General features: G+C 39.4%; 2 non-coding genes across 2 annotated transcripts; one reads left to right on the forward strand and one right to left on the reverse strand.

The window, feature by feature from the left end:
• Positions 1–9,181: 9,181 nt before the first annotated feature.
• LOC120268108 lies at positions 9,182–9,287 on the forward strand. Its single transcript, XR_005538783.1, has one exon. It is a non-coding gene; the product is annotated as a small nucleolar RNA R71 (small nucleolar RNA).
• A 10,044-nt stretch (positions 9,288–19,331) lies between these two features.
• LOC120268244 lies at positions 19,332–19,438 on the reverse strand. The gene has a single exon (XR_005538888.1). It is a non-coding gene; the product is annotated as a small nucleolar RNA R71 (small nucleolar RNA).
• Positions 19,439–64,705: the final 45,267 nt, after the last annotated feature.

The following is a 64,705-nucleotide window of genomic DNA, read 5'->3' on the forward strand; positions in this document are numbered from 1 at the left end:
AAAAGAATGAATTGATTCCACCAGAACAGTTCAGGATCGCGATCACCGCATTGATTATAGAAGATTAAATGATGCCACTCGAAAAGATCATTTACCATTACCATTTATCGATCAGATGCTGGAACGATTGGTAGGGCATCAATTCTATTGCTTCCTTGATGGCATGTCATGATCTTTTCAAATCCCCATAGCTCCAAAAGTTCAGGAAGACAACATTTACTTGCCCACTCTGACAATTTTGCTTATAGAAGAATGCCTTTTTGGTTGTGTAATGCTCCGCAACATTTAGGGCTGCATGAATGACCATTTTTAATGATCTTTTAAGATATTATGGAGGTGTTCACGGATGATTTTTCAGTATTTGGGGACTCTTTCGACATATGTTTGAAAAATTTGGAAAAAGTGCTAGTGAGATAAGAAGAAACAATCTAAATCTTCAATTAGAAAATGTCATTTTATGGTCCAAGAAGGCATTGTCCTTGGACATAAGTTTTAAAGCAAGCGAAGGTGGATAGGGCAAAGATTGAGGTCATTGAAAAAATTCCTCCACCTAAAATGTTAAAGGGATCCACAATTTCTTGGGCATCTGAGTTTTCAGAAGGTTTATCAGGACTTTTCGAAGATCACGTAACCTTTGACCAAACTCACGGAAAAAGATGCTCCTTTTGATTTTAGGAGACAGCATCAAAATGCGTTCAATTAGTTGAAGGAGTGATTAGTGCAAGCACCAATTTTGGCTATACCAGATTGGAATGAACCCTTTGAGCTCATGTGTAACGCAAGTGATTCGCTGTAGGGAGCGAGTTTTCGGGACAAAGAGACAAGCGGTTTTGACCTATTTATTATGCTAGCAAGACTCTCACAAATTGCCAAGAGAATTATACAACCGAAGGTTGTTAGCGGTGGTGTTGCTTTTACAAGTCGAGCAATACCTCATTTTATCTAGGGATTCACGATATTTACTAATCCTCGGCTCTCCATTATCTCATGAACAATTCAATATAAAGCCAAGATTAATTCTACGGATCTTATTGTTAAGAATTTGATATAGAAATAAAAGATTAGTGGGGACCCGAAAATGTGGTTGCGGATCATCTTTCAAGATTAGAATGTTTTGAGGGCAAGAGCAGGCAAGCAAAGAAATCAATGATTTCTTCCCTAAGGAATATCTATGTCTCGATCGGGAATCGTCAAAAGATACTCCATGGTTACAGATTTTGAAAAGTATTTATCGGAAAGTCTTTGAAGCAAGGCCTCGATTTTAACAAAGAAAAAGTTTTCGGTGATTTGAAGAACTATTTTTTGGGATGATCCTCATATTCCGTATTTGTGCGAGATCATGTGGTTACAGAATGTGTTTCTAGGAAGGAAGGTTGGACCATTATTGTGCATTGTCATTTGGGTCTGTTGGAGGCATTATACTTGAGTAGAACTCTTGAGAAAGTTTTGGCCACTAGTTTCTATGGCCAATTTTATTCGGGATGTTCATCGGTTGGTTCTTCGTTGTGATAGTTGTCGGGTTGGAAACCTACGTGAAGGATGAAATGCCTCGAATTGATGCGATTACGTGAGGTGTTCGATGTTTGGGAATTGACTTCATGGGACCATTCCCGAGTCAATGGTAATCAATATTTTTGATGGCGGTTGACTACTTCGACAAGTTCCCTTCTTATATCCGCATGAAGTGCGGGCTTGTCGAAGTAATAATCCGGGTGGCGTCGAATCCACAGGAGTAGGGTGAAAATACTTATTTGATTCTTAGCTATGTGGAAGATCAATTGTGATAGGTGTGAAATTGATTCAATTCTCAACAATAAAATCAACAAGTGAAAGAGCAAAAAGTAAGAAGAGGGTAAAGGCAATCGATAAAGATGGGGTACTTTTCGGGATAATGCTTCACCTAGGATAATCGCTTCAAGTGCTAAGAACTCTCTATATATGCTTCCTAATCAATGCAATGGTGAGTCGTGGAAATCCTTACATACATAGTCCCAAATCTAAGGTCAACTATGCCTAACTCTGATACATGTCCCGGAGGAAAATCGAACAATCTCAACACCTGCTTTTCGCATAGAGTTGCAATGAACTCTAGGGATTCCAAGTGATAAATCTCTTCCTAAATATAGACCTAACCCTTTGGTCCGGGCAGGAAGGTCCCCTAGCCACAATTAAGCCCTAGATACTAAGATCCTCTCAGCGCTTCACTCCATTGCGCGCGCAACTAGGCCCCAGTGGAGGTTCATCCCATAGACCACTCACTCTATTATGGCCGCAAAAGAACTCAAGGAGCAGGTAGAATCTATCACGCCCGGAGGGAAAGGGGGCTCTGCTGCCTCTCGACTCACCCTCTCGACCCTCTCCAGCCTATAGCTTTGTCTAGCAGCTCGTGGTGTGTCACTCACTCCACAAGGTTTACCAACAGAACTCTCAGCCCTAGTGTCACTCTGGGGAAATGTTCATACAATCAAGCATTCAAGGTTGGAACTCACAATAAACATCAATTTATTGAGAGCATAATAAAAGTTCAATGAAACGAATACATCCTAGGGTTCACAATCATCCAAGTACCCACTAGGGGTTTTGGCTCTCCATGGAGCTTAATACAATCAAAAGAAATCGAATGTAAAAGCAATGAATCCATAAAAGAAACCCCCTCGTGGTCAGTATACGATGGTCTTGTGGAGAGTTCTCTGCTAAATGGTCAAGATTCCTTCGTCCGGTATAGGATCGCCTCGATCGAGAGCTCCCCTACCAACCTTCTTCCTAATGGAATCAGCGATGTCGGAGCAGTAGAACTTCTCCAAAACCTTGGCCAATACCCTCGAAACCCTAGCAGAAAGTCCTCTCACAAGTTGGGGGAAAAGATGGAGAAAAAGAATACCAAAATCGGGGTCTGAAATCGACTTTAAATAGAGCTGGAATCGGGCGTGCGCAGGCGTGTATGATGTCTGCGCCCATGATGGAATTTTCCACCGAGCGTGGATAATTTCCACATGCCCAGTGTGGATTCTCGTTTCTCTACGATTTCTCGGTCGGGCTGCTCTGATTACTGCAGATGTTTCTTTATGCTATGCAGGAAATACTCCCGAATTCCATACTTTCATTGGGAGTAGCATGAAAGCGGGCTGCACGTTTACATCGTGAATCCTTGCCTCTTCAATGATGTGCACATTGGTGGATCTCTTGTTCTTATATGCATAAATCAGAAATGTTCAGTGTGATCTGCCTTTGTGCCTCAAATGAATATGCTCACTCGAATACGAGGAGGTTGGCACACACTCTAGCATCTCACACCTGACCTATGTCTTTGGCGTTTTGAACCTTAGCAAGATCTCCTCCAAAAATAGGTGCATTATGATCCACATTGGCCTATTTCCTTCATACTCGGCCTCACAACCCTACCTGCATAAAAAGTAACATAAAAACACACATATTAATGTAAAAAAACCTGAGAAAAAGTAATGCTCAACATAAGGAATGAACGCTTTAGCATTCATATCGCACAAGCACTTATCAAACTCCCCCACACTTAAGCTTTTGCTTGTCCTCAAGCAAACATTAAAACATTCTGTGAATTGATGAAGAGAATATTGAAAGTGCTTGGCCTTAGGTTCACCAAGGTATACAAAGAGAATATTCTACAAGTAAGGAAAATTTGAACACTAAATACGAAAAATCAATGCTCTAGATAAAAACTTGAATCAAAAAGGACAACAAACCTGAATTTCGTGTATGTGTGTGAACTCACTCAAAACAACCCAAGGTATACTCCTCAAAATTCTAAGTACAAGGGACTTATTTATCTACAAAAGTGACAAAAATTTAAAAGACGGCGGTAGCTTCACACATCCTCTAAGGTAGCCCTTTCCAAAGCGGCCGCTAAGGTGGCTTTCACACTTTCGAGGTAGTAGCTCTTTCTACCCGAGTGGTAGCTTTCACTCATCCTATGAGATAGCTCTTTCTCTCATTAGGGCATAACTAGTATCCGACTTGTGAGAGTAGCTTCATACTTCATAGGTGGTAGCTCTTTCCACCCAACAAACACAAATAAACAATAAAACTATTTTGTTCCTTCTTTTAATTTTTTCATTTTCAAAATTTTTTTTTTAGCACAAGAAAATAAACCTAACTAGTCCCTTTAACACCAATAGAGTTCAAAGAGTGAGTAGTGCACTAAGTGTAAATCGGGCAAAAATTCCTAAAAATTCAAGCAAGAACTAGAGCATGAAAACATTCAATGTTAACAATTCTCCTAGACTTAAGAATACAATCATTGCAACTACGGTGAAAAACCATTGGCTATGTGCGCATATATCAATCACGAACAATAGAAAAGATGTGCGTATTATGAAACTCCCCCCCCCCACACTTAAGTTGTACATTGTCCTCAATGTACACATGCAAGCTCACTCAAAATATATCATTCAAAAATAGATGTGGGAGAAGCAATCAAAACAATACTCCCTTGACTCCTAGTGTTGCGTTTGATGAAGCTAATTCATTGGGAGTAGTGTTCCAACGGGTTTGTGAACCTCGCGACGACCAAGTGCCAAAGCACCTTGGCGTGCACTCCATGACTAAGTCTCAATTTCCAAGAAGACAAGACCATCCGCACGCACACACGAGGGGATTCGATGAAGCTCAAGAAAAAACAAAAATAACTCGAGTGTATAAAAAGATGAAGCAATGAATACAACTTCGATAATGCAAAAATAACATAAACTCATAAGGAAAAATCGCTACGAGTGAACAAGTCTAAAAACAAGAAAAATAAGATAAAAGTAAGATGCATGAAAGTAAAAAAGAAGGTCAAGTGTCAAGTCGCTCTCGGTCTCATCTGCTGCATTGGCTGAAGTGGAAGCATATAGTGGGTCCTCTGGTGCTGGGGTCGAGGATGGAGGTGCTGGAGGCACTGATGATGCCTGAAGAGTCCTCGGCTGCAGGACAAATGATGAGGCAGCGTCTCGCTCTAGGATCTGCTGTAATATGTCGAAATGTGCCATGAACTCTGTGTACTGAGTGGCCACCTCTGTCCGTACCACTCCCACGGCACTCTCGAGCCTTTCAAAACGATCATGGGCTCGAGATGGTGGAACTGTACGCTCGGGAGGTGGTTCCACTACTACGGGAGGTGTCTCAGTCTCCATCGGTGTTGGTTGTAGCTCGGTGGTCGACTAAGATGCCCCAGCTTCATCTTCGAATGGTATGTTCAGCACATAGACACCATTTGAATATTTTTGGGTCAACCCCATGAGCCTCATGGTCTCTAACCCAAGTCGTGCTGGTATTATCGCTTTCTCGGTTCCGCTGATTTTGTCTCGCAAACCCGTCCCCACAATGAGTCTGGTAATATATGGACCCGAGAAAATGACACCCAATCGAGGATATTGTCCTTGATGCTTCAAATACTCTGCTAAAATGTGTCCCAGATGGACCGGTTCGTTCCGGACCATGGAGTACAAGTACAGAAGCTCTTGCTTGTTGATGACTCCCGTACTATCACCACGCCCATTTACTGACCTGCTTATGATGGCGTGAAGATATCTGTAACTAGGTCGAGATAAACATGAAGCCTTAGACACTCTTGGTTCATAACGCCCTTTCCACATAATAATCAAATACGCCTTAATGGGAGATAAACCGGTCATGTCTATTGGAAGGTTCTCATACTCCTCAGTTTCAGTATATTCGTCATCATATAAACCAAGTCTAGTGGAGAGCGTGTGACACTCATACTATGATCTTTGACCAAAAGCTCTAAAAGCTCAGATCGCGTCGACACTATCAAAAATGACCATAAGAGCGGTCAAACTCAAATGAAGCAAGCACCTCCAAAAGTAAGGTGTGCGGATAGCGGTGGGTCACGAATGTTCGATGAACTTGTGCCAATTACCGACCAATAATAATTTCTCGACCTCGTCAGCCATATCATCTACTAGTTGTACCTTCCTGAGTAACTCAATATCCGGGATTCGCATTTGACCAAACTTAAGCTTCACTAACCGCTCAAATCGAGCTTGATGCGCGATGGTGTGAATCCCATAACCCCTCGATTCGAGGCAAGCTTTCGAGGCAGCTTAGCAGCTGTTTTCTTTTGATTTGGTAGCCATGCCGCATGTGATTATAAAAAGGAAAAATCCATCAAGTCCATTCGAATGCGAAAATGAAAAACACACGGTGCGTGGCGGAAATTCCAGTGACGCGCGTGGCGCTTCCCACGGGCGTGGAAACCGCACGCCCCTTGTAGCCAATCTCCATACCACATCTCTATTCCATTTCCATATTGTCTTGGAAACAAATTATAATCAGTTTTAGCAAGAAAATGATGCATATTAACCATTTCAATCACAGACAATCAGTTAGAATCCAACGAAATCGAAGATGAGGAGGAAATCAAGGCTTACCAATGAGCTGACGTAAACACTCCTACAATCCACACAATGCTCTATCAATTGACTCGAGAGGCGATAGTAGCGGGGACAAGAATGTCGAGATGCTCTTTGGGTGTTTTAGGGTTATTTGTGGAGAAGGGTGTGACTCTTGTATTAGGAGAGCGGTTGGTCCTTTAAATCCTTAGGAACCACCGCAGGCGTGCGGGAGTCGTCCACTCCATGACGCTGCAAATACTGAGTTCATAGGGGCCGACGACGCCCCCGTGGCCTTACTCGATATCCGAGAAAAAATTATACACGCCCATGCGAATTTACTGCAGGCGTGGAGCGATTCACATGCTCGAACTCACGGGGGATGACCCGCATGCCCCTGTGTTTTCTGAGATGGAGAAAGCAACCTGCAGAGATTCACAGGCGTCGTAAATGACCCACGCCTGTGTGTGGTTCACGAGGTCACTGCAGGGGCGAGTCCACGCCCCCAGTGTGGTCTCGGGAAAAATCTGCCCAACTACGCAAGAAGGCAGCGCCCATGTGGAAGTACCCGCAGTGCGCGCCCGATCTCATGGTCATCCACGAGGGGCAGCGCGTGCCTGTGCCCTCCTGGAAGAGTTCACAGTACACACCCACGGCCGTGTCGAATTTCCACATGCCGGTGTGTTTTCTCTGAATGACTTAGAAAAAACCTGCGAGCTCTGCGAACCCAGCTTTCGAACATGTTTACACACTTAGAGCATGCCCTATTGTGCAAGATATACCAGATAAAAACACAAAATAGAACCCAAACGACCAAACTTCGTCAATTCTCAACAAAACATACAATGAATTCTTTTAAAAACCCACAATAAAATCGAAGCACAAGCATTTAAAAATTGAGACACCAACACTTAACAATTTATTCATCCAAACAAACTAAACTACAAAGTGCAAAGAGTGAAACACTTGGGTTGCCTCCCAAGAAGCTTGATTTAACGTCACTAAGCAGACGTATCTTTCTTACCTCACGGGGGTTCATGAATGAAGGTTGCCCTCTTACCCATAACTTGAAAGCATGATGAGCAAAAATCTCTTGAGTGTAGAGGGTGTACTATCGACTTCGAGACCACCTAGCAATTGTTAGTCCAACTCCCTTGGCTCATGTACATCTCAAATAGTCTTGGGGCGTTTTCGGTGGCATCTTGAGGCCCTCTTCATTTTCGGAGCACCTTCTTCAAGATTCCGAGGGTAGATGTTTCCTCTCCGGTCCGAACCAAGCATCGAGTACTTCTTCATTACTTTCCTCTTGGTCGAACAAACCTTCATACGGATCCGGGTTAAACATTTCCGTATATATTCATCAACAATCTCATCGGTGGTGTCTAGAAAATACATAGTGTCATCAAAAATCGGAGAATGCTGCATGGCTTCGCAAAAGGCGGTAAAGTGAGCTTATCGTCTCCGACTCTCAATGTGAGCTCTCCGCCCGTCCATGTCAATCAATGCGTTGGAAGTCCGCAGAAACGGTCTCCCAAGTATCAAGGGTACATCTGCATCCTCATCAACATCTAGCACTACAAAGTCAACCGGAAAAATATACTTGTCCACCTTGACAAGTACGTCTTCAATGATGCCTCTCGGATGTCGTACCGTTCGGTCCGCCAATTGTAAAAGTCATCCGAGTAGGCTCAGACTCACCAAGCCCTAGCTTTTGGAAGAAAGTATATATGGCATGGCGTTGATACTTTGCCCCGAATCCGCCTAATGCCATTTCCTCACCTAAGTTGCCGATGTTACCTGAATAATGAAGCTTCCAGGTTTTTCTTCTTGTTCGGCATGTTCTTTTTGTAACACCGCCGAGCATGAAGCATCAAGCACCAACGAAGCACTCTCCTCAAATTTCCTCTTGTTGGTCAATAGGTCTTTCGAGAACTTCGCATACTTAGGCATTTGAGCCAAAGCCTCAACAAAAGAATGTTGATGTGGAGTTGCTTGAACAAACTCGGGAAATTCTTGCACCTGGTCATCCCTTGGTCATTCTTCAATCTAGAGGGATAAAGGGATTCTTGGCTTGAAAGATGGCGGTGCCACCTCTTTCTCTTTGTTTGCTTCCTTCTCAACCTCCTACGACCTCGGTGCGTGTTCTTTCGACTTTTCACTCGGAAGCCGCCCTTCAACCTCACGACCACTTCTCAGCGATCGCCTTCATGTTCTCTCTGGGTTGGTTTCCGTGTTTGCTTGGTAAACTTCCATGTGGCCTTTCGAAAGAGATTTCGCAATTTGCCCCACTTTGATTTTCAAGGTTGCAAGGCGGTGTGATTGCGTAGTGTAGCCTCGGCTCGATTCAAACCTTGTATTTGCCGATTGAACAAATCTAGCCAAATGTGCTTCTCCAAATCCGTCATTCGGGTTTCCAAACCTCAAATTCTCGCTTTTCCACTTGAGGGAGCTTGTTGTTGTTGGAACCCCGATGGCCCCATGGTCTTCACGTGGTCCTTGATTACTCCATGAAAAGTTGGGATGATTCTTCCAACTCTGAATTGTAGGGTGTTCTTTGTATTCAAGCTATAAGATCTAGCTTCTTACTCAAACTCTCACTTGGCCCGCCAATGACGTTACGCGATCAATTTCATGGAGACCGCCACCTTTTTCTTCTCTCTTATGCGCTCACTTGGTAGCTATTTAACCCCATTTCCTCAATCAATTGGCGAGACTGCGTCGGGGTCTTGCTACCTAAGATACCTCCAGAGCATCCAAGAGTTTGCCTTGTACCGGGTTCAAACCATTGTAGAAGGTTTGAACAATCATGCACTCGGAATCCGTATTGCGGACACTTGCGAGGAGTTCCTTTGAACCTTTCCCATGTCTCAAATAGAGACTCCAATTCCATCGCATAAAGGATGAGATCTCATTCCTAAGCTTTGCTGATTTTCCGGGGAAATAACGAGCTAGAAAAGCTTCTACCATCTCTCCCCACGTAGTGATCATGCCCTAGGGTAATGAGTGTAGCCAACGCTTTGCTTTCCCTTTAAGGAAAATGGGAGGCTCTCAATTTGATGGCACTCATCCGTCACACCATTTATCTTCGAGCATGTCACTCACCTCGAGGAAGCTCTCTATGCTACTGCTTTGGATCCTCATCCGGCTAAACCCGTTGAAATGTGCGATGCTGCAGTATGGGATGAGCACGCACAATACTCGATCGTGTCCCCAACACCGAAGATCCGCAAAAATTGGATAGTGTCCGTTGTTGCTCATTTTTGTTCCGCCATGTTGCTCGGATCCTTCTACTTCAAATCGACTCTGGATTAGAGTTGTTCTTGATGCGAGTTCTTTCCTTTTCCTTGAAAGTGTACGCTCAAGCTCAAGGTCTCTACTTCAATCAATATTGATGGATTCCCTCGGCTGCAACCTGAGCCGCACCAAAAGTAGAGAAAATAAAATCATAATGATGATAGAAAAGAAGATATGAAATAGAATGAAAGTGTAAATAGCTAAGAAAGAAAGTGCAAAAGTATCTCAAAGCGCCTCACCCTGGTACGGTGCAAAGAAACTTGACAAGTTCCCTTGCTTATATCCCGCAAGTGCATGGGCTCGTCGAAAGTAATAACTCTCGGTGAGCGGGTCAAATCCACAAGGAGTAGGGTGAAAATACTTAATTTGATTCTTAGCTATGTGGAAGATCAATTGTGATAAGGTGTGAAATTGATTCAATTCTCAACAATAAAATCAACAAGTGAAAGAGCAAAAAGTAAGAAGAGGGTAAGGCAATCGATAAAGATGGGGTACTCGGATAATGCTTCACCCAGGGATAATCGCCTCAAGTGCAAGAACTCTCTATTATGCTTCCTAATCAATGCAATGGTGAGTCGTGGAATCCTACATACATAGTCCCAAATATAAGGTCAACTATGCCTAACTCTATACATGTCCCTGGGAGGAGAAATCGAACAATCTCAACACCTCAGACTCGCATAGAGTTGCAATGAACTCTAGGGATTCCAAGTGATAAATCTCTTCGTAAAATATAGACCTAACCCTTTGGTCCAGGCGGAAGGTCCCTAGCCACAATTAAGCCCTAGATACTAAGATCCTCTCAACGCTTCACTCCATTGCACGTGCAACTAGACCCCGAGTGGAGGTTCATCACTTGAGACCACTCACTCTATTATGGCGCAAAGAACTCAAGGAACGGAGGTAGAATCTATCACGTCGGAGGGAAAGGGACGCTCCCTGCACTCCTCGACTCACCCTCTCAACCCTCTCCAACCTAGCTTTTGTCTAACGCTCGTGGTGTGTCACTCACTCACAAGGTTACCAACAAGAACTCTCAACCCTAGTGTGTCACTCTAGGGAAATGTTCATACAATCAAGCATTCAAGGTTGGAACTCACAATAAACATCAATTTATTGAAAGCATAATAAAGAAGTTCAATGAAACGAATACATCCTAGGGTTCACAATCATCCAAGTACCCACTAGGGGTTTTAGCTCTCCATGGAGCTTAATACATTCAAAGAAATCGAGCGTAAAAAGCAATGAATCCATAAAGAAACCCCTCGATGGTGCGTGTCGATGGTCTTGTGGAGAGTCCTCTACTAAGTCGTCCAAAAGATTCCTTACGTCCCAGTATAGGATACGCCTCGATCGAAGCTCCCTTACCAACCTTCTTCCCAATGGAAGCACGATGTCGGAGCCGTGGGACTTTCCTCCAAAACCTTGGCTCAATACCCCTCGAAACCCTAGCAAGTCCTCTCACAAGTTGGGGAAATGGATAAAAGAATACCAAAAATCGGGGCTGAAATCGGCTTTAAATAGGGCTTTTGAATCGAGGCTGACTACACGGGCGTATGATGTCACACGCCCGATGTGGAATTTCCACACGGGCGTGGATAATTTCCACACGCCCGTGTGGATTCTCTGTTTCTCTGGTTTCTCGGTCGGGCTGCTACAGTGCTTGCTACAGTGTTTTCTCCCAATGCACCTTTGCTGATGCTTTCACCGAAATACTCCCGAATTCCTTACTTTCATTGGGAGTAGCATAAAGCGGGCACACGTTTACATCGTGAATCACTTGCCTCTTCAATGATGTGCACATTGGTGGATCTCTTGTTCCTATATGCATAAATCGGAATGTTCGAGTGTGACGCCTTTGTGCCTCCAAATGAATGTGCTCACTAGAATACAAGGAGGTTGGCACACACTCTAGCATCTCACATCGACCTATGTCTTCAGCGTTTGAACCTTTAGCAAGATCTCCTCCAAAAATAGGTGCATTATGATCCACATTGGCCTATTCCCTTCATACTCGGCCTCACAACCCTACCGCATAAAAGTAACATAAAAACACACATATTAATGTAAAAACACGAGAAAAGTAATGCTCAATATAAGGAATGAATGCTTAGCATTCATATCGCTACAAGCACTTATCAAACTCCTAGAAGCTAGAATTAAAAAGTGCTTTTTGTGCTCGACACGGTCTCATCACGATTGTGCTTATACCATCCTTCTTTGAGAATCTCCAAGCATTAACTAGGGATATTCATGGGGAGGAAGAAGCAGCAGTCATGCTTCACCAGTGCTTTGCTTGATCGAGGACCATGCAAGAAGCATCCTGGGCATGCTTCCCGTTGTGAGCATATGGTGCTATGACTCGAGAAGAACCCTTTTCTTGTTCAGCTACTAAAGCAACTTTAGAGCAGTGATATTCACGGTGACAAAGCACAAAAATTGCTTTTGCTCTTGCTTGGCTTGGACACTTAGAAAAAAATTCTTCATTTCTTGCTTGTTTTGTCCCTCGAATTCACTCCTTATTTCTTTAAGCCCTAATTTCCTATACCATGAAGCAAAACGCCCAGAGTAGCATTGAATATATATAAAAATCACTAAAAGGCAAGCAAAAGTATGACTTGGGAGTAAGAAAAACATGATATAAATTGTGCTCACCAATTAGGTTCTTGATTCAAAAAATAAAAATCAAAGACATTTTAAAAACAAAACATAGTATTTGGGTTTTGATTCAAACCCAAAAATAGAAGACATTCTGGAAAAAACATTGGTTCAAAACCGAAAATAGGAGACATTCCGAAAAGAACACATAGGACTTGCGTTTTCATTCAAAAGTGAAAAATAGGAGACATTTCCAAAAGAAAACCTAGGAGTAGGGTTTTGATTCAAAAATAGAAGACATTTAGTAAAGAAAACATAGGATTAGGGTATTAATTAAAAAATAGTAGACATTCTGAAAAAGAAACACAAGATTAGTTTTTTTTTATTCAAAACAAAAAAGTAGGAAACATTCCGAAAAGAAAACATAGGTCCCAAACCAAAAATAGGAGACATTTTGAGATACAAATAGAGGATTTTTCGTTTTGATTCAGAACCGATAAATAGGAGACATTCCGAAAAGAAAACATAAGATTAGGATTTTGATTCAAAAATAGGAGAGATTACTAAATGAAAGCGTAGGATTAGAATTTTGATTCAAAACCGATAAACATGAGACATTTCGCAAAAAAAAAAAAACATAGGATTAGGGTTTTAATTGAAAAATAGGAGAAATTATGAAAACCTATGAATAGGGTCTTGATTGAAAAATAGGACACTGTATGAAAAGAAAACATAGTACTAGTGTTTTGATTGAAAATTTGGAGACATTCTGAAAGGAATACATATAATTAGGGTTTTCATTCAAACAGAAAAATAGAAGATGTTCCAAAAAGAAAACAAAGCATCAAGGTGTTGATTAAAAAATAGGAGATATTCTCCAAAGTAATCATTTGAGTAGGGTATTGATTTAAACTAAAACATAAGAGACATTCTGAAAAGAAATGATAGTTTGAAATCCGAAAATAGGAGACATTCCGAAAATCAAAAATAGCATTTGGGTTTTGATTTAAAATAGAAAAATTGGAGACATTACAAAAAGGAAATATAGGATGAGTGTTTTGATTAAAAAAATAGAAGACATTCCAAAAAGAAAACTTAGGACTATATTTTGGATTGAAAAGCAAAAATTAGGAGATATTTTGAAAAGAAATCATCGGATTAAGGTTTTCATTCAAAACAGAAAAATAGCACACATTCAAAAAAGAAAACATAAGATTAGAGTTTTAATTCAAAAATTGAAGACATTCCGAAAAGAAACTTAGGATTGGTTTTTGATTTAAAAGCAAAAATTAATAGACATTCTGAAAGAAAACATAGGGATGATGGTTTCGATTGAAAATAGGAGACGATTCGAAAGGATAGGATTAGTGAGTTGATTTAAAAATAAAAAGGAGTAGACATTTTAAAAAGAAAATATAGGATTACGATTTTGATTCAAAAAAGAAAAATAGGAGACATTCCGAAAAGAAAGCATTGCACTTGGGTTTTGATTCAAAACCGAAAAATAGGAGACATTCCAAAGAAAACATAGGATTAGAGTTTTGATTCATAAAGACATTCCGAAGAGAAAAAGTAGGACTAGGGTTTTAAATAAAAAAATCAAAAATAGGAGACATTACAAAAAGAAAACATATTATTAGGGGTTTTATTGAAAAATAGGAGACATTCCGAAAAGGGAAACATAGGATGAGTTTTTGATTCAACACAAACAAAAAAGGGAGATTCGAAAAAGAAAATGTCAAATTCTGGCTTCACCTCAAAAATAGAAGACATTCAAAAAGAAAACATAGGATTAGGGGTTGATCGAAAAAATAGGAGACATTCCATAAAGAAAACATAGGATTAGGGTTTTCATTGAAAAAAATAAAAATATTGGAGACATTGCAAAAAGAAAACATAGGATTAGGGTTTTGATTTAAAATCAAAAAATAAGAGACATTTCGATAACAAAACATAGGTTCAAAACTAAAAATAGGAGACATTCCGGAAAGCAAACATAGCATTTGGATTTTGATTCAAAATCAAAAAGTAAGACACATTCCGAAAAGAAAATAAAAGATTACTATTTTGATTCAAAAATAAAAGACATTCTATAAAGAAAACTTACAATTATGCTTTTGATTGAAAAGCAAAAATTAGGAGACATTTGAGAATCAAAACATATGATTACAATTTTGGTTAAAAATTATAAGACATTCTAAAAGGAAAACTTAAGATTAGGATTATGATTCAAAACTGAAAAATAGGAGCGATTCCAAAAAAAAACATAGGATTAGGGTTTTTATTCAAAATAGAAGACATTCCAAAGCGAAAATATAGGATTATGGTTTTGATTCAAAAATAGGAGCTATTCTGAAAAGAAAACATTGGATTAGGGTTTTGATTAAAAAATAATAAAAATAGGAGACACTACAAAAAGTAAACATCCGATTAGGGTATTTATTGAAAAATAGGAGACAATCTGAAAAGGAAACATCGGATTAGGTTATTGATTCAAAACCAAAAAATAGGAGAGATTCAGAAAAGAAACCGTCGTATTAGGTCTTTAACTCAAAATTAAGGGACATTACATAAAGAAAAGATAGGATTAGAGGTTCGAACCATAAAATAGTGGACACTACATAGAGAAAACAAAGGATTAGGGTTTTGATTGAAAAATAGAAAATTTGAAACATTTAGGACATAGTATTAGGGTTTTAATTAAAATAAAAAATAGTAGAAATTCCAAAAATAAACATATGATGAGGGTTTTAAATTAAAAATAGGACACATTCTGAATTGAAAAACTAGGATTAGGGTTTTAATTCAAAAACACTAGGAGAATTCGAAAAATTCAAAACCAAAAATATGAGACATTCGAAAAAAAGCAAACATAGCATTTACGTCTTGATTTAAAAACAAAAAATATTAGACATTCCGAAAAGAGAACACATGATTAGTATTTTGATTCAAAAATAGAAGACATTCCAAAAAGAAAACGTAGTATTATGTCTTTGATTGAAAAGAAAAAATTAGGAGACATTTCAAAAGGAAAACATGGGATTATGATTGTGGTTAAAAACTATGAGACATTCTGATAAGAAAATTGAGGATAAGGCTTATGATTCAAACCTGAAAAATAGGAGACATTCCAAAAATAAAAAACACAAGCTTAGGGTTTTGATTCAAAAATAAAAGTCATTCAGAAGAGAAAACGTTGGATTAGGGTTTTGATTAAAAAATAAAAAATAGATGACATTAGCAAAAAAAAAAACGTGGGATTATTGTTTTTATTGAAAAGTAGGAGACATTCTGACAAGGAAACATACGATTAGGTTTTTAATTCAAAAACAAAAAGAGGAGATATTCGAGAAAAGAAAACATCGGACTAGCGCTTTACCTAAAAATAGGAGACATGCCAAAAAGAAAAGATATGATTAGGGATTTCATCCAAAAAATAGGAGACATTAAAAAAAAACAAAGGACTAGGGTTTTGATTGAAAAAAAAAGGAGGCATTCCATAAAGAAAACATAGGATTAGGGTCTTGATTGAAAAATATGAGACATTCCGAAAAGAACAAAATAGGATTAGGGTTTTGATTCAAAAGTGAAAAATATTTTTACATACCGTAAAGAAAACATAGGACTAATATTGTGATTGAAAAATAAGAGACATTCCAAAAAGAAAACATTGGATTAGGGTTTTGAATCAAAACCAAAAAATATGTGACATTCCTAAAAGGACCATGGGATTATGGTTTTGATTCAAAACCAAAAATTAGAAGACATTCCAGAAAGAAATCATATGGATTATTGTCTTGATACAAAACTAAAAATAGGAGACATTCTGAAAAGAAAACATTAGATTAGGGTTTTCATTCCAAACCGAAAAATATGAGACACTTTGAAGAGAAAACATAGGATTAGGGTTTTGATTGAAAAATAGGAGACATTCTGAAAAGAATTAGAGTTTGATTAAAAAATTGGAGAAATTCTGAAAAATAAAACATGGGATTAGTTTTTTTATTCAATACCGAAAAATAGGAGACATTCCAAAAATAAAATACATATTATAAATATTTTGATTGAAAAATTGAAGACCATCAAAAAAAAAAACATAGAATTAGGGTTTTGATTCAAAAGTGAAAATTATTTTTACATACCACAAAGAAAATATAGGACTAGGGTTGTTATTCAAAAATATGAAACATTTCGAAAATAAAACATTGGATAAGGGTTTTGATTCAAAACCAAAAATAGGAGACATTCCGGAAAGAAATCATACGGTTATGGTTTTGATTCAAAATTTAAAAAATAGGAGACACTCCGAAAAGAAAATATGGAATTAGTGTTTGATTGAAAAGTAGGAGACATTCGGAAAAGAAAAAGAGGATTATGTTTTTGACAGAAAACCATAAAATAGGAGACGTTACGAAAACAAAACATAGGATTAGGGTTTTCATTTAAAAACGGGAGACATTACTAAAAAGAACGTAGGAATAGGTTTTTGATTGAAAACAAAACATACGACTAGGGTTTTGATTTAAAAACAAAAAAATAAGAGACATTCCAAAAAGAAAACTTAGGATTAGGGTTTTGAATAAAAAAATAGAAAACATTCCGAAAAGAAAACATGGAATGAGGGTTTTGATTCAAAATAAAAAAATAGGAGACATTCTAAAAAAAACATAGGATTAGGTTTTCATTCAAAGCATAAAATAGGAGATATTCCAAAAATGAAAAATAGGATTACGGTTTTGATTAAAAAATATGAGATATTTTCAAAAGAAAACATAGGGTTACGGCCTGATTCAGAACAAAAAAATAGGAGACATTCCGAAAAGAAAATATAGGAATAGGGTTTTGATCGAAAAATAGGAGACATTCCTAAAAGAAAACATAGGATTAATTTTTTTTATTAAAAATAGGAGATATTCCAAAAATAAAATATGGGATTAGGGTTTTGATTAAAAAATGAGAGACATTTCAAAATGCAAACATAGGATTAGGGATTTTATTCAAAAATAGGGGGCATTGCAAAAAAAACATAGGAATAGTTTTGTGATTCAAAACTAAAAAATAGGAGACATTCCGAAATAAAAAACAAAGAATCCACGCGAGTGTGCGTTAATTCCCCACTGGCATCCACAGGGGCTTGTGGATTCTCGATTCCATCCTTTAAAAGCGGATATCAGCCCCGATTTCAGCATCTTTTCTCCATCTTTTCCCCAACTTGAGAGAGGACGGCAGCTAGGGATTTGGAGAGGTTCTATGGCTCTGAGATCGTGCTCCACTTGGATGAAGGTTAGTGGGAGAGTTTTCGTCGGCACCGATCCGGCGAGGTGTATCCTAGGCCGGACAAAGGGACCCTTGGATGAGTAGAGGACTCTCCACAAGATCATCGTCAAGACTATCGAAGGGGTTTTCTCTGGATTCTTTGCTTTTACATTTGATTTCATTGATTGTAATTAGCTCCATGGAGAGCTAAATCCCCTAGTGGGTACTTGGGTATTTGTGAACTCTAGGATGTATTCGTTTCATTGAATCTCTTTATTATGCTTTAAATTAATTGATGTTTTATTTGATTTCCAATCCTGAATGCTTAATTGTATGAATGTTCCCTTAGAGTGACACTAGGGTTGAGAGTTCTTGGGGGTAACCCTTGTGAGTGAGTGACACACCACGAGAGTTAGACAAAGCTAGATTGGAGAGGGTTAAGAGGGTGAGTCGAGAGGTAGCGGAGCGTCCCCTTTCCCCTCCAGTGTGATTTATTCTACCTCCATTTCCTCAAGTTTTTTGCGGTCATAGTAGAGTGAATGGGCTAAAGGATGACCTTCCACTGGGGCTTAGTTGCGGGTGCAATTGAGTGAAGAGTTGAAGTGATTTTAACACCTAGGTCTTAACTATAGCTAGGGACCTTCCACTTGAACCAAAGGGTTATGTCTACATTTAGGAAGAGGGTTTATCATTTGGAATCCATAGAACTTATTGCATTTCTATATGAGTGGGAGGTTGGGAGGGTATTCAATTTCTCCTCCGTAACATATATGGAGTTAGGCATGGTTGACCTTAGATTTGGGACCATGTATTTTAGGATCTCCATGACTTATTATTGCATCAGTTAGAAAGTATAATAGAGGACTCTTGCAGTTGAAATGATTGTCCTAGGTAGAACAATATTCGGGTAGCCCATTTATATCGATTGCCTTACCTTCTCCTTTCCTTGCGCTCTCTTTCTTGTTCTTTTACTTTTGTGTTATTTTACATCTTGTCACACATATCACTATTCATCTTTCACTTAATTAAGAAACAATTTAAGTGTTTTAATTCCCTACTCCCTGAGAATACGATATCCCACTCATCTGAGATTTTATTACTTCGACAAAACTGTGCACTTGTGGGACATACGCAAGGGGCATTGTCAATTTTTTGATGCCGTTATCGGGGAGTAGGTGTTTGGAGTTACTTTGCATTTTGTTTTCTTAGCTATTCAGTCATTTAATCTAGTGCATTTCTTCTTATTCTATTCTTGTTCTGATTTCTTTTTCTTTCTTTTTGGTGCTGCTCCAGGTTATGACCCGAGGGAAATCCTCAATATTGATTGAAGGAGATCTTGAGCTTAAACGTACACTTAGAAGAAAAAGAAAAAAAACCTGTGCAAGAATTGTCTAATCTATCTGATTTGGAAGTAGAAGAATTTGAAAGCACGGTAGAACAGAATAAGCAATAGCGGATATTATCCGATTAATTCAGACCTTCAGAGTTGGTGACACAATCGAGTATTGTGCGTCCCCCGATTACAGCTCAGAACTTCGAGCTAAAGCTGGCATCATCCACATGTTGCGGCAATCCGCACAGTTCAATGGTTTGGCTGATGATGATTCAAACAATCATATAGAGAATTTTATTGAGGTGTGTGATATGCTTAAGATAAATGGGGTGACGGATGATGCCATCATGTTGAGAGCCTTCTCATTTTCCTTAAAAGGGAGAGTGAAGTAGTGGCTACACTCATTACCTAGAGCATCGATTACCACATGGGAGGAGATGGTAGAAGCTTTTCTAGCCCGTAATTTTCCTCTTTGAAAATCTACAAAGCTTAGGAATGAGATCACATCCTATGTACAGTCAAAATTGGAGTCTATATTTGAGACCTGGGAAAAGTTCAAAGAGCTCCTAAGAAAGTGCCCGCAACAAGGTTTCCTGGAGTGGATGATTGTTCAGACCTTTTACAATGGGTTGAATCCGAGTACAAGGCAACTCTTGGATGCGGCAGTAGGAGGTACCTTAGGTAGCAAGACCCCTGGTGAGGCCCATCAATTAATTAAAGAAATGGGGTTAAATAGCTACCAATGGAATGCTAGGGAGAAGAAAAAGATAGCCGTGCTCCATGAGATAGATGCTGTAACTTCATTGGCATCTCAAGTGGAATCATTGCGGAAGAAGTTAGATCTTCTAACTTCGAATAGAGTGGTGGCTGTGACTACTTGCACCGGGTGTGGTGGAAGACATGCCTCCTCCGATTGCCCGATCTCTATTGGTGATGCATCTTCGGTTGAGAATGTCAATTTTGTGGGTAATACAATGAATAACCAAGGGAATCCATATAGCAACACCTATAATCCGGGTTGGAAGAATCATCCCAATTTTTCATGGAGCAACCAAGGTCCACAAAAGGCCATGGGGCCGCCAGGTTTCCAACAACAACAAGCTCCAAACATGGAAAATCGAGTTTCAGGTTTGGAGACCCGAATGACCGATTTGGAGAAGGCGTTGACTAGGTTAGTGCAATCGTCAGATATAAGGTTTCAATCAGTCGAGGCTACACTTCGCAACCACACCGCCTCTTTGCATAATCTTGGAAATCAAGTGGGGCAAATTGTAAAGTCTCTATCGGAAAGGCCACAAGGAAGCTTCCCAGGTAATACTGAAACCAACTCTAGAGAGCATGTAAAGGCGATCACTTTGAGAAGTGGTCACGAGGTTGATGGTAGGCTTCCGAGTGAGAGGCCCAATGAACACGCACCTAAGGTTATACGGGTTGAGGACAGAGTAAACAAAGAGAAGGAGTTGGCACCCCCACCTTTCAAGCCAAGAATCCCTTATCCCTCTAGATTGAAGAATAACCAAGGGGATGAACAGTACAAGAAGTTCTTGAGTTTGTTCAAGCAACTCCACATCAATATTCCTTTTGGTAAGGCATTGGACCAAATGCCTAAGTATGCAAAATTCTTGAAGGACTTGTTGACTAACAAGAGGAAGTTGAAAGAGAGTGCTTCAATGATCTTAGATGCGTCTTGCTCGGTGGTGTTGCAAAAGAACATGCCGAACAAGAAGAAAGATCCGGGAAGCTTCATCATTCCGTGTAATATTGGCAATTTCGGTGAAGAAATTACATTGGCAGACTCAAGGGCCAGTATCAACGTCATGCCATACACCTTCTTTCATAAGCTAGCCTTGGACGAGCCTAGACCCACTCGGACGACTTTGCAATCGGCAGATAGAACGGTGAGACATCCGAGGATTATCATCGAAGATGTGCTTATCAAGGTGGACATGTACATTTTTCCTGTAGATTTTGTAGTACTAGACATCGATTAGGATGCGAATATACCTTTGATACTTGGGAGACCATTCTTGCGGACTTCCAAGGCATTGATTGACATGGACGGTGGGGAGCTAATATTGAGAGTTGGAGACGACAAGCTCACATACCGCCTTACTGAAGCCATGCGGCATTCTTTGGATTTCGATGATACTTTGTATTTTCTAGACACTAGTGATGAGATTGTTGATGAATACATGTAGGAAATGTTTAATCCGGACCCGTATGAGGGTTTATCCGACCAAGAGATAGAAAATGAAGAAGTTATGATGCTTGGTTCGACTAAAGAAGTACCATCTACTTCGAGGATCATGTAGAAGGTGCTCCAGAAGATGAAGAGGGCGAAGAGATACCACCGAAAATGCTCCAAGGCTGTTGGAGACACAAGTGAACCGAAGAAATTGGTACTTATCTTTGTGGTCTCGAGTTGTATTCATTGCCTTATCTTTTATGTACTCGAGTTGTTTTTGTTTCATTGAGCTTCACTAAACTTCCTCGTGTATGCGTGCAGATGGTCTTGTCATCATGGGAATTGAGACTTTGTCATAGGCACAGCCAATGGTGCTTCGGCACTTGGCCGTGTGTGCTTCACAACCTGTTGGAACATCAGTCAGAAGGAGTTAGGGGAGTATTGTTTTGATTGCTTCTCCCACATTTGTTCTTGATTGATATAAATTATGAGTGAGCCTGCATGTGTACATTGGGGACAATGTACAACTTAAGTGTGGGGGGAGTTTCATAGTGCACACACCTTTTTTATATTAATTTTGATTCATACACATGCTAAGATAGCCAATGGTGGTTCACCTTAGTTGCAATGATTGTATTCTTGAGTTTAGAAGAATTTTTAACATTGATTGTCTTCATGGTCTAGTTTTTGCTTGAATTTGTAGGAATTTTTCCCCGATTAACACTTGTTGCGCTACTCACTCTTTAAACTCTTTCGGAAACTCATGTTCGATGCTAAAAGGACTAGTTATTTTTGTTTCTTTTGTTATTTGTGGAAAAAAAAATTTGGTGAAATGAAAAGAAAGAACAAAATTGTTTAATTGTTTATTTGTGCTTGTTGGGTGGAAAGAGCTACCACCTATAAAGTATGAAGTACTCTCATAAGTCGGATACTAGTTATGCCCTAATGAGAGAAAGAGCTATCTCATAGGATGACTGAAAGCTACCACTCCGGTAGAAAGAGCTACCACCTCGAAAGTGTGAAAGCCACCTTAGCTGCCGCTTTGGAAAAGGCTACCTTAGAGGATGTGTGAAGCTATTACCATCTTTGAAATTTTTTTACCTTTTGTAGATAAATCAGACCCATGTACTTAGAACTTTGAGGAGTATACTTTGGGTTGTTTTGAGTGAGTTCACACACTTACACAATTTCAGGTTTGTTGTCCTTTTTTATTCATGTTTTTAGCTAGAGCATTCATTTTTCGTATTTAGTGTTGAAATTTCCCTTACTTGTAGAATGCTCTCTTTGTATGCTTTGGTGAACCTAAGGCCAAGCATTTCCAATATTTCCGTCATCTATGCACATAATGTTTTAATTTTTGCTTGAGGACAAGCAAAAGCTTAAGTCTAGGGGACTTTGATAAGTGCTTGTGCGATAACAATGTTAAGTGTTCTTTACTTATGATGAGCATTACTTTTATCAGGTTTTAATGCTAGTATGTGTGTATTTATGTTACTTGTTTACAGATAGGGTTATGAGGCCGAATATTAGAGAAAGAAGCCAATGTGGATCGTAAATGCACCAATAGGAGAAAATCTTGAGAAGGTTCAAACGCGAAGGCATAAGTCAGGTTCGAAATGCGGGAATGTGTGCCAACCTCCTCGTATTGAAGTTAGCACAATGATTTGGAGGGTCACAAGGGCAGTCCCATTCAAGCATTCTGGCTTGCCCATGTATAACAAGACTCCACCAACGTGTCCATTGTTGAAGAAGCAAAGCGATATATGATGTAATCATGTGCCCGTTTACGTTACTTAGATGAAAGCATGGATTCGGGAGTGTTTTCGGCCTGGCACTGTAGCAAAACACAATAGCAGGTACTGTTCACAGCTGGCCAAAGACGGATAAAAATAGAGAATACACACGGGCATGCGTTAATTCCACATGCCCGTGTGAAAAAAATCCACACGGGCACCCACAGCGGCGTATGGATTTCAGATTCCAGCCATTTAAAAGCCGATTTCAGTCCCGATTTTAGCATTCTTTCCTCCATCTTTTCCCCAACTTGAGAGAGATTGGCGGCTAGGGTTTTGAGAGGTATTGCCTAGGGATTTGGAGAGGTTCTACGGCTCTGACATCGCACTCCATTTGAAAGAAGGTTAGTGGGAGAGCTTTCGTCGCCACCGATCCGGTGAGGTGTATCCTAGCCTAAATAAAGGGACCCTTGGACAAGTAGAGGACTCTCCAAAAGGCCATCGCCATAACTATTGAGGGGGGGGGGGTTTCTATGGATTCTTTGGTTTTACATTTGATTTCATTGATTGTAATTAGCTCCAAGGAGAGCTAAATCCGCTAGTCGGTACTTGGGTATTTAATGAACCCTAGGATGTATACATTTCATTGAATCTCTTTATTATGCTTTCAATTAATTGATGTTTTATTTGAGTTCCAATCTTGAATGCTTGATTGTATGAATGCTCCCTTAGAGTGACACTACGGTTGAGAGTTCTTTTTGGTAACCCTTTTGAGTAAGTGACACACCACGAGAGTTAGACAAAGCTAGATTGGAGAGGGTTGAGGGGGTGAGTCGAGAGATAGCGGAGCGTTCCCTTTCTCCTCCGGTGTGATTTATTTTATCTCCATTTCCTCAAGTTCTTTGCGGTCATAGTAGAGTGAATGGGCTAAAGGATGACCTTCTGCTGGGGCTTAGTTGCGGGTGCAATTGAGTGAAGAGTTGAAGTGATTTTAACACCTAGGGCTTAACTGTAGCTAGGGATCTTTGATAAGTGCTTGTATGATATGAATGCGAAGCATTATTTCCTTATGTTGAGCATTACTTTTCTCGGGTTTTGCACTAATATGTGTGTTTTTATGTTACTTTCGTGCAGGCAGGGTTACGAGGCCTAGTATGAATGAAAGAAACCAATGTGGATCATAATGCACCAATTTTGTAGGAAATCTTGCTAAGGTTCAAACGCGAAGACATAGGTCGGGTGTGAGATGCTAGAGTGTGTGCTAACCTCCTCGTATTTGAGTTAGCACAACGATTTGGAGGGGCACAAGGGCAGTCACACTCAAGCATTCCGACTTATGCATATAGAACAAGATCTCCACCAACTTGTCCGTCATTAAAGAAGCAAAGCGATCCACGACGTGAACGTGTGCCCGTTTGCGTCACCTCGATGAAAGTATGGACTCGGGAAGTATTTTAGGCCAGGTACTTTAGCATAGCACTGTAGCAAAAGTATTATAGTAGCACTGTTCACAGCCGGCCGAGAAAACAGGAATTTAGAGAATCCACACAGGCATGTGGAAATTATACACGCCTGTGTGGAAATTCCACATGGGCGAGTGTAAAGTCTACAGGCCCTTGTAGTCGCCCGATTCCAGCCCTGTTTAAAGATTATTCAGCCCCGATTCAGCATTCTTTTCTCCATCTTTTCCCCAACATGAGAGTGGGTTTCGGCTTGGGTTTTGAGAGGTATTGGCTAAGGTTTTAGAGAGGTTCTACGGCTCTGACATCGTCATTCCTTAGGAAGAAGGTTAGTAGGGGAGCTTCCGTCGAGGCGTATCCTATACCGGACAAGGGAAACCTTGGACGACGAGTAGAGGATTTTCCACGAGACCATTGACACGACTATCGAGGGGGTTTCTCTGTGGATTCATTGTTTTTACATTCTATTTCTTTGATTGTACTTAGCTCCATGGAGAGCTAAACCCCTAGTGGGTACTTGGGTATTTGTGAACCCTAGGATGTATTTGTTTAATTGAATCTCTTTATTATGCTTTCAATTAATTGATGTTTGTTGTGAGTTTCAACCTTGAATGCTTGATTGTATGAACATTTCCCCTAGAATGACACTAGGGTTGAGAGTTCTTTTTGGTAACCATGTGAGTGAGTGACACATCACGAGCGTTAGACAAAGGTAGGTTGCAGAGGCTTGAGAGGGTGAGTCGAGAGGTACAGGAGCGTCCCCTTTCCCCTCTAGCGTGATAGATTCTACCTCCGTTCCTCGAGTTCTTTGCGGGCATAGTAGAGTGAATGGTCTAAGTGATGACCCTCCATTGGGGCTTAGTTGCGCGTGCAACGGAGTGAAGCGTTGAGGTGATCTTTGTATCTAGGGCTTAATCGTGGTTAGTTACCTTCCACCTGAACAAAAGGTTTAGGTCTATAATTACGAAGAGATTTATCACTTGGAATCCCTAGAGCTCATTGCAACTCTATTCGAGTATGAGGTTGAGAGGTTATCTAATCTCTCCTCCGGGACATGTATAGAGTTAGGCATAGTTAACCTTAGATTTGGGACTATGTATTCAAGGATTTCCAGGACTGACCATTGCATTGATTAGGAAGCATAATAGAGGATTCTTTCACTTGAAATGATTGTCCTAGGCAGAGCATTATCCGAGTACCCCATCTTTATCGATTGCCTTACCTCCTCTTTCACTCGTGCTATCTTACTTGTTGTTTTTACTTTTGAGAATTGAATCATTGTCACACTTATCACTACTGATCTTTCGCATAGCTAAGAAGCAGATTAAGTGTTTTTAATCCCTACTCCCTGTGGATCCGATACCCGCTCATTCGGGATTATTACTTCGACAAACCCGTGCACTTGCGGGATATACGCAAGGGGATCTTGTCAATCTTCTACCTTGACCAAAGTGTTAGGTCTATATATAGGAAGAGGATTTATCATTTGGAATCCCTAGAACTCATTGCAATTCTGTACGAGTGCGAGGTTGAGAGGTTATTCAATTTCTCCTCCGGGACATGTATAGAGTTAGGCATGATTGACCTTAGATTTGGGATCATGTATTTTAGAATCTCTAAGACTCATTATTGCATCAGTTAGAAAGTATAATAGAGGGTTCTTGCAGTTTAAATGATTGTCCTAGGTGGAACAATATCCAGGTACCCTATTTATATCGATTGCCTTACCTTCTCCGTTACTTGTGCTCTCTTTCTTGTTCTTTTACTTTTGTGTTGTTTTACATCTTCTCACACATACCACTATTCATCTTTCACTTAGTTAAGAAACAATTTAAGTGTTTTTATTCCTTACTCTTTGTGGATACAATACCCCACTCATCTGGGATTTTATTAGTTCGACAAACTCGTGCACTTACAGGACATATGCAAGGGGCGTTGTCAAAGTCCCTGAGGTTTGACAACCCTACCCCTCAAGGGGTACTACTATATTACTTATGTGTGACCCGTATATTTGCAGAGAACACATCACCGGCTTCATTCATTTCTAGGTTTTTGGCGCGTTACATCGTATGAGCCTCACTGAGTTCTCTATCCATTTAGGCTTATACGACGCTGAGTTTATGCACACCGCTACCTATGACGTCTTGCTTACCTCCACATCGGCAGGAGAGTCACTTAGTGATGCCTGGTGATGATTGCGTTCATCTCTGACTTATGATCCCCATCAAATCAAGGCTACCGCACTCCGCTCCCCAGTGCTGCGCTAATCCATTTCATGCTTAGTCAGACTCTGACAGGTCAAGGTGACAGGACGGGAATCGTCAGTTTGCGAGATTTTTATTTTCTATTCAGCATGGTGGATGGGTTTCACATGCATTTAGTATATGAGATCGCTGTATCTATTTCTCATCAGGGGGCATCTCCTTGTATCGGCCCATATATTACTTGGTTGGTCCGCCATCTTGGCGACCTTCAGGGGACCCATAGGATGCGAGTGGTAGGAGGTGTGCCTCTAATGTCCCTCGAGGCATTGCGTTTAATGAGGATGGTGCACGGGGTCTCGGGATCGCTCGAGGGACCGAGTACAGGGTCACGTCGCCCGATGATACACCATTTACCGATACTGATACCCATACCCTTCCATCATAGGCCAACTCTTCTCGTCCATGATCATGGTCACTACCTCATGCTCCCGAGTGGATTTTGTGTTCATCCGCTGAGTTTCGATGGCTATAGCGGAGCGTTGTATGCATTACCTAGCACTTGGGACTGCGGTTATCTCTGGAGCCTACCTCCCCTTTGAGGCCAACTCGACATGTTGGCACTAATTCTGCAGATTTGGGGGATTCGGACACCTCTTCCACTCCCTCTGATGATGATTCTAGCATTGAGAGTGCTACTTTCTGATTCTTTGTTTTGATTTTCTTTGTTCCTTGTGGTTTTTTAGTTAACCTCCTAGTGCTTGCAAGAGTGAGTGATTTTTACTCACAATTATGTAAAAGAATCTAGCTCTTGATTTGTATAATTTTACGGGGCTTTTGCTATGTTTTTTTAGTGAAATCACCAAATAATTTTATGAGGATTTTTTTATTATCTCAAAAGGAAGGCTTATTGAGATTCATGCTATTTATCAGCTTGGTGTTTCCAGGTTCATTTATGTCCTTCTAAAAGGCATTACTGCTGATGCTGGTACTTTCCCATATTCGGCCAAAGGGTTCATCAAAGCCATCTGAGTACAAACCTCCAATCCCCTATCCGGCCATATTGAAGCAAGATAAGGAGAATGTGCAATTCAGAAAATTCATCAACATCTTCAGGCAACTTCACATAAACATCTTGATAGTGGGAAGCTTTGACTCAAATGCCCAAGTATGCCCAGGTTTTAAAAGAATTGCTAACAAACAAGAGGAAATTGGAAGAAGAGGGCACAATTGCACTCACGAGAAACTGCTCGGCCATTTTAGAGCAGAAGCTCCGACAAAAATTGAAAGATCCGGGAAGCTTCATAATTCGTTGTGTACTTGAGGGTGGAGTTCAAGAAAATGTCCTAGCATACTCAAGGGCAAGCATTAATGTTATGCCCTATACCATGTATTTGAAGCTTGGTCTTGATGATCTTAGACCAACGAAGATGATTTTAGAATTGGTGAATCGATCAACAAGGAAGCCTTGTGGGATTATGGAGGATGTGATTGTCCGGGTGGACAAATTTGTATTCCCTGTGGATTTTGTCATCATGGATATTGATGAAGATGTGGAGACACCACTTATTCTTGGTCGGCCATTCCTCAGTACCTCCGGTGCCCTAATTAACCTTAAAGGAGGAAAATTAACATTAATGGTTGGAGAGGAAGAAGCAATGTACACTCTACCGACGGCCATGAAACACTCCTTAGACCATGATGACATGCTTTATTTTGTTGATGAAACTGAACTTTTCATTTCTGATTGTGTGCAGGAGCTACTTTCATTGAATCCATTGGATGAGTACTTAGGAGAGCTAGGAAATGAAGATCAAGAAGAACCTCACTCTCCTCTTCCAAGTTCTAATTTGAAGAAACCAAAGGAGAAGGTTATGTATACCAATATGACAAGCTCCCCTTGCGTATATCTCGCAAGTGCACGGGTTTGTCGAAGTAATAATCCTGGGTGAGCGGGTATCGAATCCACAAGGAGTAGGGAATAAAAATACTCAATTCGATTCTTAGCTATGTAAAAGATCAATGATAATGAGTGTGACAATGATTCAATTCTCAACAGTAAAAGCAACAAGTAAGAGAGCAAAAGTAAAGAAGGGTTAAGGCAATCGATAAAGATGGGGTACCCGGATAATGCTCCGCCTAGGATAATTGTTTCAAGTGCAAGAACCCTCTATTATGTTTCCTAATCAATGCGATGGTGAGTCGTGGAAATCCTTAATTACATAGTCCCAAATCTAAGGTCAACTATGCCGAACTCTATACATGTCCCGAGGAGAAATTGAACAATCTCAACACCTCGCACTCACATAGAGTTGCAATGAGCTCTAGGGATTCCAAGTGATAAATCTCTTCCTTACTATAGACCTAACCATTTGGTAGAGGTGGAAGGTCCCTAACCATAATTGAGCCCTAGATACTAAGATCACCTCAACGCTTCACTCCATTGCACGCGCAACTAAGCCCCAACGGAAGTTCATCCCTTAGATCATTCACTCTATTATGATCACAAAGAACTCGAGGAACGGAGGTAGAATCTATCATGCCGGAGGAGAAAGCGGATGCTCCTGTACCTCTCGACTCACCCTCTCAACCCTCTCCAACCTAGCTTCGTCTAACACTCGTGGTGTGTCACTCACTCAGAAGGTTACCAACAAGAACTCCCAACCCTAGTGTCACTCTAGGGGAAATGTTCATACAATCAAGTATTCATGGTTGGAACTAACAATAAACATCAATTTATTGAAAGCATAATAAAGAGGTTCAAAGAAACAAATACATCCTAGGGTTCACAATACCCGAGTACCCACTAGCGGTTTAGCTCTCCATGGAGCTAAGTACAATCAAAGAAAATAGAATGTAAAAAGCAATGAATCCATAAAGAAACCCCTTGATCGCCGTGTCGATGGTCTTGTGGAAAGTCCTTCACTCGCCGCCCACGATTCCCTCGTCCGCTATAGGATACGGCTTGACGCAAGCTCCTCGCCAACCTTCTTCCTAAGGAATGACGATGTCGGAGCCATAGAACCTCTCAAAACCTTGGCCAATCACCCCTCGAAACCCTAGCTCAAGCCCTCTCGCTGTAGGAAAAGATGGAGAAAAAGAATACTAAAATCGGGCTGATTCGGCTTTAAATAGGGTCTGAATCGGGCGACTAGACGGGCGTGGATGCTCACGAGCCCGTGGAATTTCCACATGGGCGTGGATAATTTCCACACGCCCTGTGGGATCCTCCGAACCATCGCTTTCTGGGCCGGTCGTGAATGCAGGTCGCTACAATACTTTTCTCGCCGTGTTGATACATTGCTCGCCACAAGATCCGCCCGAATAGCTTCCCCGAATCCATACTTTCATCGGAGTAATGCAAACAGGCACACGTTCACGTCGTAGATCACTTGCATCTTCAATGATAGGCACGTTGGTGAAGCTCTTGTTCTATGTGTAAAAGTCAGAATGCTCGAGTGTGACTGCATTTGTGCCCCTCCAAATGGATGTGCCAACTCGAATACGAGGAGGTTGGCACACACTCTAGCATCTCACATCGACCTATGTCTTCGCGTTTGAACCTTAGCAAGAGTTTTTCCAAAATCGGTGCATTGTAATCCACATTGGCTTCTTTCTTTCATACTTGGCCTCACTACCCTACCTGCGCGAAAGTAACATAAAAACACACATATTAGTGTAAAAACCTGAGAAAAGTAATGCTCAACATAAGGAATGAACGCTTTGCATTCATATCGCACAAGGACTTATCACAATACCAAAGAGAAAGAAAAGAAAGCTTCAATGTTGAAGAAAATTTGGATGGAGGTCCGGGGAAAGAAGAAGAAAGGTATCACTCATTCTCATTCAACACGTCAAGAAAAGAAGGTACAATCTTTACCTCCCTTCATTCATGAAAGATGTGAAATTCATTCATTGATGTCCTTGAATTTACCGGGAAAAAACACCAACAATTCGAAGATGACCGGTGGAAATTTCAAATTATTCGAACCCCCGTGAGGTAAGTGAAAAGGTACATCAGGCTCATGACGTTAAACAAGCATTTCTTGGGAGGCAACCTAAGCATTCGGGGGTTATTTTGATGTTTGTGTGTTCTTTGTGTTCATGGTCATGTTATTTTTTGTATTATCATGGAGTTATTAATTTGAATAAGTCAATGCTCTCATTATTTTGTGTATCATGATCATTGTCCATGTGGTTGTTTACTTATTTTTATTGTTGAGCGGCACTTGTTTGGGCTATCATTTCATGCATTAGATCGAAAATTTGAACCATTAATTTATGTTGGAGATGATTTTAGAACACCTTGTAGCCATGCTCATGTGTTTGGAGAAGCAATCAAAGCTTTAATGCATGATTTTAAGTCCAAACGGCTTCAATGAGGAGCTCATTGAGGCCGCTTGGAAAATTCCGTAAAAGTCTCATTGAGGCCGCTTTGGAAATTCCACAAACTTTTGGCTTATCTTCAAAATGACCTCAATGAGGTCCCTCATTGAGGCCGCTTTGGGGGTCTAGATTTTCATGAAAAACATTGTCACCTTCTCTCTATTCATTCTTCTTCTTCTCTAAACAAAACCTAACCTTCATTATCCATAAAACCATGGCTAAATCTCATCATTTCTTGTTCAAAATCATCTCCTCATCTCCTTGGTATGTAGACCTAGTGTTCTTCTTCAAGCTAAACTCAAGTGCTCTCGAGCTTTTGTTGGTAAGAAACTTGATGAGAAAAATTTATTCTATTCTTTTCTTCTTGCTTTCTTGAGTTTTTGTGTGGATTGTTTCAAGCTTTTAGCTTGTATTGTGTGGTATAACATCATGTCTTTGAATTTCCTTGAAAAATATGTACAAAATTTTTTCAAGTCATGATTGATGGGAACCTTCTTAGAAGTTGAATAGTATCCATACGGGCTCCATATATCCGTATAGATCCTATTCTCTTGAGTTTCATCATGTTTTTATCTATTTTCATGCCACATTATGCACCCTCTTTTATTCCTTTAATTCATACTTGAATAATTATAGATGTAGGAATGCCACACGTCAAGAAACTCGCTTCTAAATGGCCGAGGAACGACTCACACATCCCCGAACAAACCCGTTTCTCTTGTTCTCTTCACAAGTCTCGCTATGAAAATTTAAAGACCAACCCATTTGGTACTTTTGGGCATATTGATTGGAATGTCTTTGGAGAACTCGGGTGGGATGTGCAAGTGAAAGATTTATTTTCTCAAAATGGTTGGACGGAATTATTTTCAATCGATGAACCTACTTTTCACCAACTCACATTGGAGATGTTGAGCACATTTGAGGCGAAGCAAGATGAGTGGAGTGTTCTCATTCGATGACAAGGTGCCATTAGGTTCCAAACTTTTGGAAAAATTCATGAAATGAACCACATGGAGTTTGCAAAATACATGGGAATCTATGATGATGAGTTTACTAGCGTCGCTGCTTAATCGGCCCGCATTGATTACCCATTTGGCATGAGTGCAAGCTAATATTGGAAGTCCTTATCACCTACTGACACCATAAATACGCGGAAGGCTACTCATTTTTAATCCCCCACCACGATACATTCATGCTCTATGGTTTGGCAGCACTCGCTCTTCATGTCTCAGAACTATAAAAATGGAGAGATCCTTAGTTCTTTATTAAGTTGTACATGTAGATTTGACGTACTCGCATGTACTAGATCATTAATGAGCTAGAAGGGGTATTCTTGTATCGACATGCCGTGAAATTTGGATGTTTGTAGCTCCCTCCGAATTATAAGGATGGACTTAGTTTAAGTGTATCCTTATTGCTTGATCTTCCTTCTGCTTAATGCAATCATAGGAATGTGGTTAGGAGAGATCCTTGTCATTATTCATATGGGATTAGGGTTTTAACAATGAGAGATTGGGGGTTGAACTAATTTTTGAGATCCATTGGTCTAAATCACCCTTTACCATGTTGTTCTTATGCATCCATATATCATGACAACCACTCATGGGGATCCTTATCCCTAGGCCTATTTATCATCATCATTGCTCTTTGTGATTTCTTGCTTTGGCTTGGAATTGTTATACTTTGTGATTTATTAGTATTGTTGCATGTATTAGAGTGAAATACCATGTTTAAGTTGTAAGGTTAGAAAGTAAGTGATGAAGGAGTAATAGGAGCTCCTTAGCCCTGTGAATACGCACTCGTGTCACTCATGGTATTACTTGAGGACCCTCGCACACTCATGCGGCAAGCAAACCATATACAATGAAAATACTACAAATTAAACTAGTGCTACGTAGATCAAAAAGGAAGTCATAATGCATAAAAAGATACCGTTGAGACCAAGTATAAATTTCAACAAGAAATATGAATTCAAAAAAATTGTAAATAAATATCATAATTTTCCATCCTTCGGTAGGCTTGCATAAGCACTGCTACAATGCTAAATTTTTCTTCCTCATGCAGGATTTTTTGGCCTCACTCCAAGCGCATGATACATTAACCGGATGGATCAACTCCTTGCCTAGCACTCTCAATGATGAGGTTTCTAGTGCTGACACCACCAAGTTTAGTCAATGAGAAGAATACAATGGTGAAAACTTAGTATAGCAGGTTATCAAAGCTCTCAGAAGGAGGAGAATAAATGAGTAGAATATGATTAAGAATACTTGTCATCCTCTACTCATAAATGAGTAAAAGATGATCAAAGCTTGTACAAGCAGAATCAAGCACAATCAATTTAGCTTCCATGGTGCTCATCGCATCTGAGCTTCGCTTAGTAGATTTTCATTGAATGCTCCTCCTCCAAGTAGGAATATTTGTCCCGAGTTTAATTTAAGATCCACCGAGTCAAATATCCAGCTGGAATTTGTATATCCATCTACCACACTAGGGAATTCAAGATACCCTACTCCAAAACCCATAGAGCATTTTAGGAATGTGAGAACCCTCTCAATAGTAAACAAACATTCTTGATTTAGGTTACTAATATTTCTACTCAGTTTAGATACAGAATACACAATGTCAGGTGTAATCCTATCGGATAGATACATCAAGGACCCTGTGATTTGAGCATAGAGATCCTGATTAACAGGTTTACCTTTGTTCTTCTTAAGGTGTACACTGGGATCAAAAGGTGTGCACCTCGACATCTCGTGATTTCTCAAACACTTTCTCAATGTAAACATATTTGGATAACGAATGCCATATACCGACTTAGTAAGCTTGATTACATAGGATAACATTAACTTCTCATGGATCTTTCATATCAAACTTACTGCTAAGAAAATTCTTGACATCATCGAAAAGATCAAGATCAGAAGCAAAGATAAACAAATCATCAACACACAAGCATACAATAACACATTTTCCATCTACTAATTTACTGTAAACAAACCTATCATAGCTATTTACAACAAATCCATACGAGATGATTGTAAAGTGAAACTTAGCATACTACTGCTTAAGGTCTTGCTTCGGTCCATAAAGAGATTTTACAAGTCTATAGACCTTGTGCTCTTGTCCAGGGACAACAAAGCCTTCAGATTGCTCTATATAAATTTCTTCCTTTAAATAACTATTCAGGAAAACAGTTGACATGTCCGTATATGCGTCTAAACCGTAAGTGCATGGGTGTTAAAGTAATAATCCCAGATGAGTGGGTATCATATCCACAGAGAGTAGGGGAAAAAGACACTTAAGTTGTTTCTTAACTAATGTGGAAGATGAATAGTGATAAGTGTGACAAAATATGAAATAACGAAAATAAAAACAACAAGATAGAGGGCACAAGTAAAGGAGAAGGTAAGGTTATCGATAACGATGGGGTACCCGGATATTGATCCGCCTAGGATAATCATTTCAAGTGCATGAACCCTCTATTATACTTCCTACTTGATGCAACAATGAGTCGTGGAAATCCTTAATTACATGATCCCAAATCTTAGGTCAACCATGCCTAACTCTATACATGTCCCGGAGGAGAGATTGAATAGCCTCTCAACCTCGCACTCACATAGAATTGCAATGAGCTCTAGGGATTCCAAGTGATAAACAATATTTCTATTTATAGACCTAACCCTTTGGTCCATGTGGAAGGTCCCTAACCACAATTAAGCCTTAGGTGCTAAAATCACTTCAATGCTTCACTCCGTGGCACTCGCAACTAAGCCCCAACGTAAGTTCATCCATTAGCCCATTCACTCAACTATGGCCGCAAAGAACTCTTGGAACGTTGATTTAGGATAGATTACACCGAGGGAAAGGGGACGCCTGCTACCTCCTCGACTCACCCTCTCAACCCTCTCCAACTCGCTTTGTCTAACTCTTGTAGTGTGTCACTCACTTAGAAGAGTTACCAAGAAGAACTCTCAACCCTAGTGTCACTCTAAGGGAGTATTCAAACAATCAAATCTCCAAGATTGGAACTCACAATAAACATCAATTAATTGAAAGCATAATAAAGAGGTTTAATAAAATGAATACATCCCTAGGGCTCTCACAAATACCCAACTACCCACTAGAGGTTTAGCTCTCCATGGAGCTAGATACAATAAATGAAATCGAATGTAAAAATAAAGCATCTATAGAAAATCTCCTTGTTAGTTGTGGCGATGGTCTTGTGGAGAGTCCTCTACTCGTTTCAAGGGGTCCTTTGTCTGGCCTAGGATACACCTCGCCAGATCGGTGTCAACGAAAGCTCTCCCACTAACTTTCTTCCAAATGGCGGGCGATGTCGGAGCCATAGAACCTCTCCAAAGACCTAGCCAATACCTCTCAAATCCTTGCCGCCGCCCTCTCTCGAGTTGTGGAAAAGATGGAGAAAAAAATGCTGAAATGAGGGATGAAATTGGCTTTTAAAGAGCTGGAATCATGAATTTACATGCACCGCGTGGGCGGCCCTCGATGTTTTCACGGGCGTGGAATTTCCACATGCCCGTAGATTCTCTCGCTTTTGTTGTTTTTCTACTGGCCGTCAGAACATAGGTCAGTAGTAGTATTTTGCTATAGTTGTTTTCTACAATACCGCCATGCAGCCTCTCGAATACACCAAATCATACTTTTCATTGAGGTAACGCAAACGGGCACACATTTACGTCGTGGATCGCCTTCCTTCTTTAATAACTGACATGTTGGTGGAGATCTTGTTGTATATGCACAAGTAGGGAATGCTTGAATGTGACCGCCCTTTGTGCCCTCTAAATCATTGTGCCAACTCGAGCACGAGGAGGTTGGCACACATTCCTCGCATCTAAAACCCGACCTATATCTTCGCTTGAACTTTAGCAAGATTTCCTCCAAATTAGTGCATTATGACCCACATTGCCATTTTTCTCTCATAATCAGCCTCATAACCCTACCTACATGAAAGTAATATAAATACACCTATATTAGCGTTAAAACCTGAGAAAAGTAATGCTCAACACAAGGAAAGAACGCTTTGCATTTTTATCGGATAAGCACTTATCAATAGTCTTTACATTCATTTAATGGATTTGAAATTTGAAAACAGAGGTAAGTGCTATAAGAATCCTAATGATGGTGGTGTGAGCTACTAGTGAGTAGGTGTCAAAGTAATCGAGTCCCTCTTTTATCTCGAACCAATTTGCAATGGATTCGCTAATGTCACAACATCTTCCCTCAAGTCTCATTTATAACCCAAAGGTTTATTCATAGGAGGTGGGGAAGTAACTATCCATCTATGGTTACTTATGATTGAGTGGTACTCATCATCTATAGCTTCTTTCCGCATCATCGAATTAGTAGAAGCATAGCTTCAAATATGTGGTAGGAGTATCCTTTTATCATGAAGGTGATAAAAATATTCACCTAGGTTTCTTTCCACTCTATCTCCCTTTGTTGTTCTAGATACCGCATGTGAATAGGAAACTAACCCATAAGTGGAGTGATAAGTGCTTGTGTAATAGTAATATGAAGTATTACTTTTCTTACATTGGGCATTGCTTTTCCTCATGTTTTATCACTTATGCATGTCTCTGCTTGTGTTCTTTTGCATGTAGGGTTGTGGGGACAATTAGAAAGAAAGAAACTAAAAGTAGATCATTGATGCAATTTGTTGATGAAATCTTGGAGTGAACAAATGTGAAGACACAAGTTGTGATCAAAGACATGTGAGTGTGTTAACTCTCATCAGTGCTCGAGTGAACATGCAAATTTGAGTGCTCATGTGTTCGATGCAATACTAGAAAGATCCTCATCAAATGCGATTTTATTGAAGACGCAATCGCGATCTACCACACGGATGTGTGCCCATTCAAGTGCCCCTCGATGAAAAGTATGGATTCGGGAGCATTGTAATGAAGTCATCAGAAGGGTACTCGTAACAAAGTAATCTGTATTACATAAATGTAGCAGCTTATTGTTTACAAAGTAATCGAAAAATTCAATTTCTGGAAAACCATACTGGTGTGTGGAAATTTTATACGCCCGTGTGGATGCCCGATTCCATCCCTATTTAAGTCGCAATTTGAGGCATTTTGAAGAATCTTTTTCCCATCTTCTTCCCAACTTTGGAGATGCTTGCGGCTAGGGTTTGAAAAGGCCTTGGCAATGTTTTTGGAGTGGGTCTACAACCTTCAACATCGCATTCCTTCGGAAGATAGTTATTATGGGTGCTTTCATCGGCATCGATTCGAAAGGTGTACCCTAGGCTTGACTAGGGAACCTTTGGAGAAGACAAGGCTATTTCACAAGACCATCGATACGGACTACAAGGGGATTTTACTCATAAAATTCATGTTTTTACTTTTGATTTCATTATTGATTGTATCTTGCTCCATGGAGAGCAAAACCCCTACTGGATGGTTAGACTTGTAAACCTTAGGATGATTTTGTTTGATTGACCTTTTGTTATGTTTTCATTACTTGATGTTCTAATTGAGTTCTAATCTGGAATGCGTGTTGAGTTGATTTTCCCTTATAGTGATACTAAAGTTGACAATCCATCTTGGTAATTCTTGTGGATGAGTGACACACCATGAGAGTTAGATAAAGCTAGGTTGGAGAGGGTTGAGAGGGTAACTGGAAAGGTAACGGAACGTCCTCTTTCCCTTCCGGTGTGATTTATCCTACCTCCGTGTTCTAAGAGTTTTTTGCGGTCATAATAGAGTGAAGTGCTAAGAAAGGAACTCCGCTGGGGCTTAGTTGTGTAAGTGATAGATTGAATCATTGAAGTAATCCTTAGTACTGGGGCTTAATTATGACTAGGGGTCTTCGCCTGAAACAAAGGGTTAGATCTAGATTAGGGAATGGGGTTTACCACATGGAGTCCCTAGTGCTTCTTGCAACCTTGCACAGTGTGAGGTGTTGAGACTGAGCGATTTCTCTGCCAAGGCATAATGTAGGGTTAGTCACATTTGACCTTAGGTTTGGGATGATGTGTTTAAAGATTTCCACAACTTATTTGACATCAGTTGGAGGTCATAATTATTGACCTTGCACTTAAAGCAATAGTCCTAGGGTGTGCAATGTCCGAGTGCCCTACTTTCTACCGATTGTCTTTCCTCTCATTTTATTGTGTCTCTCTTTCCTATTTTCTTTATTTTCTTTTCTTTTCTCATTGATATTGTTCGCACCACTATTGATCCATCTTCATCATAGTTAAATAGCAATTCCTGTATTTTTTATCACTATTCCCTGTGGATACAACTACCCACTCACTAAGGTACTTTTATTACTTCGACAACCCATGCACTTGTGGTACACACGCAAAGTGATAAGTGTCTAAATGTAGATGTTTTCATGTATATATCGTATTCACTTTGGATGTATTTTGTGAGGTTTAATGCCCGTTTTGCGCTTAATCCTCTATTATTTGCTTTGTAGGGCATAAGAAAGCCATGGAGAACAAGAAGATATCATTTGGGCAAAAAGAGAAGAAAACAGGAATTTCATACTACCCCTATACTACCCAAGATAGGGGGCCATATGCAATCTGAAAGCGGGTGAATGATTTGTAGTGTTTGCCCAAGATTTACATACTACCCAAGTATGGGGGCCGTATGCACTCCCGTATGGATCGTGAATCTAGGGTTTTTTTGAGTGCTATACAACCCCATACTGACCCAGATGCTGTATGCCCTCGGGGGTATAAATACCAACTTTTTAGGGCGTAACAAGGACTTTTTGGCTGGACCTTTTCTTGGCTGATTTTGGGGAGACCACTTGGGAGTTTTGGGAGACCTTGGGAAGGAGAAGAAAGGCAAGGAAGCTAGAAGATCATTCAAGCCCAAGGTCCAAGACTCTCAAGCCAAGAAGACAACATCATTCAAGGGGAGATTTACCACGATTTGAAGAAAGGAGACCCGCGGGTAGAGGAAGCGTCATGTGGCACTCCTTTGGCGGAGAAAGCGTCATTCGGCACATTCTTCAGCTCCTCCTTCACCATTTCATCTAGGGAGTGTCATTTATGCTTTTGTTTCATGTTTTGTTTGTTTGTATTGTTGTTGTGGGATGATGACACACTAGACCCCCAAACCCACCGGGTGTTGGTGAACCTTGGGGGGTTTTATCATGTATGTTGGATGATAACTTATTAATTCCATGCTTAGGTAATTTTGAGATTTAATCCATTGTTTTCATGCTAAGTGCTACACTAAGGAGAAATCCATACCTCTTTTATGAATGATGCATGTAGATGTAACTTTCTCGCATGTATTAGGTCATGAATGGATTAAAAGGGGATGCTTGTATCATCACGCCGAGAAATCGGGTGTTTGGTAGCCCTCCATGTAGGTTTAATCCGAAGAAGAGTAGGTTTAATCCTAAGTGAGATTTTCTCGTACTCAATGCAATCGTAGGAATGTGGATTTGGAAGAAATTCCTATCTATGTTCGTATGGGATTAGGGTTCAATCGCCAAGAAATTAGGGTTGTTCTAATTTTGGAATCTCATTGTCCATTTTACCCTTGCATCTTTAGATCATCATCCATGTTGCATGATAACCCCTCAAGGGGATCCTCATCCATAAGCCTTTTGCATCTCATTGATTTTCTTGCCTGCTTATTGCTTGTTCACTCTAATTTGGTCCTAATCTCGTTTTAGCTTTAATTACTGTTAGTAGAGTAAAACCCATCACTTGAGATCTTAGGCTAGATAATAGCTCGAGAAGGAGTAGTAGGAGATCCTTAGCCCCGTGGAATACGATCCTCGTGTCTTCACGGGAGGTATTACTTGGCGATCCCGTACACTTGCGGGGAAGCAATCAAGTTTTTGGCGTCGTTGCCGGGGAATTCTTAAGGAATTCTAGGAAACTTTTAGATTATTACTCTAGCCATTTCATTCTTTACTCATTTTTTATCGTTATTTTTCTTTTCTTTTAATCTTAACTTTCTATCATCTTTCTCGGTTTTGCAAGGTACTGTATATGACACGCTCAAATCCATCAACATTGATTACACCAGATAGTGAAATTGAAAGAACTTTACATCGGAGATTGAGAGAGGTTGGTGAAGGATTGGGTATGCAGAATATTGAAATTGAGGATAGAGATTCTTCAATCATGGCCAAGAGCGACGCACTCTATCTCGAATATGAAAGACCCCAATTCACGGGAGATGAGTTTAGTGTTCAAGCAATCGACCGTGGCATCGGACAACTTTCGAAATTAAAGCTAGTACAATCGGCATGGTCTAGAACTCGGTTCAATTCAATGGTCTAGCAAAATGAAGATGCACATGACCACCTTTCCCTGTTCCTCCAAATTTGCTCTACATTCAAGATTAATGGGGTGTCCGACGATGCAATCCGTTTGAGACTATTTCCATTCAGTTTTGAGAGACGGAGTTTATCGCTGGCTTACATCATTGTCTCCGGGGTCTATTAAAAACATGGAAGGATATGGTTGAGAAGTTCCTTGGGAGATACTTTCCGCCAAAGCAAAGCGGCGGGTTGAGGCAAGAAATTTCAGCCTTTAAACAAGGGGAGTCCGAAACATTGTTTGAAGCCTATGAGAGATTCAAGGATCTCCTTAGAAGGTGCCCCTACCATGGTTTTGCCTCATGGATGCGAGTACAAATCATTTACAATGGGATGAATTATACTACTCGCCAACTCATTGATGCCGCAGCGGGTAGTTCCCTTAGCAACAAGTATCCCGATGAGGGCGAGCAATTACTTGAGTCTATGGCAAGCAATGAATCACATTGGGCGCCAAGAGGATCTACACAAAAGACTGCTGGGCTTTATGAAGTTAGTAACAATGATGCCTTGGCCCCAAAGGTTGATGTGTTGACTCGAAAGCTTGATCTTCTTATGGGCAGTAGCTCGAGGTCAGAATCAGTGATGAATTGTAGCACTTGTGGTGGTGGGCATGATGCAACCCAATGTCTAATTGCTAGTTCCTTGGTTGCGTCCCATTGAGAATGTTGACTACATTGAGGGCAACAAAACCAAGGGAACCCGTGATAGCTCAACTTATAAATCCAGGTGGAAGAACCACCCAAATTTTTCATGGAACCAAAGCCAACAACAACAAAGAGGTACACCATCTCAAGGATCTCAATTCCAACAACCGGCCTTGGAGAGGAAGTTTTTCATCGAAGAGGTCCTTTGCCAAGTTCATGCTCAGCACTCAATGATAGGTTCAATAGTCTAACTAGTAGCATGGATGCACACTTTGGCAAGGTGAATGCTCAACTCACTCAAAGACGCCCGACAGCTTTAGTGAGATAGGTTCTGTTTTGAGAAACCTCCAAGCTCTCGTGGAAATCTCTTGAGCATCGAGTGGGGGAACTCACGAAAGCACACTCGAACATCCTCTAGGTTGTCTTCCAAGCAACACGTAAGACAATCCAAGGGAACACTTAAAAGGCCATTGCTCTTAGAAGCGGGAGGTAGGTGGTCAAGGTTGACCCAAGTGTCAAGAAATGTGGGGTAGCCTCCGGGGAAGATCCCAAGATAGTTGAAGAAAAATAGTGAAGACAAAAAAATCGGGAAGAAATGCCAAATTCCAACAACAAGGATCAAAAATCATCCGAGTATAAACCTCCAATCCCTTTATCCAACTAGATTGAAGCATGAGAAGGAGGATGTTCACTTCAAAAATTCATGAACATCTTCAAACAACTCCATTTTGAACATCCCGATAGTTGAAGCATTGACTCAAATGACGTAAATATGCTAAGTTTTTAAAAAGAGCTCCTCACTAACAAGAGGAAGTTGGAGGAAGAGGGCACTGGGTTGCACTTACGGGAATTGCTCGCTATTATAGAAAAGAAGCTCCCACAAAAGTTGAAAGACCCGGGAAGCTTCATTATCCCGTGCATGCTTGAAGGTGGAGTCCAAGAAAATGCTCTAGCGGATTAGGGGGCTAGCATAAATGTCATGCCCTACACCATGTACTTGAAACTTGGCTTGGATGAGTTGAGGCTCACGAGGATGACCCTACAATTGTCGGATCGCTCAACAAGAAAACCTCGTGGATTGTTGAAGATGTAATTGTCCCGAGTGGACAAATTTGTTTTTCCCTTGGATTTTGTCATCATGGACATAGATGAAGATGTGGAGATACCACTGATTCTTGGCCGACCATTCCTCAGCACATCAGGTGCCTTAATTGACTTGAAAGGAGGGAAGCTAACGTTAAGAGTCGGAGAAGAGGAAGTGGTGTACACTTTGCCTGCTGCCATGAAACACTCTTTTAGATCATGATGACACACTTTTACTTCATTGATGAAACCGATAGATTGATTTCGATTGTGTGCAGGAGGTACTCTATAAAACCCTTTGGATGAGTATTTGGGGAGTTGGAGAATGAAGAACAAGGAGAACCTCACCACCATCCTCAAATTCATAACTTTGAAGCAACCAAAATAGAGGGTGTCCCCGCACTAATGCTAAGGAAAAAGAGAAAAAAGAGTCATTTGTAGAAGAAGATGTGAGGGAGATTCATGGGAGAAAGAAGAAAGGTAACAAGCATCATCGCCCCACATCTCATGGAGGAAAGGTAAATTTTTCACCCCTCTACTCATGAGCAATTTGAGGTATTTTCAATGTTGTCACTGAATTTACTCGGGAAGAAACAATGCTACAAAGGAAACCGGGGATGGATTCAAACTCTTTGAGCCCCCGTGAGGTAAGAAAATGGTACGTTAGGCTCGTGACGTTAAACAAGCACTTTTGGGAGGCAAAACCAAGCCGCTCGGGGTGTTTGCTTTGCATTTTTCGTATTTTTAGTTCTTAGTTCATTTCAATTCTCTTATTTCTTAGACTTGTTTTTACTTTTAAATAAGTTCATGCTCACACACTCTGGCATAGTGCTCTCATCAGTTTTAATTGTGGTGTATTTGTGCAACTTCGAGGAACTCGATGTTTAAGTGTAAATTCACACGCTAGATCGCTCGCTTTTATTCAATTCACTCATTTTTGGAGGAGTCTTCTAGCTTGCTATATCATTTTTTTCTATCATTTGGGGGTAGGTTTTTCAAAGTTTTAACTTGTTTTAAAGGGCATACGGCCTCATCGAGTCAGAGGATGGCCGCCTCGAGATGAACACAGTAGCCAACCCGTAGCTCTGCGTTATATCTCAGCATACTCAAATGGCCCCCATACGGGCCATCCGAGACGGGCCAGGGTCTCGGCCGAGGTTTCCTAGCCCTATACGGCACATGGGACGTGGGAGGCTGATGGGAGCCCGGCCCCTTTAAACCTCATCCTCACTTTCTCTCTCCATTCTCTCTCATTTCTCTCATCCTCCACTGAATTTCTCTCTTCATTCTCACTCAATTCTTCACCAAATCTCATTATTTTTCTTCCTAAATCTTCTTCTCACTCATTGGAGACGTCGATCTAGTGGTTTTTCCCGACTTTAAAGCTTGTTTTCTCAAGATTTCGGGCTCGGCATGCTTTTTCTACTGCCCATAGATTTATCTTTCTCATTTTTGACATTCTTGAGATTTTGAGGGATTTCTTTAGTATTTTTCTTGGGTTGAATGATGTGAATGCTCATGGATGTATTTTCCTTCAAATTTAAGTAAAAACATTTTCGATGCTTGAATATAGAGACTCTCATCAAGATGAATAGTGACCATAATGCCCCATACTGCGGTATGACCTTTAAAATTTTGACTTTTTCATGAGTTTCCTCTATCTCTAGCATTTTCTTTTTGCTTTATCTTGTATCCTCATGAGCTGTGAACAAAGTTTATCTTCATTGTAGGATGGCTAACACAAAACGGCTCAGCCTCCAAGCGCCCAAGGACCACCGGACCCGCTTTCTACACCGATGAGCCCGCCTTTCAAGTTATCCCATCATCAGAGAGATATGATCGATCGAAAAACAAAACCATTTGGAACATTGTGCTACCTTGAGTGGGGACTTGTGGAGAACCTTGGATTGTAAGTCAAGTAACGGAATGGCAATATCAAAAATTGTTGGGACAAGCTTTTTGCCATAAACGCAGCCAAATCTTTCTAATTAACCTTGAAGGTTTTGAGTACATTTGAGGCACAACAAGATGGAGATTCCGGTGGAATAGGAAAATTGTCACTATCCGCTTTTCAAGCTTTTTGGGAGGAAGCGACTATGCACCAATTGGATTTTGACAAGTACTTGGGGATCTATGATGATGAGTTTATGAACCCATGCCCTGGAGAAGTCTTAAGCTTGGTTTCCAACTGGAGTGGGTAGAAGAACTATTGGGCGACTTTTGGCGTGTGATGATCAAACACGAAAGGCCCTCGCAGCATGATCGACCCGGCACACGTGATTCATTCATGCTTTGATTGCTCAATCTATTTGGGGCTCGGGCTGATAGCAAGGGGTTGTCACCGCTCGACATTTATACGATGTATGGCATATGCCCGTCGAATGACGACTTACTCCACCTCTGGCCACCTTTGTCGCCAATGCATTTCTTCACCTGTGGCCTCGAGCACACGATTGGGAGCTATATTTATCGCCCTATGTGACTGATTGATCCGCGGCATGAGTTTATCTTTGAGCAAACGCCAGGCATGACCATCAGTAGGAGGTGACAATACCCTCTGACCAACCCACATACGAGCGATAGGCTCGGGTGATCGCAGACGCGGGTCGACCCACACACGCCTCACTAGGCCACCGTGAGTCTAGTCACATACCGATACGCACTACAGTAGTTAGACCCGAGGGCACACCGCTCCTACCCCCGACGCTACATTTTTACCCCGACTTTCAACATGAGACCAGGGGACTGAGGGCAGGTTCGTGCCGCGGCGTCAGAGCAGCGTGGAGATTCGCGGGCTAGCTCACCAGATCATTGAGGGATAGCGTCGGCTCGAGGCAAATCTTCGAAGTTTCTTCACCTCCTACTGTGGTTCATCCCTGCACACTGTGGTCACTTTTCACCGCCACATGCCACCACCACCACAGACAAGATTGTGATGAGTAGCATTGTTGGAGCTTGACAAATATTGTTTACTTTTTGCTTGCTTTTATTTTGTATTTTGGTAAGTTGGTATGGTTCTACCCTACCAACTTGTGTTGTCAAACTTTAGTTTATTTTCATCTTTGTGTTTTGTTGACTACTCTCTAGTTTCTCCATTGTGCTTTTGTATTTTTAAATCTTTGTGGAATGATGATGTCCCCTTTTGCCCTTCGCAGGTATTAAGGGAATTTGGTGAGCTTTCCCGGGTTTTTAATGGAGGCTCTGACGAGACATGTCTTGCTCACCACAAATTTTCTCACTGCCCCAGCTCACGACGAGCACAAGTTGAACTCGTAGTTCGCTTTTCACCCTCCTTTATTATTTGCATTGCTTCATCTTGCATGTTTTTCATAATTAGTGCACATTGAGGGCAATGTACAACACTCAAGTGTGGGGATGGGTGTATTTCATGTATTAGGATCATTTGCTACATGCTAGTGTTACCTATGATGGCTTTGTTCATTCTTGTAAGATTCTTTTTGCCTTGGACTCAATGATTGATGTGAGTTATTTGTTTCTAGCTTAATTGAACTCGCTTTTTACCCCTAGTATTGTCATGTGCACTCAATTTCTTTGTCGATGCCCCGAATAGCCAATGTGACTACTCTCTTACTCTCTTGTATGCGTAACACACTACTTTGAGTACTGCGCTCGAACACTAAGTTCTATCCTTCAATGGACTCTTAAGAACTTCTAAGTCTTGTTGAGCTAATCCTAGTTTTGTGTCATGTAGAGTATTCTGAAGATGTGATCTAGGGTGATTGTATGAAATGATTTAAAAGAAAAGAAAGAGTCTATGTCAGAGATTCCTCCGCTATCAGCATGAATGCGCCTCATGTGGACAGAATCGAGTAGTTGCTGGCTCTTGTGCCTCAACCAAAGATGTGTACCCTCCAAAAAGATTTCAAAATGATGTTGGTGCAGTCTATGTTAGTCGGACTCGAAAAGAAAAAGAAAAGAAATGAATGATGAAATGAAAATAAAAACTCTAGTGATCTATGTGAGTACCTACCAAAGGTTTTGAGATGAAAAGTGGGATTTAGTTTCGAACAGTAGATTTAGAAGGATCTTACTTGGCCATTGAAGTAGCACTTAGTAGTTTAAGACTTAGTATTCTTTGTAAGTGGGAGTGAGCGATTAGTATCTAGAGTTGTACCGATTGAAGTCCTTAGGGCTAGACTAGATTAGGCATAAGGAGATATAAGATCTCATTTACACAAAGACATACATATAAGGGATGAGACTGTGATATTTTTATTATGCTTATTGAGCTATGACTAAACATCTATGTATCATTGTCCATCGCTTTTGGAGTCTTATATTTACTTGATGCCGTAGGTAATGCATTTAGCAAACACTCTGCCCTCTTTGTTTTTCATGAGTTGATTACTTGGGGGCAAGCAATGCTTAAGTGTGGGGATATTTGATAAGTGTCTAAATGTAGATGTTTTCATCTATATATCGTATTCATTTTGTATGTATTTTGTGAGGTTTAATGCCCGCTTTTGCGCTTAACGCCTATTATTTGCTTTTGTATGGCATAAGGAAGCCATGGAGAACAAGTGAAGATATCATTTGGGCGTAAAAAGAGAAGAAAAACAAGACTTTTCATACTACCCCATACTACCCAAGATGAGGGTCGGGATGCAATCGTAGGCAAATGAATGAGTTGGAGTGTTTTGGCCCGATTTACACTACTCAGTGAGGGGTCGAGTGCACCTGTGATGTGGATCACTAATCTAGGGTTTTTGAGTGCTATACTTAATTCGTATGCCTCGGGGGTATAAATTTCAACTTTAGGGCGTATCAGTACTTTTTGGATGGACCTTTTCTGGCCGATTTTGGGAGACCACTTGGGAGTTTTGAAGCACTTGGAAGGAGAAGGTTAGAAGGGCAAGGAAACTAGAAGATCATTCAAGCCCAAGGTCCAAGACTCTCAAGCCAAGAAGGCAACATCATTCAAGGGAGATTTACCAGCATTTGAAGGAATGAGATCACGCCAGAAGAAGCATCATTTGCAATTGGCGGGAAAGCTATTCTAAGACATTCTTCAATTCTCACCATTTCATATCTAGAGAGTGTCATTTATGCTGTCATGCTTTGTTCTGTTTGTATTGCTTTGTTGTGATGATGACATCTTGTGACCCCAAGGACACACCGGTGTTGGTGAACCTGGGGGTTTTATCATGTATGTTGGATGATGACTCTGTTAATTCCCATGCTTGGGTAATTTTGAGATTTAATCCATTGTTTTCATGTGCTAAGTGTGCTACACTCAAGGAGAAATTGGTAGCTCTTTTATGAATGATGGCATGTAGATGTAACTTGCTCGCATGTATTAGGTCATGAATGGATTAAAAGGATGCTTTGTATCATCACGCCGAAATCGGGTGCGTTTGCAGCCCTCCGTGAGGTTTAACCAAGAAGAGGAGGTTTAATCCTAAGTGAGATCATCGCACTCAATGTGCAATCAGTAGGAACGTTGATTTGGAAGAAATTCCTATCTCATGTCTCGCTTGGGATTAGTGGGTTCAATCAGCCAAGAAATTAGGGGTTGTTCTAATCTTGGAATCTCATGGTCCATTTTACCCTTGCATCTTTAGATCATCATCCATGTTGCACATGAGCAACCCCTCAAGTGGGATCCTCATCCATAGGCCTTGTGATCTTCATTGATTTTCTTGCTTTGCTTAGCTGCTTTGCTCCTCTCTAATTTGGTCCTAATCTGCTAGCTTTGATTACCATAGTAGTAGAGTGTAAAACCCATCACTTTAGATATTAGGCTAGACACAGCCTCAAGAAGGAGTTATAGGAGATCCTTAGCCCTGCGGAATATGATCCCCGTGGTCTTCAATACGCGAGGTATTATAACGGCGATCCCCTGTGACACTTGCGGGGAAGCAATCACAAAGGGTGTGTCAAAGTTTTTGGTGCCATTGAAGGGGAATAGGCGTTTTGGAAAGCACTTTCAGACTTTGCTATTTTGGCTATTCTATCACTTTATTCTATTTTCGCATTTTCTTAGCTCGTCCATCGCTCCGATTTGTTTCTTTTCTTTAGTTATAGTTCCGTGCCAGTGATTCCGAGGAAACCCTTTGGACATTGGCTGCAGGAAATCCAGGACATTGAAATCTAGAAGAATTCAAGGAAGGGAAAAGAACCTCGCGCAAGAAGAGTCAAATCGTCGAAAATAAAAAGGTGAAGGGCGTGATAACACAGCGTGTACGCATAAGCAATCGATAAGTAAGTCTCGTATCTAAGAATACGGACAGTCTCTTTCCTACGATGAGCATTACTTTTATTAGATTTTATCACAATATGTGTGTTTTTGTGTTCTTTTGGCGATATATAATTGTGGAGCCAAATAAAGAAGAAAAGGAGCCTTAGTAGATTGTAAAATGTATTATGTTGATGGAATCTTGAAGTGGGACACACGAGAAGACGCAAGTTGTGCTCGATAGGGCATATGAGGTGTGTGCCAACCCACATTATACTTGATGGAATATGTAAATTGAGGGACACAAAGGCAGTCATATTCATGTGTTCTGACTGTGTAAGGCTAGCAAGATTCACGCCAAATATGCTTTTACTTGAAGATGCAACACGATCTACAAAGATAGACGCTGCTCATTTGTGTTTCCTCGATAGAAAGGGGATTCTATCGGGTTTGCATAGCACTCAGAGAGAATCAATGTAGAAATTTACTATAGTAGTTACTGTCAGATGTCACCGAAAAACCCAACTTTACTAGACCACACAGGCAGTTGAAATTCCACAGCCTGTGGATCCCTCGATTCCACCCTTTATATAAGTCACGTATTCATCCGATTTCGTAATCCTTCTTTCCATCTTTTCTCCATCTTTGAGAGGCTTTGCGGTTAGGATTTAGAGGGTGATAACGCCTTTCGGGCGTATGTCCCACAAGTGCACGGGTTTGTCTAAGTAATAAAAATCCCAGTGAGTGGGTATCGATCCATAGGGGAGTAGGGAGTAAAAATACTTAAATTGTTTCTTAATAAAGCGAATATGAATAGTGATTTATGTGACCGATGTAATGCAAACAAAAAGATAAAAGAGACCCGAGAGAGAGCATAAGTAAAGGAGAGGTAAGGTAATCGCATATAAATGGGGTAATCGGATATTGATCCGCCTAGGACAATCATTTAAAGTGAAAAACCCTATTATGCTTCCCTAACTAATGCATTAATGAGTCATGGAGATCCTTAATACATGGTCCCAAACCCTAAGGTCAACTACTGCCTAACCCTATACATGTCCCTGGAGGAGAAATTGAACAATCTCTCAACCTCGCGACTCAGAGTAGAATTGCAAATGAGTTCTAGGATTCCAAGTGATAAATCCTCTTCCTATATGTACACCGAAACCCTTTGGTCCCACGTAAGGTCCCTAGCCACAATTAAACCGAGATGTTAAAATCACTTCAACGCTTCACCCATTGCACCTCACAACTAAGGCTCCAGCGAACGTCATCCCTTAGCGCATTCACTCTACTATGACCGCAAAGAACCTCGAGGGATTGGACGAGAATAAATCACACCATAGTGGGAAAGGGATGCCCGCCACCTCCTCGACTCACCCTCCTCAACTCTACTCTAATCTTGCCTTATCTAACTCTCACGGTGTGTCACTCACTCACAAAGGTTACCAACAAGAACTCTCAACCCTAGTGTTACTCTACGGAAGTATTCATACAATCAATGCATTCAATATTGGAACCCAATAAAAATATCAATTAATGAAAGCATAATAACAAGGTTCAATGAAACGAATACATCCTAGGGTTCACAATCCAAGTAACCACTAGGGGTTTAGCTCTTAATGGAGCTAATTACAATCAATGAAATCGAAATGTAAAAAGCAAATAAATCCATAGAAAACCCCCGATAGTCGCGATAATGGTCTTTTTCAGGGTCTTTTACTCGTCCAAAGATCCCTTTGTCCGGCCTAGGATACACCTCACCGGATCGGTGCAAACGAAAACTTTCCCACTAACCTTCTTCCAAACAAAGCGCGATGTCAGAGCAATAGAACCTCTCCCAATCCTCTGAGCTAATACCTCTCTAAAACTTGCAGTAGCAGCTTCTCTCAAGTTGGGGAAAAGATGGAGAAGACAATGCTCAAATCGAGGCTAAAATCGAGGCTAAATATGCTTTTTAAACGGTCGAATCGGGAATCCACATACCCCTGTGGATTTCCACATGCCCATGTGGTTTCTCTGGCCAACTCCTTCTTTGTTGTTTTGCTATAGTATTTTACTACAGTGTTGCTACAGTGCCCTGCTATGGTACTATTCCGAAACACTCCCGAAACCATGCTTTCATCGAGTTAATGTAAATGGGCCCACGCTTACGCTGCAGATCGCTTTCACTCTTTCAATGAATGGACGCTACAGGAGATCTTGTTGCACATGCACAAGCCAGAATACTTAGATTATGACTGCTTTTGTGCTCCTCCAAATCATTGTGCTAGCTTAAATACAAGGAGGTTGGCACACATTCTAGCCTCTTGAACCCGACTTATGTCTTCGCTTTGAAACTTCTCAAGATTTCCTCCAAAATGGTATACTCATGATCTACATTGGCTTCTTTCTCAAGATTCGCCTCTCACAACCCTATATCCATGAAAGTAACATAAATACACACATTTTAGTGTTAAAACCCAATAAAAGTAATGCTCATCTTAAAGAAACAACACTTCGCATTCTTATCACACAAGCACTTTATCGAGGATTTCGGCAAGGCTTTTTGGTGTGTGTTCTACGGATTTTACACCACATTTCTCTAAAGTTATTGGAGCATCGCACCCATCCGGCAGCAGTGTCCCAGGCTCGAGACATGAGACGAGAGATCTGCCCACGCTAATCATCACCTATCACGCAGCAGAGTCTCATGGATCACACTGTTTTTGATTCTTTGATTTCATTATTGATCGTGCTATCTCACTGGAGATCCAAAACTTTTCATGCTAAGTACCTGATCTTTAAACCCCAGGTTGCCATCGTTGCATCTTTCATTATGCATCTCCATCATCGCACTGAACTGAGTTCATCTGACGCCTGACATTGAATGATCCCCAGAGCGACACCAGGCCGAGAGTCCATATTGGTAATCTTTGTGAGTGAACGACACACCATGAGAGCCCGACACAGCAGAGGCTCAGGCAGGCCCAGCCCGAGCCCGAGAGGAGCATCCCTCTTTCTCCTCGACTCACCCTCTCAACCCTCCAATCTAACATTGTTCAACCTCATGCGTGCTGTCACCATCCATAAAGGCTACAAAGATGGACTCTCAACCCTAGTGTCATGCTAAGGGAGAAATCATTCAACAAGCATTCAAGATTGAAACTCAATTAAAGACATTAATTAAGGAAAACATAATAAAAGGTCAATGAAATAATAACATCCTAGGGTTTACAAGTCAAAGTACCCACAAGGAAGTTTAGGCTCCATGGAGCAAGATATAATCAACAATGAAAATTGAAAGTAAAAAGCGTCCGTAATCCATAAGAAAACCCAATCAATATTTGTGTGCGTGGTCTTGTGGTGTAGCCTCGTCCCTTCCAAAGGTCCCCTTTGTCATGCCTAGGGCGCTTCGACCGGATCGGTCCGATAAAACTCCACCGATAACTATCTTCCAAGAGAAACAGCAGGTGATAAGGTCCCTTGTGTATATCCTGCAGCGTACTGGGTTTGTCAAACTAATAATCCCGGATGAGCGGGTATCGAATCCACATGGAATATGGAATAAAAATACTTAATTCGATTCTTAGATATGTGAAAGATCAATGATGATAATTGTGACAATGATTCAATTCTCAAAAGTAAAAGCAACAAGTAAGAGAGCACGAGTAAAGGAAGAGGTAAGGCAATCGATAAAGATGGGGTACTCAGATAATGCTCCACCTAGGATAATTGTTTCAAGTGCAAGAACCCTCTATTATGCTTCCTAATCAATGCAATGGTGAGTCGTGAAAATCCTTAATTACATTATCCCAAATCTAAGGTCAACTATGCCTAACTCTATACATGTACTGGAGGAGAGATTAGATAACCACTCAACCTTGCACTCGTATAGAGTTGCAATGAGCTCTAGGGATTTCAAGTGATAAATCTCTTCCTAATTATAGACCTAACCCTTTGGTCTAGATGGAAGGTCCCTAACCATGATTAAGCCCTAGATATTAAGATACCTCAACACTTCACTCCATTGCACGCGCAACTAAGCCCCAAAGTGGAGGTTCATCCCTTTAGATCATTCACTCAATTGTAGCTCAAAGAACTCGAGGAATGGAGGTGAGAATTTATCACATCGGAGGGGAAAGGGGACGCTCCCTGCACCTCTCGACTCACCCTCTCAACCCTCCAACCTAGCTTTGTCTAACGCTCGTGGTGTGTCAATCACTCACAAGGTTACCAACAAGAACTCTCAACCCTAGTGTCACTTTAGCGGAAATGTTCATACAATCAAGCATTCAAGGTTGGAACTCACAATAAACATCAATTTATTGAAAGCATAATAAAGAGATTCAATGAAATGAATATGACAAGGTCCCCTTGCGTATATCCCGCAAGTGCACGGGTTTGTCAAGTAATAATCCCAGGTGAGCTGGGTCGAATCACAGGAGTAGGGAGTAAAGACACTTAATTGAGTTCTTAGCTATGTGGAGTATCAACAATGATAAGTGTGGTAATGATTCAATTCTCAGAAATTAAAAGCAACAAGTAAGAGATTAAAAGTAAGGAGGAGGCAAGGCAATCGATAAAGATGGGGTACTTGGATGATGCTTTCACCTAGGATAATCGCTTCAAGTGCAAGAACTCTCTATTATGCTTTCTAATCAATGCATGCGATGAGTCGTGGAAACTCCTTACATACATAGTCCCAAATCTAAGAGTCAACTATGCCTAACTCTATACATGTCTCGGAGGAGAAATCGTATAATCTCAACACCTTGCACTTGCATAGAGTTGCAATGAGCTCTAGGGATTTCAAGTGATAAATCTCTTCCTAGATTTAGACCTAACCCTTTGATCCGAAAGCGGAAGGTCCCTAGCCAATTAAGCCCCTAGATACTCAAGATCACCTCAACGCTTCACCCATTGCATATGGCAACTAGGGCCCCAGTGAAGGTTCATCCCTGTAGACCATTCACCTATTATGGCCGCAAAGAACTAGAGGAGCAGGTTAGAATCTATCCGCCGGAGGGGAAGGGGACGCTGCACTCTCGACTCACCCCTCTCAACCCTCTCCAACCTAGCTTTGTCTAACGCTCGTGGTGTGTCACTCACTCACAAGGGTGACTATATATGATTTGTTCATGCGAAATACAAGAGGAAAAATTTACATGAAGAAACTCCGAATTTTGATTAAGTTATATGCTTCTACCAACACACACATGCACACAAACTAACAGAGAGAATGTCCAGAGAGCCGGCTTTTAGAAAAGTAGAATAGGAAAAATCAGGCAATTAGTTAGAACCATGGAACGTGTCATTGGCCATCTGGTATTTTCCAAATTTGGTTAATTTTCATCTAAGCTGACAAGCACCTGCTCTTTATATAGATATTATAGAAACATCTAATTTGGATAAAGATCCAAGACTTAGAATTATGACTGATCCAAGCTTATGCACATACGCATCTGAACAATTGTTCATATAATTTATAAGAGCACATCAACAATACAAAATAAGATAAAGTTTCTCAAAAACAATCCAAAATAATCCAAATTCTGACTATTCTCAAAAATCAAAATCAAGGTTTCACCACAAAATTGAAACCAAGAAATTTCAAACAAATGGCTATTAATGTGTAGGGTCTTGAACATGTCGAGGAATTTCTTATACTCGCTCTTTCCTCGTGATCCTTCTTTACCTTGACAAGGTAAGCTATTTTTGGTTGATAAAGTCGGTAGTGTACTCTTCTCAATAGTCTATTCCGGTGCTTTCTCATCCACAACGACGGGACTCAAAGGTCAACAATGACATCTAGCTCACCCTTCTTTATCTCGAGCTCTTCTCACAGGGGGTTGGGAGTTGCTTTCCACCCACAATAAAATACCTTTTAAAGGATTCCTCTCGGGTTGACTTCTCGTGTGTGAGGAGTGACCCCATAAGCCCTCTTCCTCAATCCGGGTTTGGACATCCGAGCCATCCGGTGTTCTAGATTTCTCATAGTAGCATTAGTGTCCTTTTTCATTTCTTCGAGATTCAAGAAGCGACTTTCGATGTCTCTTGATGAATCAAACCTCAATAATCCGAAAGAAGTTCTCTAATTAAATTTGAGGATGATGAGGGATGACAGCTTGTTGTGTACTCTATTGAGGAGATCTATTTTGTTTTTGTGTCCCCCGCCCCTCGCATCCTGTCGCTACATAAGAAATTTGGGTGATTTCCATCCCGCATTATACGTGATCAGACAGTTCGCCCAACAAAAATTGACTTGTTCCAACTTACTAGTACCTATATCTCTGCGAGCCACTGGGTTCACATGGAGGTCCCAACTTTCACTAGAAGATCCACCCATCGGCTAAACGACTCACAATGAATCCAACCTTTTTGTAATAGCTTCAACCTCGTTACCTAAAGTGGTGATGAAATCCACTAGAGTAAATTCTAGCCGCCTTATCTCAGCTACTCCTCCTGAACTCGTGATAGCTCATTGTTTTCTATCTCTTCGATCAATGTATATGCCGGCTTGGTTTCTTGTTACACAACAAACCCCTTGAGGTTGCATTAAGCATTTGTTTAGTAGAATTGTTTAGTCCATTGTAAAAGATTTGGATCCACATCCATTCCATCATTACTATCGTTGTGGACACTTCCTCCACATTTCCTTTTATCTTTTCCAAGTGTCGTATAAGGACCCAATGCTAATTGAACAAAGGATGAAATATCACCCAGCAGACTTAGTGATGTTTGCCGAGGGAAAGATCTTGTAGATGAACGCTGAAACTTGCTTCCATATTGTCAAAGACCCTTACGACAGAAAGAATTTTAGCCAATGTTTGGCCATTCCAAACGAAAACATAAAGAGTCTAATGCGAGATAGCATCCTCAGACACATTATTCACATTCAAGGTATCACAAATTTCCAAGAAACTCCTTAAATGCTCATAGGGGTCTCTCATCCTTAAATCCATCGAATCGACACATTTGTCTGTACTCATTTGAATGATATTCGCTCGGTTTAAAAATTATTTACAAAGAATGTGAGTGTAGAACAATACTTGACTACACTAATCTCCACCGACCCTCGCTCACACTTAAATTGATCTGCCTCGGTTCTTCTTCAGTAAATTCCTCTCAACATCTAGATTAGGGTTCATAAAGCGGAGAATACGCTGCTTCCACATGTCAAATGCAACTATGCACACAAAAAGATAGGTCTATGTAAAGTTCAAGCAAGTACAAAGGATGAGAGAATGAAAGAAGGCGAAAAAATAATGACTAAGATAAAAAGAAAACAAATATTCACCAATATGAACAATATTAATCAACTAAAACACCATAATTAAAATTTTCCTAAAAGTTGCTAGACCACAGCAACAGCACCAAAAACTTGATGCAACTGGGTCCGTAAGTATACTGTCGCATATAAGCAATATAGATGGTCAACCCGTGAGGGGTAGGGTTGTTGAACAACAGGACTAGACTTAAAGTACTCACTCTTCTTCCGATGTCTAGTGAAACAAGAATTAGATTGATTTGAAGAATCGAAAAAACAAACAAAACAAAGTAGAGAATAAGTGGAGATAAAGGATGGATTAGGAACATGGTTTTCAGAGCAACAAGAGAGCAATGCCCCGGATGATTCCTATGAGCTATAGCATGCTAACACTACAAGAAAAAGCTTATTGTGACATTTATGAAACAACAATTTTGTGCAAATGTCACCGAAAAACCATTAAAATTACTTTTAAGCGATGTTTGTAATAAATGTTGGTGTAATTATATTTTATCCCGACGTTTATAGTTACATTTTTACTTATAGTAACAAGAGGTTTGGTTTTACAATTTTTTATAAATATTTTATAGACATTGAAAGAAATGTCGGTATAATATTAACTGTTAAGATGTTTATTACGACTTATGTAACAAATGTCATAATTCAATGTGACTCTCATTGCATCAATTTGCTATGACATATTTGAAAAACGTCATTTTTAAATTATTAAAAAATAATTTTTAAAAACGCTCATTTCATATAAAGCGTTGTTATATTTTTATTTTGCTAGTGACTTTTTAGAATCACACTTATTATATATGTCTTAATAGTTTAAAAATATTAATGTTAGTGACATTAGTAAGTTATGTTACTATAATCTTAGTATTATGTGACATTCAAAATAACTATTGTAAATAGTACATATGGCATTTCTTTATAAACATCTCAATAATCCCCGGCATTTATCTTTTAAAAACAATGTAGATAATGTGATTTGTTATGTTTTAAAATCACCACTATAGTTGAATTTGATGGTTATGTGGGGTTATCAATGGGGTGGAGATTCACCAAGGATATATTCCCATGCCTTAGCTCTAAATTTACAAGTCCATCATAACCCTGTCCAAGAACTTAAGTATGGGAAAAATTTTCCCCATCCCCATCCCCATCCGAATGGGGATAATTTGGTTTCAAAGATTTCTCAGGCCCGATTAATTTTCTATATATATATATATATATATATATATATATATATACTATTATTAGTTTTGAAAATGAAATTTATAAAATATTTGATATTCTGAGGCAATGGTCACAACCACAACAATATTTATTTATGTTTTTTTTAATAATTTTACTAGAGTTAATAAATTCTAAATATATTATCATTAATTTGCAAATTTTACATAATTTTTTTATAACTTCTACATAATTATTATTATATCTTATAAACATCATATTTACTAACAGTCCTCTAGTTTCTATACATATGAACATTGAAAAAAACAATATTAGCAATTATCGAATTTTTTCAATGTTCTAAACTAATATTACATAAAACAAAAGCTTCATATATTTGAAAGAATACAATGGAGCCTGAGAATGCAACGACCATACTTTCACCAAGGCACGAATCCCACTGAAGCACGAGATAAAAACATTAATATAAGATACATCAAGTTAAAACAGTTTTTCTACTACTATGTACATAAAAATAAGAAATTTTAGAATTTCTATAACTAAAACATTGTTGGTATCAAATAATTTTTTTATAATTTAAATAATTATATATATAATGAAACTTGGAAATAAGGCTTGTCCATAATGGAGAAGTAGTAGCATATAAAATTAGGAAGAAATATTAAATAGAGTTTGAAAAAATGAGGCATTAATGCACTGTATGTCCACAACTTGAGCCCATGCATGAAATCCACAAAGAGTTTACATTTATGATTAATCGCTGCACTTGAACGAGCTAAATGCACATAACTTCTATTTACCTCAATAACTATCACAGTATAACATAAGAGATGAAATATTATGTATATAATTATAGCTAGTCACATATGATGCTCCCTGAAGCCCAATGTTCTCCAGACAAAATATTAAATTGCCATGATTCCTCTCAAGAGTATTTATTTGCTTATGGAGTTCTTGAAAATCATCACATTGCTCTTTCCTTATCATGCGGACACACTGCATAAACCGCAAAAATATAATACTAAGAGTTGGAGGAAGCATAAAAAGAATTGCATTAAGCATGAAAAAGTAAGTATTTACCTCATCCTTTGTTTCCTCAAGTTTCTGTATGCAAGCTACAATAAAGCATGACGAATGGTTGGCAACTGGACCATAAAGGTATATTTGTTATCTGGAGTAGCAGCAACACATTCAAGTTGAAGATTATCATCCACTCTGAACATATCTATTCAATAATGGAAGCAATGTCAGGGGAACATTAAGAACCGACAGAGCTTACTATATCTCAGCATGATCCAATAAAATCTAGCACCTTTGCCTCCAATAAATTCTCAAGACTGTTAGTGCACCTGGAATATTCCAACTGATTCGGCCTGCCTAGAACAAGAATTTTTACAGACACCAGAAAGGGAGTTAACTGGAGTAATTGCAAACTTAACATTTAAGTGGGAAATACAAAATGTGAGATCAAAAGCCACGAAAATTAACTGATGGTTGTTGGTATCAATGGAAGAATGAGCACATGGGCAAAACAAATAAGAAATCGTCCATTGTCAAAACCTTAAGATATTCCAACGAAGGAAGAAAATAGAGGAAATGCAAATGCTAAGGCAAATTATATTGTTGGCTTTGACTGAATGAACACAAACAAGATGAATGTGCAAATGAATAAAAATGAACTCACAACATTTTCTTGCTTCTAATCTTTTGTTTTCTACCTCTTCCTTTATTTTGCACCAGCTCAGATAGAGCCTAAAAGTTACTCTAGCTAATTTAAGAAAGATGCAGAATTATGTGAGATTATATAGGATACTAACCACACTAGTCTAAACTTGGACATCAATTCAATCTAAATTTACAAATATACAACATGACATAGTAATTGCTGACATGATTGACGCAAACTTGCACAAAAGTAAAAATATTTAAATGAAGTGAGCTAACCCAATGGAACAAATGAAGGAAAGGATAAAGGTTTGCAATCTAGATGCATAATTCACTTCAAATAGCAAAGCAATCAGCATGTCTAATTGGCAAAATTAGCACACAATAGACACCAATTTGCTTTAGTAAGCTGGGGCATGACTAAATTATTAAGGTTACATTAGAAAATGATTTACATTAGTTAAACACCTTATTAGCCACAATAATGATTGATTAACAAAAAATGAGCATGGCATCGTGTCAATTGAAATATGCATAAAGAGAACAAATCTTGATAAAATTAATTCCAACAAAGGCTTATTGCTGAGTATATAGACAAGCGAAACTAGTATCCATAAGTAGTTCTTATTTATCATAAGTTAGGTCAAATTTGATGCTGATTTGCTAAAATAAGCTTAAAGATGGCATGAATTGCTGTTGAAAGGTTGAATTTACAAGAGGGTAGACTCATTATAGTTATAAAGGTAAACTAGAAGATTAATAGCAACAATCATTACTTCATTTAAATAATTATGGTTAACAAGAAGACAAGTTCTGAAATAAATTGTGGATACAATCAATAAATTAGGAACTTTATCACCCAAAGGAGACATAGAACGATTGTCTTATTCCCACAAAAAGAAACCATAAACAATGATAATAACTTTAGAATAAATCATTTGCTTGTTTTGAAAATATTTTTGAATATCAATTTTTTTTATCCCATTCATGGAAAAAGTTCCCATTTTTTTTAAGAACATGTTTTAGATTATTTTAGAGAACAACATTTATAAATGAAAACATAACAATGCAATTGTTAGAAAGCAATTAATCAGCAGATGTTTTTCAAATAGTATTGTGTCAACCAAACAATTGTTATAAAATTATACATATAACATGCTATTAAAATAGTGGCCATATAAAAAGTTTGGCAATTCAACATGGACCATAGAAACTTGGCATATTTCGGCATTTGAGTCAACGCTTCAACTATCGGGATGTTCAAATGAAGTTGTTTGAAGATGTTGATGAATTTTCTGAAGTGAACATCCTCCTTGTCATGCTTCAATCTTGTTGGATAGGGGATCGGAGGCTTGTACTCGGATGATTTTGGTGGTCTTGTGGGAGCTTCTTTTCTAGAATAGCCGAGCAATTCCCCGTAAGTGCAATCGTGCCTTCTTCTTCCAACTTTCTCTTATTTGTGAGGAGCTCCTTTAGAAACTTGACATATTTCGGCATTTGAGTCAACGCTTCAACTATCGGGATGTTCAAAATGAAGTTGTTTGAAAGATGTTGATGAATTTTTCTGAAGTGAACATCCTCCTTGTCATGCTTCAATCTTGTTGGATAGGGGATCGGAGGCTTGTACTCGGATGATTTTGGTGGTCCTTGTTGTTGGAACTTGTCATTTATGCCTAGATTTTTTGCCGAAATATGCCAGGTTTCTAAAGGAGCTCCTCACAAATAAGAGAAAGTTGGAAGAAGAAGGCACGATTGCACTTACGGGGAATTGCTCGGCTATTCTAGAAAAGAAGCTCCCACAAAAGTTGAAAGATCCGGGTAGTTTCATTATTCCATGCATGCTTGAAGGTGGAGTCCAAGAGAATGCTCTAGCGGACTCGGGGGCTAGCATAAACATCATGCCCTACACCATGTATTTGAAACTTGGCTTGGATGAATTAAGGCCCACGAGGATGACCTTACAGTTGGCAGATCGATCAACAAGAAAACCTCGTGGGATTGTCGAAGATGTGATTGTGCGAGTGGATAAATTTGTTTTTCCGGTGGACTTTGTCATCATGGACATAGATGAAGATGTGAAGATACCACTAATTCTTGGCCGACCATTCCTCAAGCACCTCGGGTGCCTTAATTGACTTGAAAGGGAGGGAAGTTGACGTTAAGAGTCGGAGAGAGGAAGTGGTGTACACTTTGCCACTGCCATGAAAACATTCTCTAGATCATGATGACACACTTTATTTCGTTGATGAAACCTGATAGGTTGATTTCGATTGTGTGCGAGGAGGTGCTCTCTTTAAATCCTTTGGATGAATATTTGGGGGAGTTGGAGAACGAAGAAGAAAAAGAACCTCATCGTCATCCTCCAATTCACAATTTGAAGCCACCAAAAGAGAGGGTATCCTGTACTAATGCTAAAGAAAAAGAAAAAAAAAGAATCATTTATGAAGAGAATGTGGAGGGAGATCCATGGGAGAAAAAAGAAAGGTAACAAGCTTCATCCTCCCACATCTCATGGAGGAAAGGTAAATATATACGGGGGTCGTATAGCACTCGGAAACCCTAGATTCGCGTTCCATACGGGGTGCATACGGCCTCCATACGGTCCCGTATACTGGGTAGTATGGAAATCTGGACAGAACACCAAATCAATCCACTGCTACAGATGCATCGCCCCCATCTCTGGGTAGTATGGGGGTAGTATGAAATTCTTGTTTTATTCTCTTTTCGCGAAAATGATATCTTCTTGTTCTCCATGGCTTCCATATGCCCTACAAAACAAATAATAGACGATTAAGCGCGAAACGGGCATCAAACCTCACAAAATACATGCAAAGTGCATACGATACATATATGAAAACACCCACATTTAGACACTTATCAGTTCCAATGGATAAACATGAGTTTTTAGCTGCTGTTTGATATTTTGATCAACTTTGCCATTGGGCACATCTCTATGCAATCATATTGTACCTGGACTCAAAACAGTGATTCTTGTAATAATAAATCAGCAGTAAGATCAATCTATTATACACTGTGCTCAGTTGATGGTCTACTCATATATGCTATTTATAGCACACCATCTTTTTTCATGCTCTCATCTGCACAGGTGTGTCAAAAACTTAATGGCATAGTTTGCACCAGACTACTGGAAAATGACATTGTTCATATGGATCTCACACATGTAGATACATCAACGATTTTAGAGCTATTATCTGTCTTATTTTGTTTACTACTTGCCATCTTTTTGCGTTATGACTTCAGTTTTGTGATTTTTATGAATGTCACGCATAAACTATGGCACGTTAGAGCTTTTCTAAGTCTTGTGGCACTTTTTCTGCACAGACAATTCACATTTACAAGAGCCACCATATTCATATAGCAATGAAATTATCAATGTAATTATCAATGTTCTTGTGGATTTTTAACATATTTTAGATATCAAGAATTAGAGTGGTATCATCTTTACTACCTTTCATCTGTGATTGGCTTTTTGTTTCAGAATTCCTTTTATTATGATTTGACTGAAGAGGAGCTAACTCAAGTTCAGGACTACAACTTTGATCATCCAGGTAGCCTACATCTTTATTTTAAAATCTGGATTGGAAAAGTGAAGCTTCAAAAATGCATTAAACATGAAGAAAAGCTATGATCTTTGTTTATTATTGTATGGGTGGTATCTGCAGGAGCTTTATGTGATTTGACTATTGAATTAGAACTTAATAAGGACATGCATATGTATTTAAAAAATGATTGATCACATCTTCCTTTTATGAATTAGAAGCTGAGGTATTGCATATCCAATGCTTATTCTTTCTTTTAACTGTCAACTTATATGAGATTAGAATGAAACTCTCATATAGTTACTTATACAAGATCAAAAGTTATTTGCCCCTCACATGGTTCATTCCTGCATAGATGCATGGTAAGAAATTGCGAGTGCCTTTTCTTTTTCACACATGCTCTATTCTTCCCTTTTATTTTGTGTCTTGCTCTTTTGCTTTTTTAAAATAACATGGCGTTAGTTGCTTAGTTTAAGCCTAGGTCAACTGGGTGATCATTAGATTTTGAAGGTGTGAATTGATTTACACATTTCTCTTGTCAAATCTTTCCTATAGAGTACAAAAACCTGTATTTTGATTTGAGTGGTTTTCCTTGTGTTGCTATGGTGTGGTTCATCCAATCATCTCCATTAAAGGGGTAGGAAACACTACAAAAACCAGAAATTGTGGTTTGAATAGTTTATCTTTAGCTTCACTATTTTTGGAATTGTCACTTTGTTTGCATACGTCTATGAGGCTTAGTAAATTGTTTATCATTGTAGTTCCTTTGTGAGATCTGATTAACTAAGTATACAATGACACATATGGTATAAAATGCATTTTGAATAGCTTGAATAATCTTTTCTTTACACGATTTATAAGGAGATTGAAAGGAGGATGTAGAGGAGGAGATGGAGTATAGAGGATAAGAGTTTGGAGGAAGAGGTGGGCAAAATTTGATTTCTAAATGAGAATGAAGGAAAATTCATGGTTAGAGAGTGAACTTAAAACCTTACCACAATCTCAGCTAGTTTAACCCCAATTTAAATCGTCAAATGAAGATCAGTATTTGATTACTCATGTTAGACATTAATTGGTTTTATGTTTATCATTTATTTGTTGATTAAAGAATGACTATATTTGAATTAATTCTGATGTAATGTTTCAAATCAAGATTGGTTATCCATTCAATTCTTGCTATCATTCTGATCGACATTATGAATCAAATGATACTGACACTGACTAACATTAGTTCTAGGATTATATATATATATATTTCTAATTCTTGAATTTCTTTCAGGTTCTTGTAATGACTGCACAAATTCTTTTCCACAGTTTACAACATTGTTTCATCAGGATGGAGCATATTGTCTTGATGATTTTTTATGAGTGCTATCATGCCCAAGCACAGAGTAGACACCCTTATACTCAAATTATGAAGGTGTTCCTGTCTCAAAATCTAACATTTCATTTACTTTAACACTAATTGACTTATTCCTTTATTATTGACATATCTTTAGGAGTTTTACAAGATGAACAACACAAAAGCTTCTCGTATATTCGGTATGACTACGTCGCCTATTGTTGGGAAAGGTAATTAACCTACCAGTAGTAGGTTCACAGCCTTGCGTAGAACTGTTGTGAAACCCTATTTTTATGACATAATTATTGGATGCCATGATTACTTTAAAATCCAATTCCTAAGTTATTCTATCTTTGCTTGAATATTGGGTTCTATTTGTTAGCATATGTTTTGTTTTCTTTTTCATATTTGGGACCTGTTTTAATAAAATTCAGCAAAAATGTATCTCTTTTTTTTCAGGTTGATTAATTGGAAATTTATATTAGGATCAATTTCTATTTTTAGTGGTCAAAATAATGTTTAAGAAAATCTGTTTGTAGTAATTTTAGAAAATTCAATTATCAATTTATATTTTTACTGCATCCCTGGAAATTGGAGAAAATCAAAGATCAATTTATTTTTTTATAAAATTTGTAAGTTGATTTTTGACGAATATACCAAATATGATTTTTATGGGGGGTATATTAACAATTACCTAGTTTGCAAGGATATGCAAGCAGTTTTCCATTATAATGTATACAGATATAAAAACTCATTTTCACTCATACTTTATGAAATCTAAAATACATAGCAGAGTATATATATTTATATTAGAGATATTTATATTTACAAAGCCAATTTATTAGAGATATTTATATTTATAACTTTTCGTGGGGATGCATCATAATCTGTTGACTTCGATCTTTTTATTATGAAACTAACTAAAAACTTTATGGTGGCCTCTCTAGATAGTATTTCATGGTTGGGTAGATTTTGCTGGAAGGTATTTCTAATATAGTTTATAATTTACTTTAAAATATTGGCTAAAAATGTTTAATCAAAATTATTTATTAATTGGAATTTTATTGTTTCTATAAAAAATATTTATGATTTAAAATAAAATAAATTATATTCATGTCATGTTCTCATAAATAAAAAAATTAAGATATGATGAGGGTGCAAGTGCCAATAAAATTTTTTTGTTTTGTTATGTTCATGGTTACAATACCAGTAAACTTGTTTTGTCTTGTCCTATCATGTCTTGTTATGTCCATGGGTCAAACATTTCCTCAGGTTAAATTTGATTGGGTTAAGGAAGAATTGCGTTAAGTTGGGCTTGGTTTAGTTGTTTGAGTTTGTTTTGGAGGAAAATTTTTATCTAAAAAATTAAGGAAAATTTGAGTTAATTAATACTAATGAAAATAAATATTTTAAAATTAAAATTATACTTTTCTATTTAATGATGGATGTTTATTAATATTAGAATTTAATATTAATTGATAAATTTAATTTAATTAATTAATTATTAAAAAAAGGGTATTTCTAACTCAAGTTATCCTTGAAAGATCTTTGGTTGGAGGCAGTATTTCACAACCAAACACCTCTTAAGAAGCTCCCACGAAAGTTGAAAGATCCGGTAGTTTCAGGAACCCAAATAA

This window comes from Dioscorea cayenensis, chromosome 1 (genome assembly GCF_009730915.1).
Source record: "Dioscorea cayenensis subsp. rotundata cultivar TDr96_F1 chromosome 1, TDr96_F1_v2_PseudoChromosome.rev07_lg8_w22 25.fasta, whole genome shotgun sequence".
NCBI classification, from domain to species: domain Eukaryota; kingdom Viridiplantae; phylum Streptophyta; class Magnoliopsida; order Dioscoreales; family Dioscoreaceae; genus Dioscorea; species Dioscorea cayenensis.